Below are 72,089 nucleotides of genomic sequence, written 5' to 3'. Positions count from 1 at the left end.
CGTACTTCACACCGTAAGCCGCCTCTAATGCCTTCTTCAAGGACGACCAGTCTGGGTATGCAGCGCCGGCTTCCAGGGAAGTCATCAACCACAGACGCGGATTTCCAGCGATATAACTGGCTGCAAACTCAGCTTCACGTTTAGGATTCGCGAAGCGCCACGAAGCCAAGGCCAACTCGACGGCAAATGCCCATTCCCGAAACGTGGTGGGATCTCCGGTGAACACGGGCGGCTCCTTGACGTGTGGGCGATCACGCGGTGCAGGCTGGGAAGCTGAAGCACGAGACTCAGGAACACACTGGGGTGACGACTGAGTAGAGGGTAGAGCTTCCTTCCGGAGACGGTTGACAATCCAGATGCTGACGACGATAGAGCTGATAGCCGAGGCCAGAACTAGGCCCACGAACGACCACAGGGGATGGAGATCCATCTTCTTGCTACCAATGTAATAGTTCTTCATTGAGCGAAGGAAGAAGAGAGCGTTTATTACTCAATATACTGGTTATATATATGAGAGTAGGTGTGACACAAGGTGATAAGGTGTGAGTGGTGAAAGTAGGTGTAAAACTGTTACACTAAGCCTCAAACTATCGTCCAATATCTCTTCTCTGCTCCCTTTCGAAATTATGTGAAAAGGTATTTTACGACCAGTTGTATTGCCACATTTCACCATGCCTTAGCCCTTCCCAATCTGGCTTTCGGCGCAACGACTCAACCTCTGACCAACTATCTCGTCTAGTACAAGACATTGCCACCCTTTGTGATGCTCGACACCATATTGCTCTCTGTTTCTTTGACTTGGCAAAGGCCTTTGATACTGTCTGGCATCGTGGCCTCCTTGCCAAGCTACATTATTGTCTTTGGTGTGTCTGACCCTGCTCTGTCCTGGCTGGAGTCCTATCTGAGTAGCCGATCACAGTTTGTTTCTGCCCTCTCCATCAACTCTGATCCTCTACCAGTGTCTTCTGGAGTTCCCCAAGGCTCCATACTTGGATCTCTTTTGTTCGTAGCATACGTAAATGATTTACCCTCTACAGACCCAGGCGTCTCGTTATTTGCTGATGATACAACCCTACTGTCAGCATCCTCGTCCTCAGCGGCTCTTGTACCTCGAGTGTCGGCTCAGATATGCAGTGTCCTACGCTGGATGCAAACATGGCGACTTAGACCCAACCTGACTAAAACCGAAATAATGTTCCTCTCCCCAATCTCATCCATGTCACTTTTACACCATCCTGATTTCCCAGAACCCATAAAGGTTGTTTCCAACCATAAACACCTGGGAATAATGCTTGATGGTCGTCTCTCTTGGTCTTTCCATATTGATGCTCTTTGCAGCCGTTCAAGCTCTGCCCTAGGTGTTATACGTCCCCATTGTTTCCATCTTCCTTTCAAATGTAAAATTTTGTTTTACAAACTGTACATCCTGCCTCTTTTCATGTACGCTGCTGTTAGCTGGTGTGGCTTGTCCTCGGTTCTCGCTGAGCATCTCGAAATCCACCATAGAAAACTTCTTCGTATCCTGTTTAGTCTACCCCCTCTCTACTCTTCTGCTTCCCTGTATGTCCTTGCAAATGCTTGCCCACTGTCGACCCACCGTCAAAGATTAATTTGCACTTTTGCTCACAAATTTAAACTAGCTCTACATCCTCCTCATCTTAACGTGTATAACTGGTTCCGAATCACAGATGGCTCCCAGAAAAGATGCTCTGTTGCCCTCCCCTTGGCTAAAACGTCCTCCCTTGTACGCTCTCCACTCTTTGTTGCTTACTCTGCTTGGCTTGCGCTGCCCGCTACTACGCGCAATGCCAGAACTCTGGACGCATTTAAATCTGCTCACTAGATTCACCATCACCTGTCCCTCCCATGTTTCTCCGTCTTGACCATTACTTTTCTTCTTTTATTCACCATGGTTGGTTAACACCCACATCTCCCGTACTGGCTGATTTTCTTCTCATGCCATGAGGTGTTGTCTATAATAATAATAAGACATAACAATGTAAGTGAGCCTTTCATCAAGTGTAAAGTGGCCGTCAGACAGCCATGGTAAGCCATGGTAAGATAAGATGAGTTTGATAGAAAACAACACATTTAGGAAAGCGATCCTGTCAGCTTTTCTATTATTGTGTTCACATGGTAAGAGCTAACGACATCGCTTTGAGACACGTTGTCTACGTAAGTTTCTACGCATGGTGATGGGTACATGGACCATGTACGAGCTCGTACTCTATGGCGCCATGGCTCCTACCATCGCGTGGCCGGCCGCGTGCGTGTGCATGGCAGACACGTTGCAGCCTTTTCGGATGTGCATGCACGAGGAAGGTCCTTCTTTGGAACTGCTTCTTGCATGAGCTGTTTCGGATATTTCGTCTCCTGGACTGGCGTATTTCCATGTCTCTGCTGAAACCTCTTTTCACGGAATATTACTCAATGACAGGTGAGTTGACCAGTTCCCTTTGATTCATTTGCTTGTGTTGACTCTTTCATTTACGAAAATGGCTATGAAAAAGAGAAAAAAGTTCGTTTAAAAGACCATCCGCTAGTATAGTATGGTAGTGTGTGTGACAGGCGAAGGATGCTGTCACATTGCTGTGACTGTTGCTGTAGTAGCTGACACTAGAATTGTAAATGTGAACTAGTATGAATTGAGAAAGAGCATAGAAGAGAGTGAAAGTTTGAGGTGTAAAGTGCTGACCTGAAACCCAGCATACAACTACACTAGACAGTAGTTGTGAATACATGTGTATGTGAGCAGTACAGTAGTCTACTTTGACCATTACGCATCCCACTATAAGCTCATGGATTGACTGATTCACTTACCCAACACCTCCATGTACTCGTGTGTTTGTGTAGAGTAGTGGGTATTGTGGAGATGCTAGTCATCAACAAGTTCACTGCATGCTAGATCTTTGTGATCTCTATCCTTACACAGTTAGAGACAGCAGTTGTAGAACGTCAGTACCGTTGCTGAGTCTCGTGCAATGCTATCACATGAGATGATTGTCCAGTAACTGGTGGAGTTAGTGGACAGTATAGCGTAATTTGTTGTTCCTTGCTCCTTTTTCTTTCCTTTAATACTGACTACGTTCTCCATCCGAGTGATAGAGATATCTGCTGGATTACGTTGTACTTCCAGTAAAATCTGCATTCCCAACCCAGTGTTTCTCCTAGAATTCTTGCTCCAGAAATGCGCAGTCGACAATCAAGCTCTTCTATCCCCAGTCAACATAATTATTAAATTTAGTGAAGTAGCCTATACATTGTATACATACAGTAGAGGGTATGTGGGAAAGTGGTAACACTTATACATTACTATACTAACAATTCTTGCTCCGTTACTCAAACAGCACATCTACACATACAGGTTAAGATACAATACACACACAGTAGTGACACAAGCAAATCCTTTTCTGCCGTTACTCAGAGTTTCGTGTTAGAAAACACTCATCAAACAGTATGATATTAGACAAGTTTGTATATGCTCCGATGCATAGTCATCAGTTTTACTCCATTGTACACGCCACTGTACATCCAACATTCATGCTCCGATAATCACAACCAATATTCATACCGCCATACCCAAACTGCAAGCATCCATGCTCCGATATACGCACAGAAAACATTGCAGCTCCAAGCCTGCCTGCAAGCACTCCCGTTGCAAGTCACACAGTCACTGTCCCCATCATGTTCTACAGGTCACTGTAAGTGACAAAGACTGGCACAACACAATCATAATGTACATCAGTATACAATACACAGTCGTAGCCACTGCGGACAACAGTCATCAGTATACAATACACAGTCGTAGCCACTGCGGACATCAGTCATCAGTATACAATACACAGTCGTAGCCACTGCGGACAACAATCATCAGTATACAATACACAGTCGTAGCCATGACAACAGTCATCAGGAGAAGAACTACCTAGATGGGTAGATTGGTTTGCATTTTTCATTTTCTATTTTTACGGATTTTTTATTGCATTTCCATTCACTGTGTTTATTTTGGTCGCAAAAGAGGTTCACAGTTATGAAAACATTTACATCACAAAACACACACACACACACACACACACACACACACTTGTACTTACTTGTTCACTACCAAAACTGGTCACGTGTGTCTCTCCGGGAGAAGGGAGAGAGACTCAAAAGGAATCTTGGAAAGATGACTGAATTGGCTAATGAACTGCCCAACGGGGGACACCCCCTGAAATCCCACAACTTTGGGTGGACTTGGAAATGATTCCACTTATGGGCTCAAAAGTGGGACATTCATACATACACACATACACACATACGCACACACACACACACACACACACACACACACACACACACACACTACTACTACTACTACTATGTACAGCTACCCTATCGGGCCACGCCGCTCCCAGAAGCGGGAGACAACGACAAGAAGAGAGAAGAGAAGAGAGAGAAATCGCAAAGTCAACAACATTTGGCATGGCGTTGCAAGTCCTGTGGCCTTGAGAACCGTCTTTCGCAATGCTCGCATTCATGACGGCAGTTGTTCCTGGCTGCACGTGACATCCGTTTCGCACGGTCACAGTGATGACGGCTCAAACCAGAACGAGAGCGGAAAGAGCGGCGACAAACATCACATCGCAAAGAGTCAGATTCATGGCGAATGGATACAGTGGGGACATCCGTGGACACAGGACAGCGATGCAGAGCCAGTTCTCCAGCGCTCCTCAACCACCGCATGCAATTCATACATTGCCTGGCACCCTTCTGTTGTGACACAGGCAACTTCCGCTGGGCAATGCACTTGTGTCGGGCCATGTCGTTACGGCGGCGGAAGTCTCTGGCACACAGCAAGCAGCGCAAAGGTGGCGAATCATCTGTGTGCGGTGGTGGCTCAGCAAGGAACATCCTCCAGTTCTGCCGGTCTTGGGCATTCTGAAACCAGGAATCCACGCCAGCTGCCCTCATGTCTCTCTGGACAGCGTCTTTCCAGCGCCGCCGGGGACCACAAGGAGGGCGACGACCACTCAACCTTCCAAACAAAATCTGGACGGGAGCACGGTCTGCAGGCATGCGCGCGACGTGCCCGAGCCATTCTAACCGCCGACGCCGAACAAGGTCTGACACCGGTGTAGTGTCACCCCAGCGCGCACGGAGCGTTGCCGATGAGATTTTCTCCTCCCATTGCTGACGCCGAGATACACACAAGACGGAGCGAATGCACCGGTGGTGAAAGTTGTCCAGCAGATCCAAGTCGTGCCGAAGCGGAGCCCATGACTCAGCACCGTAGAGTAAAACCGACAAAACACAGGCTGTGTACAAATGACGCTTTGTTGCCACCGTCAAGCTGGTATCCCGGAACACTGGTAGGAGGCAGCCAAACGCCTTTGCCGCATTGGCAATCCGTCGCTGGACGTCAGGTGAGGATCGGGTGTCTGGCGTGATGAGGGAGCCTAAGTACACAAACGATTCAACATACGAAATGCTGTCGCCACCCATGTCCATCGGCATCCTGTCCTCCGGGGAAATACCAACACCAACTACCATGAATTGTGTTTTCGACGAACTGACGGACAAACCAAACGAGGATGCAACACGATGAAAAGTCTGAAGCGACTGCTCAGCCTCAGCCCGACTCATTGACAACAAAACGGCATCATCTGCAAATTCAAAGTCGTGGAGTTGCACTTGAAGGGTACCCTTAGCACGGGAGTAAAGCTGACCATTGATGTTGTAGGACAGTGATATACCAGAATCAGTGCTGGCCTGACGCATCGCATCTCTCCAGCACATCATAACAACACCAAAGAAGAGATTGAACAAAACCGGAGCCATGGCACACACACACACACACACACACACACACACACACACACACACACACACACACACACACACACACACACACACACACACACACACAAGCAAAATGTTCTCTAACAGGTAGATTCTACTCCAGGACTGCATACATGTACATGTACATCGTTATCCAAATCACACATTCCTTAAAAAATCATCAGCAAATGTCTATGTTGCAGACAAGACTGCCGACGCAGCAATTGAAAAGCTTGAGAGAAAGACTTGCACTCAGTCAGGCACTGTGGTCGAACAATCATCTTGTGCTAAGTACAGTATCCTGGCATCATTATTGATGAGCACTTGACATTCCGTCAGCAAGTTGATGCACTCCGAAAGTAGGTCAGTGCAAAAGTGAATGCATTTCGGCGCTGCCGCACCATGTTGACCAATGCAGCCAGACGCATATTTTATCTCTCTTTTGTCCAGTCTACACTGGAATATGCAAGCAATGCTTATGTCCACAGTCTGCGACAACATGAATATGATTCTCTCACCCGCATCTCTCGCCGTTCATTGCGTACTGTATTTGGCTACCCACCCACCGCAGATGTCCAGTGTATTCTGTCTCGAAACAACCTCACACCCATCACTATCCGTTTCTCCCTTCTACACTGTATCTTCTTGTATTCAGATGCGTTCATTCTTCTGCCAGCTCACTTCTGTGCCGCCTTTTCTGCCTTCGTGCCAATTCTGAGGCACGTAGCCGCACCTGCACAAGGTATCGAGTCTCGCTTGGACTTTTACTGCCACGAGCCTCCTCTCGATTTGGTTATTCCTCTCTTTCTTATTTGGCCGCTGACCGCTGGAACTCAGTTCGACGTTCCGGCATTGGTCCGCCTTGCTGCTTCACCAAGTCCATTTCGTATCGCAATCCTAGATTGGCTAGGGTACCCCGTAAGGAGACCATAGGTCTGTGGGGACTGCTCTAGAGAAATATGAATAACTATACTATAGTATACTACATGTACATGTACATGTATACTATCAGCCATGCATGTACCGTACTAGGCGACATGCGTAAAATTAATACATTACGGTGGTGGTTAGGGGAGAAGCATGGCTCTTTGCCAGTCTGATCTGGAGCCAAGATTAGAATAGAATTACTTAGAAGAAGGAAAGGAACAAAGGTTTACACCGCAGTATGCGTTGTTGTCCACTAACTTATTGCCAAGATGATGTCGGGTCAGAACGTGTGACATTTTCCACAAATTCACTGATGATACTGAAATTCAACGACATGACGTTTGCCTCGATCACGTCTTGGATACACTGACCAACAAACTTCCAGCCGGTCATAAAATAATTATTAATTCCATTCATTCAACGAAAAAAAAACTATGAAAAACTGAATTAGTTTTCGTCGCACACATGATGTCATTGCCGTGATAACTTTGACAGGATCTAGATCATTGACGTGTCAATGAATGAACCAGTGATTCACTGACTCCATTCCAGGGAATCGGTAGTATTCGGTAGCACTACAGTCGTCCCTCTTTAATCCAGCACTTTATAAACCAGCATCCTCTATAAACCAGCACCCTCTATAAACCAGCACCCTCTATAAACCAGCACCCTCTATAAACCAGCACCCTCTATAAACCAGCACCCTCTATAAACCAGCACCCTCTATAAACTAGCACCCTCTATAAACCAGCACCCTCTATAAACCAGCACCCTCTATAAACCAGCACCCTCTAAAAACCAGCACCCTCTATAAACCAGCACCCTCTATAAACTAGCACCCTCTATAAACCAGCACCCTCTATAAACCAGCACCCTCTATAAACCAGCACCCTCTATAAACCAGCACCCTCTAAAAACCAGCACCCTCTATAAACCAGCACCCTCTATAAACCAGCACCCTCTATAAACCAGCACCCTCTATAAACCAGCACCCTCTATAACCCAGCACCCTCTATAAACCAGCACCCTTTATAAACCAGCACCCTCTATAAACCAGCACCCTCTATAAACCAGCACCCTCTATAAACCAACACCCTCTATAAACCAGCACAATTTTCAGTTACTAAAAATGTCCTCTTCATGCACATTGCAGCAGTATATCAGATTTTCTAATCCAGCACCCTCCCCAAGCCAGCAGAATTTCCGTAGCACAAATGGTGTGGGATTATACAGGGACCACTGTACTACAATTATGGTCTATATGTATGTGAGCCTTTCCTGATACGTTGAACATGTTTTCACGATGACAGCGTGAACAAAGCGGAGAACCTACTGTATGAGAAACAGTGTTCATAACTGAAACCATAAACTGGTTGGTAGAGTCTCGGTCTTGCGACCATTTGAACCACGAGATCAGGGATTATTCCTTTACTATAATGATGCTCCCTAGAATAATGAGTGTCTGAACAGGGGTATAGCCCCATACGGTTCAAATGGGCACAAGATCGAGACCCTACCCGGCAACCGGTGTATGGTTGCAGTGAGCCTGGAGTACTGTTTTCCCATACAGTGGGTCGTCTGCTGAGCTGGTTGTTGCTGAGGCCCAGGTTACTCGCATGTGAGAATCTATAAATTACAGCAGATTATTTTGAAGTTGTTTGTTCCAACTAGGAACACACGCTTCTTGCCGAACTTGACACTTGACTAACTCACGACTGCCATCCGGAGCACACGTGGAGCACTTCGCACCTTCCACTGGGCAAACCTGCAAGAAAGCACCACTCCCTGCTCCATACACAGTGTTTCGGGGAATTCACCCCTCATCAGTTGAGCTTGAGTAGGCTGAGGGAGATTGTGCCTGAAAATCACCACTTACTGCTCTCCAGGCCAAACCATCACCAGGAATACAAACTGATGAGGGGTGAATTCCATGAAACACCGTGTATTGAGCAGGGAGTGTTGCTTTCTTGCAGGTTTGCCGAGTGGAAGGTGCGAAGTGCTCCTCGTGTGCTCCGGATGGTGTCAAGTGTCAAGTTTGGCAAGAAGCGTGTGTTCCTAGTTGGAACAATCAAGTTCATGACTATTACCGCCGAAGTCGCAATTTCTAAGTTCAGATTATTTTTATTATAAATACTGGACATGGATATTGAATAACTGTACTCAGTGACTCTTTACATTTTACAGGCTACGTTTTTATTATTATTATTATTGTATAGCTTTCCTTTTGATCTTGTCTCTTGTTGTTCTGACCTTTCCACAATATTATTATTATTATTATTATTATTTAAATTTTGAATAGGGCAATCCCCACAGGCCTAAGGCCTTTTTACAGGGTACCCTATGTGGTCACGTATAGATTTGCGGAATAGTGAAAGCGAGGAGCAAGAGCGAATGTCAGCTGGAAGAGAATTCCAGCGGTCAGAAGCCAGAAAGCTCAAAGCGAATAAGCCATAACGAGTGCGTGCTTTAGGCAGAGCAAGTGAATCTATGGACTGGGAACGTGTATGGGCAGCTGTGCGTGTTGTGGCAGAACGAAGGCAGAAGCAATCAGAGAGCAGAGTGCTACACATGCCACGTATGGCCCGAAAGACAAGAATATACAGTTTAAGCTGATAGCGCAGTGCAATAGGAGCAAGGCCATATCTGGTGTGTAAGACTGAAACATCATAGTGCCAAGGGAAACCAAAAACAATCCTAACAGCGCGGTTAGCAATACGAGTTAGTCTATCATGTTGTGTGGTGTGAAGGCAGTGTACAAACGCATTAGAACCATATTCGAGGAGTGCTTGAATAAATGAGCAGTAGAAGGTCTTTCTCGCAGCCGGTGTCAGATTGTCCCTGATCTTCCGGAACATGGCAAGTTTTGTTCCGACCTTTTTCTCAACTTCAGTGACATATGAGGAGAATGATAGATGTTCGTCAATGGTGAGGCCAAGATACTTCACCGTTGGTGTTGGGGATATGAGGACATCGCCGAGCCGAAGGCAGATGTTAGGAGGAACACATTTTGTTTTTTGTCTTATGATGATAAATTGAGTCTTGGAGTTATTAAGATTGAGACCTCGGTCACGTAGGTACTCTCTGATGACAGATATGTCAGCAGAGAGATCATCAGTGAGTTTCTGCAAGTTTGTGCCTGCCTTATACATAGACACGTCGTCTGCAAATTGCCGAACCTTGCTCGTGATGGTACATGATGGCAGAGCTCGGACAGATAGGTTAAAGAGGGCAGGACCCAATGTTGACCCTTGAGGTACACCTCTTGTAGGTGTGTACTGTTCACCTTCCTGATGCTTCGTGACTACTCGTTGGCGACGGTCACATAGGAAACTAGCTATCCATTGCAGTGCAGTACCACCGACACCAATAGAGAAGAGTTCTTGAAGAAGGGAGGCATGATTGACTGTGTCAAATGCTTTGCTGAGATCGAGAAAAGCAGCGACAACAAATTGGCCCTTGTCTAGACATGCTTGCCAGTCGTTTGTTGTCGTGGCTAAAAGATCTTCGCAGGAATGCTGCTTGCGGTAGGCGAACTGTTCATTCGGCAACGCGTTCGGAAATGATTCACCTTGTATGTGCGACATGATCTGCTCATACGCGCACCTCTCCAGCAGCTTGGAAGCGATCGGGAGGAGGGAAATAGGTCGATAATTACTGGGATCAGATGAACTCCCGCGCTTGTGAATTGGACGAACGTTGGCAATCTTGTATAAAGAGGGAAAAATACCTGATCTGAAAGAGATGGTGAAGAGCTGGGCAAGAGAGGGAGCGATTTGTTTCTGGAGGAGTTTGTAGATGGACGGAGGTATTTTATCTGGACCACTTGCTTTGTGGCTGTCAAGGCGTTTCAAATGGGACACTATGGTTGCTGCTGACACCGGTTCAAACTCAGTGAGGGACGGCTCTGGCATTGGTCCGATCGGTAGTTTGATACCTGTGCCTGATCGTGAGGGTGCACTCGAAGCGCGCTGTGGAGCGGTCGGTGATACGTTGAGGTGTCCAAAGGTCACGGTGCTAGCTGCACCTGCAGGTGTTGCTGGGGCAGGGGCTCGAGGTGAGACTATCCTGGCGAACGTTGCTGAAATGTCTTTGACTGAGGCATGGGGCTCATGGTACACAGTTGTTCTCCCAAGCAAAGAGTTGATTGTTTTCCACTGTAGCCTTGGGTTGCGATTGTTTCGAGTCAGTTCGTTTTGGAAATACGCAGCTTTCTTTCTTCGCATGAGGAGTTTACTTTCGCGCCTTAGAGCACGGAAAGCCTGAGTTAGACGTTGATCATCCGGTCTCTGTATCATTTTCCTATGTGCTCTTTTCCGGCGATAGAGTAATTGCCTTAGTTCACCGTCCACCCAAAGAGAAGGTTTGTATCGTGGTGACGTGGTGATGGTCGTGGTCGGACAATGCTTGTCAAGGGTGTCAGCTATTGAGGTTTGGAATAGGGCAATGTGCTCGTTTAGAGTGATCTCAGATGGCGAAGTGTTGTTATTATGGAGAGCAGTCAAACTGGAGCTAATGTCGTCTTGGAATTGTTGAATGTTTATCGCTCGAACTGGAGGCTTACGAATAGTAATGCGTTCTTCTTTGAATGTTCGTAGCATGGTAGATAGCTCGAGAATGACAAGTTGGTGGTCAGATACGTCGCATGGTTGAACGGAGCATGTGATGGAATTGGCATTGTTTCCACGCGGCTGTGAGTTTGGCAACTGAGCAAGCAGGTTAGGTACTAATGCGAGATCAATGGTGGAGTTGCTCGGCAGCCTCGTGGGGGCGAGTACCACGTTTCGTAAACTGTTATCGCTGCAGAAGGTTTGGAGGTGGGTGTAGTGTGGGTGATTGTGGTTCTGAACATTGACATTGAAATCACCAATGACTATCGTGTGCGATTTTGCTGCTGTGGATCCTGAGATGTTGTCCACTGTATCAGTCAGTTTCTGCCAGAATATGACAGGCGTGGACGGCGATCTGTATGCAGCAATAATGTTTAGTGTGATTTCTTGAAGACGTACATGTATCGACACTGCTTCTATATCGTTCGTGATCCCTATTCGATTGTGCTGCAGTCCATCACGGACATAGATGCATACTCCTCCCCCAGTCTTGTCTTGTCGGTCTCGCCGATAAATGCTATAGCCACGGAGGTGTACGGAGTTGTTAGGCACAGTGTTGGTCAACCAAGTCTCCGTTATGGCTAGAATATCTACTTTATGGTGATGCATTAGGTAATGAACTTCATTTAACTTGTGAAAAAGACTACATACATTGATATGAGCAATACTTAGCTTTGAGGTTATTATTGGCGTTGCTGGGGATGCCCGGGCTGAGTCCTATTGGGAAGTATTGAGCATACGGGCAATGTCCTCTGTGGATAGAGGTTTTCCGCTGTGCATGATAACATCCCGGGGCAGGTGGCACTGAACTCCCTTGTCCCTAAGAGCTCGGAGCTTAGGGACAAGTGCTCTCCGCCGTTGTTGCTCTTGCCGGGTCAGGTCATGCTGGATGTAGACTTTCTCACCGCGGTAAGTAGCTTTCGTTTTATGTTGCATGAGCTGAGACTTGGCTTGAGGCGTCAGGACAACATGTACAAGGCGAGCCGGTCTCACGCCAGTGTGCTGGCCTGTAGTACTGGCTGTAGCACTTGTGTTAGCTGTGCTGGCAGTGTCACGGCGCGGTTGCTGGCCTAGGCGGGTAGCAGACTTGATCTCACTCAGCGCTATGTTTGGCGCGAGGCTTCCAATTATGGCCGGGAGGTTCTCTGAGCTGCTCTCTGTCAGGCCGCGTACCACAACATTGTGAACCCTGCTGCACTTGTCGGTAGCTTCCGCCACAAGGTCACGGAGTGTCGCTTCTGGTGTGCCTTGTATGGGCGTATCCACCAGATTTTGGCAGGTGGCTGTGGCGACAGGATGGCGGGCAGTGATGGTGGCGAACGTCTCCTTTACCTCTGCAATGGCGGTCTTGGCGCCGTTCTCCACCCTCACTACATCGTCGGAACATTTGTCGACAGCTGTCCTGAGCCGACGATTCTCCGCTGACAGGCGGTTGATGTCAAGGCGCTGCTCGCTGACTGTCGTGTGAAGGTCATCAAATTTCTTCAGTAGGCCGGCCAAAGTGTCTTTTACAAGAGACTTCAGCTCGGTCCGGAGCTGCGCCTGGAAACTGTCCAGCATTACCTTCATCTGGCTCACGACTACTTGGCTGTCACGATCACTAGCACTGGGACTGTCGCTGGTTTGGTCCAGTGTAGCGCCCGACTTGCAGGCTGCCTTGCGTGTCCCTGACATGGGCCGGTCGACGCTCTCAGTGCTTGGGCACAGACTCTCGCTCGGGCTCTCAGGCTTTCGTTTGGTGGGCTTTGCCCTCGGCGTCGAGTCAGATGGTTCCCCGGAAATATCACTACTACATGAGCTGCGTGAAGAGCCACCCTTTTCACGGCCAGCGTTACTGGGGGTGGTTATCTTCCGGACAAACTTTTTCATTGCACACTCAACAAGGTTCCCTATTCTATGCAAGATTGTGTTGCATTGTTTTCCCATACAGTGGGTAGTCCACCTTGTTCACACTGTCATCGTAAAACTTACATACTACAATCAGGTACGTGTAGTTACGAAGTTTGTGTTCAAACCACACTACCCAGATCTGTTCATTTCCAACAGCAATAGCCAAACAGGAATGTGGTGAAATTATGACTCCATACCAGTAAAGAACGTTTCTCCGGCCATTTTCAGTCTTTAATTTGGCAAACATTGAAATCTGCCCAAACTCTGTAGAGTGAGTTTAGATATTGGTAAACGCTGTCCAGCTGTACTTATACTACATGTACATGTATGTGCTACACTTGATACTGTGCGTAGAGGTACAGACTCCAGGGGCGGATCCAGGAATTTTTCAGGGGGGGGGGGGGGTTCAAATTTTTTCGAGTGCACAGAATTAAATTCGCTTCAAACTGTTTTCGGTTCGTTCACTACATGTGTATACACCGGGAGTTGCAAAATCTTTATTGTCACGGTAGCCCTTGCATTGCTTGGCCAATAAGACAAGGGTAATAATGCGTTTAGAGCTTTACAAAGTACAAAGCTGCAGCACAGGCAGAAACTAAGGCCGTGACTGCAGCATTTTCCGAACTGACGGAAGGCGAAGTTCTCTGACTGTCCTCCGGCTGGGACTGCGTGTCGTCACATTCGCGTCGTACACGGCGGAACGAAGCCAAGCCCAATGCGGCAATGGCAACTGATCGGCCGCTCGCCTCTTTGGCAGACGTCGCGACATGGCAAACCGCACGAAAAAACACAAACATTATCTTCGTACTGCGACGGAGGAAACTTACAGTCCAGCCAGCGCGAAATAACACAAAACGACAAGGAAGGTAAGGAGGACACGTGGTAGTTTCTCCACCTTTTCCTCCACCGCGACATGGCAAACTACACGACAAACACAAACATTATCTTCGTACTGCGACGGAGGGAACCTACAGTCCAGCCAGCGCGAAATAAAACAAAACGACAAGGAAGGAGGACAAGTGGCAGTTTTTCCACCTTTTGCTCCACCACTTGAACTGTCGATCGTTTCAAGTCACATGATACGCGTACAGACTCTTCGATTCGAACGGTACGCGTACAACAGTACCGACCACTGCACATGCATGCATGCATGCAGTGACCACAGGTTATCATGGTTATGGACTCTTGCTAGTACTAGTAGTACCTGCACTGCCTGTAGATCTTCGTGACTACTGCATGCAGGACGCATATGCCAGTGAAGTCTACTGGCTAGTACTACAGTAGTAGTAGTAGTACCATGAGTACAGTAGTATGTACGCTACACTTCGCTGGCTGCGCACGGGGATATCACAAAAAAATCGACTGGACCCATGGTCGAAATTATTTTAGGGGGTTCGTCCGAACCCCCTGAACCCCCCCTGTATCCGCCCCTGGACTCACTGAAATGTTTGCTACTTTGTCGGCTCATCATCTCAACACAGATCCTAGTGAGAACAAAACTACTTGGACGTACATTAAAAGTCACACCACTGGACCATTGGACCATTGGACCATTGGACCATTGGACGCCCATCGCTGGAGGCGATGATAGCGATGCTACAGCAGAAGCCATAGCAGCTTGTGCTGGGATTGCACCATTCAACAGCTTGCAAGGCTGAAGAATTGACCACCACTATTCAGCCTGGTCTACACCACACAGCTATGAAGTGGCTTTTTCTGGCCATTGAATCATTACTTTTTGGTCTTTTTTCATTTTTAGTCAAAGTCACACACACACACACACGCACACACACGCACCCCCCACACACCATTGACACACACACACACCATTGACCATTTGACGCCCATCGCGGGAGGCGATGATAGGGATTCTACAGCAGAAGCCATAGCAACTTGTGCTGGGATTGCACCATTCAACAGCTTGCACACACACACACACACACACACACACACACACACACACACACACACACACACACAAACACCACACCACACACGCAAACACACACACACACACACACTGACACAAACTTCCCCACATACACACGCACGCACACCCCCCCCCCCAAACACACACTCACGCACCCCCACGCACCCCCCCCCCCCATACACACACACACACATGCATGCACACATGCTTGCACCTGCTCACTACCATAACTGGTCACGTGGGTCTCCCCTGGGGAGAGGGGAGAGAGACTCAAAAGGAATCTTGGAAAGATCACTCAATTGGCTATTGAACCGCGCAACGGCCCACACCTCCTGAAATCCCCCAAACCTCTGGGTGGACTTGCAAATGATCCCACTTATGGGCTCAACACATCTCAGTAAGTGGGTAAGGACAAGGTGAAGAAAAGGGGATTGACGGCATCAGGGTATACGTCCCGGGATCCAACTGCAGTTACCCCTGCCTCCGGTGAAGGTAATACTTGCTACTAGTGTGTGTGGCTAAATCAGAGTGGATCTGATAATAATTATTGTAAGCTTCACTAGCACCATTGATTACACAAGAGTTGCTCTAGCCAGAAGTAGTCCATGGTTAACAGGTATGTAAACTTCAAATAGAAAGTATATGAACCCTGAAACCAACACAGGTGGCAGGTACAACAATACACTTTCAAGCAGCCGAGCCTATTGGCAACAGACCCAACACTATCTGGCATAAGTGTACCCACCAACCGAACTAGCTGACACAAATACATACACACACAGATTAGTTGTACTTTCTAGCCATGTATAGAAACACGGACAAAAAGAAAATGTTCTCTTACCGGTAGATTCTATTCCAGGACTGCATACATGTACATCATTATCCTAATCACCCATTCCTACTCTGCTCTGTTTGCGTATAGCATCATGTGGATGAATGTCTGGTGATATGCACATAGCTAACTGCTACATCACACTCATAACGTATACACTGTAGTGCAGCTTACGCATGGTTGATCACACAGTGAGCAATGAGTCCTGGAGGCACAAAACCTACGTCACAATACCAGCCAAGTCGTGGATGAGTGTTCGCCTATGCACCAGACACTACCTGATGTACAGGTATCAGTCAGCTATGTGAGTATCATCAGCCATGCATCTACTAGGCCACGTGCGTAAAGTATAGATGATGGTGGTGAGAGAAGTATGGCTCTTTGCCAGTCTGATCTGAAGCCAAGATAAGAATAGAATTACTTAGAAGAAGGAAAGGACCAAAGGTTTACACGGCAGTATTCGTTGTTGTCCACTAACGTATTTCCAAGATGATGTAGGGTCAGAACGTGTAACATTTGTCACAATTTTCACTGATGATACTGACATTCAACGACCTGACGTTTGCCTCGATCACGTCTTGGTTGCACTGACCAACACACTTCTAGCCGGTCATAAAATATTAATTCCATTCATTCAATGAAAAAAACTATGGAAAACTGAATTAGTTTTCGTCGCACACATGATGTCATTGCCGTGACAACTTTGACAGGATCTAGATCATCGATGTGTTAATGAATGAACCAGTGATTCACTGACTCCATTCCAGGGAATCGGTAGTATTCGGTACCACTACAGTCGTCCCTCGTTAATCCAGGTACTAACATGTAAGTTAAAAAGATCATCACACACAACGATCTGTATAAGCTCACCAACACCGAGCCAATATCTGGAATTGCGAAGCGAGCTAGATGGCGGTTACTCGGGCACATTCTACGCCAACCAATCGGCACACCAGGGAACCAAGCAATGATGGCATACCTAACTACAGAGGAAACTACTGTAACAGGTAGCCGAGTGGTAGGCGCGGTGCAATTAACACCACTTATCTTTTCTTATTATTCTCTTAGGTACACACCTAGGATATATTAGAAGTTAAAGAAGAAGCGGCAAATAAATGACTTTCTCTCCGGTGCACACCTGGAGGTTGAATAGCTCGTTATTATAAAAATCTCATCTATACAGAAATGCGCAGCAGCTTTTATGCAGCAGACGCCGTACGCTTACATACGGAGATACACTAACTATACATCAGGGAAAGCTAGCTCCGTATTAGTTCCATACTACTTCCGTATTGGTCGGGCAGGGATACTACACCCTCCCTTCCTACAGATAATCACGCCCTCGTGATTTTCAAAAAATTAGGGAAGAGTTATGAACACAGCGTCAACCGGAAGATGGCAAATTATATCGAAAATGATAACGTTTAGAGTAGACAGAAGAAATGAACTGATAACAAATCATAACACAGAAGTAAAAGCACACCAGGTTCACACGATCTCTCGGGGTCAAAAGGGAAAGAATGGTTCTCCAAACAGGACGTGAAAGACAGCCAAATTTCTGCACATCGCGGGCTCAAACTGCCAGGAAATTCACAATTTCAAAAAAATGCACTGCATCGTGGGAACTAACTTACTCCGGTACACACCTGGAGTGTAAAAGGGGATTCTCACACACTTCTCTCACCAGGTTACTTAGGTAAACCGTGGCTCACCATGATCAGACGCCTACCAAACTAAACTGGATTCACACACTCGCATAAAGGAAGACTGAAGAGAACAGGGAGACTGAAGGAAGACAGAAAAGAAAATGCCATACCTGGAATCAGCGTTAGTAACCACCGCGGCGGCTGGAGCTACGGCGGAGGGTGAGCCAGGTTTTATCTTCATCTTGGTTGAGCCAGTCAGTCAGAGCGGCTAGCTCGGCGTCAGACAAATGACCTCCCTCCTCGTCTTGAATCGTGGTCTTCACATTGTTGATAGTATCGCTTTGCGCGACGTAAAGAGTGATGGTCTAGCCAGGAAGAGCGTTGACGAAAATCTGCATCCCACCACGGAGGCGAAGTACCAAGTGAGCTCCTGCTTCCGACTGCGTGCCGGCGAAAATCAAACGCTGCTGGTCTTGGGGAATACCCTCCTCATCTTGGGCAGAAGCCTGCCTGTCGTCGTCCTCATCAGCTTCGCCATCACTACCGGTAGTATACATGTAGGTAGCGGGTCGCTTGGAATCGCCATCGGAGTCTCCAGTGTGTGCCGTGCGGAGAGACGGGTGATCCACGCTAGCACCCTGACTGTACTGCAAGCTAATAAGCAGGGCCAAGCCCAGGAAGGCAAGAAACATGATTCTCATCTTGATTCGTCGCACGGAGCTGCAGCGGGTTGAGCCATGGGGGTCTGGGGTCGAATCACGTTGTTTTATTTAAAAAAATACACCGCTGCCACCAATGTAACAGGTAGCCGAGTGGTAGGCGCGGTGCAATTAACACGAGTTATCTTTTATTATTATTCTCTTAGGTACACACCTATAGGATATAGGATATATTAGAAGTTAACAGTCCCTGTTTCACAGTCACATTTGCACGCACTTCTCTGACACCAAACACAATGCCACTCCTCACTGACATGCCTCTGTCCTCCTTCTTTGTGCGTTGCGCTTATTCTTATTAATTTTTGTGTTTCTGTTTCGGTACATTTCGTATTTCAAGGCATATCCCGAGGGTATAGGTATCATTGATTAAAGGACCATTCTGGAACATTCAGCATAATTGTATTTCTCTTGCTAGGCTGTTCATTACGAATTATTAGCCCTCCACTGTCTGCTATCTCAACCCTACAGCCTCCCATTATAATGGAACTCCCTTCAATTTAGACTACGTCTTTGGGAAATCCTCAAATATATAATAATAATAATAATTTGATAACCGCAATCAGTAATACAAGCTGGATCGACATTTACATGAATACAGTGTACACAAATGTCGATCCAGCTTGTATTACTGATTGCGGTTATCAAATTGTTGTCTCCTCGCCGTTTGTTCAAATAATAATAATAATAATAATAAAAACCCTTTGTGGGTCTTACTCAATGTATGGGAGGGGTGGTCACGCAAACACGCGTACAAACAACCAGCCATAACTCAAGTTCTGTAAGTTGTAGGTATGGGTAAACTATATATTTTCAAAATCTGTATGCCTGGACGAGTCCAGAAAACAGAAATATGACTATGTCCAGGCAAGGGCATGACCCGTGGTAGCCCTCCAAGTAACAATTGCGAACAAAAAAACACAAAAATCACAGCACGAAGTGCATACCAAGTCCGTGATGGAGCTGAAGTCCTATGATAAACAATCAGGTAAGCGCTACGTCTTGGTGAAGAATATATGCTCCTAATTCCGTCCTTGAACTCCAATACCTCGCCATCGGCGATGCACCAGCAGCAACAGTTCCACAATATCACAATTTTGGTTCGTTCACCTCAGCGCCGCTCGCGTCAGATTCACTCCCGCTCAGCTGAGTACTCAGGCGCGATGTCACGCATGCCGTGATTCTCACGGCCAGGCGAATCAGCTGATCGCACCTGACAAGTCCTTGTAAGAGTTGCTGTTGCTGTGCTTCCTCGTGGTTGGTAAATTTGATTTCTTCATTCGGGGACGATTTATTTGAGCTAGGAGCCCTCAACGCAGCTCTCTTTCTCACCACATTACACTGGAAATCCTCCAGGGACATCCAGCCTAGACTGGTTCCGTCAGTGTCCTCAGAAAGCTTTTCTGACACGGCCTTACGAGACGCACTCCCATTCTCGAAATGCGCGCATGGCGGATGGTCGTCTTTTCCAATTTCACCAGACTTCCGTCGATCGATACTGCAAAAAATTGTATGGTAAGTATGGGTGTTTTTTACACCGTTGGAAAGCCTTGAACCTCAGCTACGCGTAGAGCACCATTTTAGTTGTCTCCTAGCAACAAAACTCACAGAAAATGCGATTTTACTGTAAGGGTCACATACGACCCTTAGTACGCTTATGTGAGACTCATAAAGAAGAAGCGGCAAATAAATGACTTTCTCTCCGGTGCACACCTGGAGGTTGAAAAGCTCGTTATTATAAAAATCTCATCTATACAGAAATGCGCAGCAGCTTTTATGCAGCAGACGCCGTACGCTTACATACGGAGATACACTAACTATACATCAGGCAAAGCTAGCTCCGTATTAGTTCCGTACTACTTCCGTATTGGTCGGGCAGGGATACTACACAACTAAACACAGAAAGGGAGCACCTCGGTCCTGCCTGGTAACCACCCTTCAGCGAGACTGCAAGCTAACTGCAGTTGCACTGAAGACGAATCGACACCTAGACACGCTCGGGGACTTTGCGGCCGATCGAACGAGATGGGGCAACATCTGCTCGGCCATCACATGAACATGGACTGTCTTACGTGTGTGGACGGTGCTTGTGCTCACTACTATATCAGGGTCTACAGGCATCCGAAGCACTGATTGTATCTGTATTATTTTGTACTCAATGTATGCAACACTATTATTATTATTATTATTATGGGGGTGGCTTTATTGGTTTTGTGTTTGTATTATGCAGCATCCCGGGTCATTTAAGACCATGGGGATTACTGCTGTTGTATGTGAAGAAAATGTAATAAGGAAGACTGAGAAAAAAGAAAGAAAAAAGAGAGAAATACTGTGAACAGCAAATCTACAATGATGCATGTACAATCTATTATACAACTAATCTGCGAGAATGAGACTTAACACAAGCAGGTACAGTAATAGCAAGAGAGCTAAATCAGAAAACAAAATCCGTTGAAAAGCAACCGTCATCAAATCTGAAATCGAGCCCTTCAGCGACACAATAGCACTGAAGGCAGCAATATAATTCTTCTCATTCAACATCAGTGAAGCACCGTCAAAACCGGTGAATGGGGGCTGATGGTATTATTGTTGTCTTTGTTATTGGCAAGTGATTAATATTACGATCATAATATTATCATTTTCTGCAAATAGGTGCTTCAACTAATAGCAGCAACCATAACCATGGGCATTCGCAAACCAATGTAACTTATTAGAGTGTAATTATTATTTCATCTGAGTTATTGACCTGATGATGTCAACTGTGCCAAGGAGCGCCTCCTTTTGCAAGATCGATACACTGGCTCCGGCATCCAGTTCCCTCACAAAGTCAGCAGTCGAGGGGGTTAATCCACCTAATGCCCCCACAATTACTGGCACGATCTTGGCCCGCACCTGCCACATCTGCTCCACCTCACGCTTCAGGCCTTGATATTTCTGTATCTTTTCCACAGATTTTCGGCGGATGTTCCTATCCAGAGGGACACTTACGTCCACAAGGAACGCTTCATCTTTGCCCTTGATTATTATTATTATTATTATTATTATTTGAAACTCGGGTATTGAGCCAATAATAAAAGTAGAAAGGAAAAGGACATATGGAAACGAGTTAAGAGTAACTCTCCACCACTGTAACTAGATACTATATACAGTCAGAAAGTGCAACAACTAGGCACAAAACTGACAGAGTACTGAGACATTCGACGTCCTGACACCTAGCTTCAACACATCTCCGTAGCGCTAACCGACAGCCTTCCAACTTGGAAGGTTCAAGGTTATGGAAAGACCAAATAGGGAAAGGCCAAATAGGGGAAGGCAAGCGCAACGAAAACGAGCACAAGCTACAGTCCCAACGGAACAAAGAATGTCGATTGTCACTGGACGATGACGAGACCAGTAGGCGATTTGACAAAGCGGTCTAACTACAATTCGAAGCAGCAAAGCAGCACACCACCCAACTTGGGTGGGTCAAAAATATCAAAGATAAGTTAAGAAGGGGGAAGCTTTGCGAGAACGAATTGTACAAGCCGAAATCTAAACTCCTACAGTACTCCTCATGCATGACATTGTGATGGACTAGTTGACTACAAAACAAGTTGTTTCACACGACGTACGTTTCGCCGTATGGTTCGTGACGGCTCATCAGGTGTGCAATTTGAAACTCGGGTATTGAGCCAATAATAAAAGTAGAAAGGAAAAGGACATATGGAAACGAGTTAAGAGTAACTCTCCACCACTGTAACTAGATACTATATACACGCTTCGAATTGTAGTTAGACCGCTTTGTCAAATCGCCTACTGGTCTCGTCATCGTCCAGTGACAATCGACATTCTTTGTTCCGTTGGGACTGTAGCTTGTGCTCGTTTTCGTTGCGCTTGCCTTCCCCTATTTGGTCTTTCCATAACCTTGAACCTTCCAAGTTGGAAGGCTGTCGGTTAGCGCTACGGAGATGTGTTGAAGCTAGGTGTCAGGACGTCGAATGTCTCAGTACTCTGTCAGTTTTGTGCCTAGTTGTTGCACTTTCTGACTGTATATAGTATCTAGTTACAGTGGTGGAGAGTTACTCTTAACTCGTTTCCATATGTCCTTTTCCTTTCTACTATTATTATTATTATTATTCTCCCCGCGTGCTAGTTTGTACGTGAAGTGTGTGGGTTACAGTGAGGGCTGCGTCCCACCCGCCTGTGTGGATTCACAGGAAGTGTGAGTTACGAAGTCTGAAGAGAATGTTGAACGGCCTCTGCTGGGATGACGACTACACCATAGCTCAGTGGTTAGAGCATCGCTGGCTACAAGCGAGGGTCCCTGGTTCGAGTCCTGGTGGTGACAGTCAATTTTTTCTTCAGACTTTTCCCGTTTGTCTCTTTCCCTCAAACCAGTCAATATTTTATGACTTGGGGCTCCCCGCGTGCTAGTTTGTACGTGAAGTGTGTGGGTTACAGTGAGGGCTGCGTCCCACCCGCCTGTGTGGATTCACAGGAAGTGTGAGTTACGAAGTCTGAAGAGAATGTTGAACGGCCTCTGCTGGGATGACGACTACACCATAGCTCAGTGGTTAGAGCATCGCTGGCTACAAGCGAGGGTCCCTGGTTCGAGTCCTGGTGGTGACAGTCAATTTTTTCTTCAGACTTTTCCCGTTTGTCTCTTTCCCTCAAACCAGTCAATATTTTATGACTTGGGGCTCCCCGCGTGCTAGTTTGTACGTGAAGTGTGTGGGTTACAGTGAGGGCTGCGTCCCACCCGCCTGTGTGGATTCACAGGAAGTGTGAGTTACGAAGTCTGAAGAGAATGTTGAACGGCCTCTGCTGGGATGACGACTACACCATAGCTCAGTGGTTAGAGCATCGCTGGCTACAAGCGAGGGTCCCTGGTTCGAGTCCTGGTGGTGACAGTCAATTTTTTCTTCAGACTTTTCCCGTTTGTCTCTTTCCCTCAAACCAGTCAATATTATTATTATTATTATTTTTTTTTTAAAAGAGGTCGGAGGCGGATAATACTTTAAAACGAAGGTAAGTTATGGGTCGCAAATATCCACGCAAACACACATCCAGTCATAATAAGGCACTTGTCATAAGTATCCGAACGTTTTCGGTCCCTTCTCATCAAGGATTATACAGGGAATGGCTCAAGCTGGAAAGACTAAAACTTATATAGCGTAAAGATAATTAGATAACAACACTCGTGACAATGTGGAAAATTATCAAGTTTAGCACGACACAAAACTCGAAGGAAAATAATAATAGTGACAACAACATAGTGAGCAAATTAAGTTACATTGTTACCACCTCGACGAGGAGTAACACCAAACAATTGTAGCGACAACACATTTTCTTTCTGTACGCAAAGTTCAGGATCTAATTTACGGATATACAAAGCTTCTAACACAGCCAAATGTAACGCACATCTACCACGTGACAATATTGAGAAAACATTATCACTGTACAACTCACGACAATTGGTACGGGCTGACAGATGTTGCTTGATTGACGAAGTGCGATTCTTAGCTCCATTGGGTGTTGTCTCCTCCAATGTCCCGTCATCTCGCCTCTTCGTGGCATCACCACTATCTGTCTCTTCGCGTTTCCGCGGCCTTCCACGTTTCTTGACACTAACCGTTGGGTGCGCGATACCCGGTGTCCTTTCCGTTACGTCTCCTCCATTGCGGATTTCTATTGAGCTTCTTACTCCAACTTGTCCGGTGTCCGATATTGAGGTTAGTTTTCGTGGTCTACCACGTTTTCGAATATTAACTGTTGTTGTCACTTCCGTTGTCGTTGTACGTTCGTCCTCATCAGTCCGTATTTTCACTTGGCTTCTCGTCACCCTTTCCGACGCCGACAGATCCTTTGTCAGTTTCGGTGGTTTACGTGTGGGTCTTTCACCATCTTTTATGCTGTTCTCAGCTGGCCCGTGTCCTACGAGCGGATTCATGTGCTCGTATGACGTGGTGAGCTTATTTACTAACGTGCCACTACGGGAGACCATTGACATCTGCGCAACAACACTGTACCACAATAAGTCCATTACTCCGCCGTCTTTGAACGAAACGGAGTTTGTGAAACTCATGTTAATGGTTACGTCGGGCGTTGAGTTTTCATTTGACAACGTTATGTATAAACAAATAGATGGCGTTGCCATGGGCTCGCCGCTTGGTCCTGTATTGGCTAATATCTTTGTAGGGTTCTGTGAAGCGTCCATTAGTCCATCATTGTGGCCCTCTATGTACTGTCGTTTTGTAGACGATGTGTACTGTCACGATGAGGATGAGGATGTCTGTGGGACTTTTCTACTAACTCTGAATAGTCTCCACCCGGCGTTGAGATTCACGTCGGAAGCGGAACAAAACGGCAGCTTATCCTTCTTGGATGTACAAATATCACGGAATATTAACACTAAGAGTTTGGACACCACTATCTATAGGAAGCCAACGTTCACCGGCCTCTACATTCCGTGGGGGAGCTATACTCCAACGAAATCGAAGAGGCATCTTGTGAAGGCGCTAGTTTATCGTGCACATAGAATATGTTCCCCTCATCTATTGCAGGACGAATTAGACAGACTGACATCAATATTTACGAACAACGGCTATCCAAAGGAATTTCTGGCCAAGCTAATCAACGAAAAACCGGTGACAGACAAGCCTATCCAATTTGGACCTGACCGTTGCCCAGTGGTGCTCCGTTTACCCTGGGTTGGCACCGGTTCTGCGCGCGTGGAGAAGGATGTTCGTGGTATCGTATGTCCATCATATCCGTGCGTCAAGCTGTACGTCATATTTGGGACAGTGCGTGCGTTCAGTGTGAAGAAGGATGTTCTACCTACCCTTAGTAAAAGTAACCTTATCTATTTCTTTCAATGCCGACAATGTGAAGATCGGTATGTAGGTAGAACCCTTCAGCACCTGGGCGCACGCATTCGTCAACATGTGCCGTTAAGTTGTGTTCCGCTTGATGCGCGCGATTGTCGTCCTCGCCGTGGTCGTCCTCCAAAATGTGCTGTCCAGTCCATCGGTGGATCTTCCTCTTCCCGTGAAGATGTGACTGCATGCCCGTCCTCCTCTGCGTGTGTAGGACACGGGCCAGCTGAGAACAGCATAAAAGATGGTGAAAGACCCACACGTAAACCACCGAAACTGACAAAGGATCTGTCGGCGTCGGAAAGGGTGACGAGAAGCCAAGTGAAAATACGGACTGATGAGGACGAACGTACAACGACAACGGAAGTGACAACAACAGTTAATATTCGAAAACGTGGTAGACCACGAAAACTAACCTCAATATCGGACACCGGACAAGTTGGAGTAAGAAGCTCAATAGAAATCCGCAATGGAGGAGACGTAACGGAAAGGACACCGGGTATCGCGCACCCAACGGTTAGTGTCAAGAAACGTGGAAGGCCGCGGAAACGCGAAGAGACAGATAGTGGTGATGCCACGAAGAGGCGAGATGACGGGACATTGGAGGAGACAACACCCAATGGAGCTAAGAATCGCACTTCGTCAATCAAGCAACATCTGTCAGCCCGTACCAATTGTCGTGAGTTGTACAGTGATAATGTTTTCTCAATATTGTCACGTGGTAGATGTGCGTTACATTTGGCTGTGTTAGAAGCTTTGTATATCCGTAAATTAGATCCTGAACTTTGCGTACAGAAAGAAAATGTGTTGTCGCTACAATTGTTTGGTGTTACTCCTCGTCGAGGTGGTAACAATGTAACTTAATTTGCTCACTATGTTGTTGTCACTATTATTATTTTCCTTCGAGTTTTGTGTCGTGCTAAACTTGATAATTTTCCACATTGTCACGAGTGTTGTTATCTAATTATCTTTACGCTATATAAGTTTTAGTCTTTCCAGCTTGAGCCATTCCCTGTATAATCCTTGATGAGAAGGGACCGAAAACGTTCGGATACTTATGACAAGTGCCTTATTATTATTATTATTATTTATTGCAACATCTCAAGACTCGGCGGAAACACCGGCCAATGTTACGAGAGTGGGTGATTGCCAACCACGGCGATAAATAGAAATGTTATCTCCACATCACCATGTTTTTATTTTTTGTTTATGTTTTTCACTCCATTGTCGTGAGTTCCCCTTGGGAACGGTTACGAGAATAAGAATAATAACATGTTAGTTTCACGATGACAGCGTGAGCAAGGCGGAGGACCCACTGTATGAGAAACAGTGTTCATAACTGAAACCATAAACTGGTTGGCAAAGTCTCGGTCTTGCGACAATTTGAACCACGAGATCAGGGAATATTCCTATAATGCTCCAATAGAGTAATGAGTGTCTGAACAGGGGCATAGCCCCATACGGTTCAAATGGGCACAAGATCGAGACCCGACCCTACTAACCTATGTATGGTTGCAGTGAGCCTGGAGTAGTGTTTTACCATACAGTGGGTAGTCCACCTTGTTCACACTGTCATCGTGAAACTTACATACTACAATCAGGTACGTGTAGTTACGAAGTTTGTGTTCAAACCACACTACCCAGATCTGTTCATTTCCAACAGCAATGGACAAACAGGAATGTCGTGAAATTATGACTCCATACCAGTAAAGAACGTTTCTCCGGCCATTTTCAGTCTTTAATTTGGCAAACATTGAAATCTGCCCAAACTCTGTAGAGTGAGTTTAGATATTGGTAAACGCTGTCCAGCTGTACTTATACTACATGTACATGTATGTGCTACACTTGATACTGTGCGTAGAGGTACAGACTCATTGAAATGTTTGCTACTTTGTCGGCTCATCATCTCAACACAGATCCTAGTGAGAACAAAACTACTTATACGTACTAACGATGAAGGAATTTTGAAAACCTTTTCCAAAGAGAATGTTTGGCCATGTTGCTTAGCGTAAGTTGCTCTGAGTCATTGACTATGATTGAGCCAATCTCCGTCACGTGATAGCGTGCACTGCGTTTCTGTGTTCTACGTAGCTTTGTAAATGATCCATGAATGTGACGTGATCAATCTTAGTCAATGTAGTGGTTAATTGTGTGACGATGCAGTTAGACAGTGTTGATGTGTAGCATAGTTTACATACAGTGAAGTCTGTATTCTACATTGCTGTTTATCACATAGTGGATATGTGGGAGAATCTATGACAAAATGTCTTTTTCTACACGTCATGTAAGAAGGAAATGATTTTCTAACGTGATCCGCTGCAAATGTGGTAGCTATGTCTGTGGCTGGAGGCCCAATATGTAGCCGGAACTGCCAGACAAATACCGCACAGAGCTAGAGATGCATACATCGGTTATTGTGATTGATGTAAAATCAAGCGATGTCAGAGGAAAACAGGGTGTTACTAATTCGTGAAGAACTGGTCCAGTGAGTGTTGTTTGGTGAGTTTTGCTTGCACAAGTTGCCAAAATATGGCTCCATCATAAGGTAATCCTGATTTTGTGTGTCAGGAGCTACAGCCAGCTGCATGACATTGTACATGTATGTAGTGTGTATGTGCACGGCGCGCTGAGTCGTTTGACACCCCACTTGCATACAATGATACATTGCATGCAGTATCGGTCATAGTAATAATATCGCATTATCAAAATCGAACACCAACGCTACAGGCAATACTGACTATACTCCCATGGTGCTGAAATTGGGTATTGGCAAATGAGTGTCCCTGTAATCCACCTGGTCCTGGGGTCATACAACCCTGCAGGAGCTGGCTCTGGATCTCAAGACTGTGTATTCTATTGGTAAAGGTTGCCTGATGATCGCAGTAATACGTGAAACTTAGAGTTGTAACAAAGCTTCCAATCTCTCTCTTGTGTAAAGGTTTGCATTCTGAACTCAATGCCACTGGGTTGTTATGTCTAGTGTTATGTGTAATGACGACGATTGAAGGGAAAACTCTGTACTAAAGGATACAGTCTGCAGTTTTAAGTACAAAATTAATCAAAAGAAGAACAGAAGGAAACTGAGCAGGTAAGTACTATACTGTTTAACATACATAGAAACAGAAAAGTTTTTTAAAAACTTTGAAACTCCACTGTAGCCTTGTCATATTTTCAGTATACCCAACTCACAACACACAAACAGTCCTTGGCTACACCACGTACAGTTGAAATTGTCCACATTTTTACCCAAGAGGGCATCATCAGGGATGTACATATAGGAGAAGAATGATAGAAAGTTGTCTGTTAAAAGACAGTACAGGAACAGTCACACTACTACATGTAATCTGAAACAAGTTACAAGCTAACACTAAGACATAACAATGTAAGTGAGCATTTCATCAAGTGTAAAGTGGCCGTCAGACAGCCATGGTAAGCCATGGTAAGATAAGATGAGTTTGATAGAAAAAATACATTTAGGAAAGCGACCCTGTCAGCTTTTCTATTATTGCGTTCACATGGTAAGAGCAAACGACATTGCTATTGAGACACCTTGTCTGTGTAAGTTTCTACGTAACGTGATCAGTACCTGCCTGGACCATGTACGAACTCATACTCCATGGCGCCATGGCTCCTACCATGGTGTGGCCGGCCGCGTGCGTGTGCATGGCAGACATGTTGCTAGGCTCCGGCGGGTTATGCTCGCGAAATCATGGAATTATGCTTTCATGGATTCTCGCATTATGCTCGCAAAATCCTCATAATATTATGCTTTGCCACAAGGGGATACATATCCACTTATGGAGCCTCAAAGTTCGGAAAATTGTGCCTTTTTCGTACATGCAGGTGGCCATAATGTACATGTATGTGGAACAAAATAAATGAGTATCCCCATACCAAGGTACTAGGTGTCCATGCATGCTAGAGATCAACATGGAAAAGAGAAAACATTACTTCTTCAATTCATTAGTTGACTACTTTTTTTGTAAAAAGATTAATATATTTTTTTCATTGCCGAATTAGTTCGAGTTACCTTTGAAAATTATCATCACGGTTGACCTGTCCTCGCAATCGTCATACTCGCCCAAGCGTTGTCACCCTCACTCTGCGATCAATCAGCTAATCTCTCCCGTAGCTCCATCTCTACTTCCATCATGACCGAACATCAACTATACCTCAATTTGTAGAGCTACATTGTATACTCGTAGCCTGCGCAGTCATGGCTGCTAAAATCCAGAGCAGAGGTCATGACTTCGTAACATGGAGAAGGTACATGTACATGACTGTATGCAGCGTTTTGCAGACTACCCGTCACTATCTCGTTCGCGCCGGGATACCTGATAACGGCGAATTCACTCGAATCTTCTGCTACATCAGTACATGTAGACCTACTGTATCAACGTGAGAAAGAACTTTGAAGGAGAGGAGTTCGAGCATACAATAATGTATTGCCATGATTTCTACCCTACTTTTCATTGAAAACATTATGTGCATGACCTCCGAACCCTTTACTGAGTAGCATGCAGACCACGAGCACTACTCATGTGCATTGAACACAATAGTGTATTCTACAATGTACATGTACATACTAGAACTGTGCTGTCTGTACTGCAATACCATGTAGTTATGATCCTACCTCAGAAACGATGCCAAATTATCCTACACATTTTAAACCACCAAATTATGCCAATAATTATGCCGGCATAATTATGCCGGTGCCTACATGTTGCAGCCTTTTTGGATGTGCATGCACGAGGAACTTCCTTCTTTGGAACTGCTTCTTGCATGAGCTGTTTCGGATATTTCGTCTCCTGGCCTGGCTTATTTCGATGTCTCTGCTGAGACCTCTTTTCACGGAATATTACTCAATGACAGGTGAGTTGACCAGTTCCCTTTGATTCATTTGCTTGTGTTGACTCTTTCATTTACGAAAATGGCTATGAAAAAGAGAAAAAAGTTCGTTTAAAAGACCATCCGCTAGTATAGTATGGTAGTGTGTGCGACAGGCGAAGGATGCTGTCACATTGCTGTGACTGTTGCTGTAGTAGCTGACACTAGAATTGTAAATGTGAACTAGTATGAATTGAGAAAGAGCATAGAAGAGAGTGAAAGTTTGAGGTGTAAAGTGCTGACCTGAAACCCAGCATACAACTACACTAGACAGTAGTTGTTAATACATGTGTATGTGAGCAGTACAGTAGTCTACTTTGACCATTACGCATCCCACTATAAGCTCATGGATTGACTGATTCACTTACCCAACACCTCCATGTACTCGTGTGTTTGTGTAGAGTAGTGTGTATTGTGGAGATGCTAGTCATCAACAAGTTCACTGCATGCTAGATCTTTGTGATCTCTATCCATACACAGTTAGAGGCAGCAGTTGTAGAACGTCAGTACCGTTGCTCAGTCTCGTGCAATGCTATCACATGAGATGATTGTCCAGTAACTGGTGGAGTTAGTGGACAGTATAGCGGAACTTGTAGTTCCTTGCTCCTTTTTCTTTCCTTTAATACTGACTACGTTCTCCATCCGAGTGATAGAGATATCTGCTGGATTACGTTGTACTTCCAGTAAAATCTGCATTCCCAACCCAGTGTTTCTCCTAGAATTCTTGCTCCAGAACCGCCCAGTCCACAATCAAGCTCTTCTAGCCCCAGTCAACATATTACTACAATCATTGTAGTGAAGTAGCTTGGACATTGTATACAATAGAGTAGAGGGTATGTCCGAAAGTGGTAACGCTCATACATTACTATCCTAACAATTCTTGCTCCCTTACTCAAACAACACATCTACACATACAGGTTAAGATACAATACACACACAGTAGTAACACAAGCAAATCCTTTTCTGCCGTTACTCAGAGTTTCGTGTTAGAACACGCTCATCAGACAGTATGATATTAGACAAGTTTGTATATGCTCCGATACATAGTCATCAGTTTTACTCCATTGTACACGCCACTGTACATCTAACATTCATGCTCCGATAATCACAACCAACATTCATACCGCCATACCCAAACTGCAAGCATCCATGCTCTGATATACGCACAGAAAACATTGCAGCTCCAAGCCTGCCTGCAAGCACTCCCATTGCAAGTCACACAGTCACTGTCCCCATCATGTTCTACAGGTCACTGTAAGTGACAAAGACTGGCACAACACAATCATAATGTACATCAGTATACAATACACAGTCGTAGCCACTGCGGACAACAGCCATCAGTATACAATACACAGTCGTAGCCACTGCGGACAACAGCCATCAGTATACAATACACAGTCGTAGCCACTGCGGACAACAGTCATCAGGAGAAGAACTACATAGATGGGTAGATTGTTTTGCATTTTTCATACTCTAGTTTTACGGATTTTTTTATTGCATTTCCATTCATTGTGTTTATTTTGGTCACAAAAGAGATTCACAACTATGAAAACATTTACATCACAAAACACACACACACTTGTACTTAGTTGCTTACTGCCAAAACTGGTCACGTGTGTCTCCCTGGGAGAAGGGAGAGAGACTCAAAAGGAATCTTGGAAAGATGACTGAATTTGCTATTGAACCGCCCAACGGGGGACACACCTGAAATCCCCAAACTTTGGGTGGACTTGGAAATGATCCAACTTATGAAGTTATGTAAGTTATGGGCTCAGAAGTGGGACATACATACACACATACACACATACATACATACACACATACATACATACACACACATACACAACACATACATACCCACAAACATACATACACACACACACACACACACATACATGCATACACACATACACACACCTTGACCTTGACCTTGATACACGTTGCCTTGATAGGCTACACGGTCCCCGTCAGGGGAGAGGGGTGGAAGAGGCTGAGGAGCAGCACTCCTGATGGCGTACTAGATGGTGACGTAGTCGGAACTTCCTTTGGCAAGGGCACTCAACAGTCCATACGCCAAGACCGAAAAAGTCGTCTAAAAGTTGTACTTTTTTATGCAGATTAGCCACTTTTCCGAGCTGAATATATTCAAATCTTCGTTGAAAAATTGTCAAGAAAATGTTAGATGTCTCGAGTCGTTTGCAATTTTCTCTCCATCAGTGCTCGTTTGCGGAAGTTTTGCTTTCCGGACACCTTGATTGGGCCTTTGACCTTATGGATGTCAGTTGTAGTGGTCGTTACTCATTGTCTCGACGTCGCTGGGAGTGTTCTTGTGGGAGCTGTCGAATATTCGTAAAAATCAGGCAAGTGGCAAAGAAAAATTCGCCAAATTTTTGGGCAAGATAGTATGTAGACATCGATGCTTTCCTTTGACTCTCCACCGATGTGGAAACACTTCCAGAAGCGTTCATCGGTGTCCGGTTCTTGATGGGGTCGTGGTGGCCTCCACGGTTTGGAACAAAACAAAATCAATGCATTGTCTGTTGTCACCAGTGGGAGACGTATTACATGGCAAAGAAACGCACCAGCACCCGTATTCACTCTTGAGGGGCCTGAGATAGAAGCCCACATCATCTTCGTTCAAATGACAAAGTTCTAACCAGGGTCTGCAGACCGCAATTTCAATGTCATTTTTTGGTCCCTTAAAAAATGGCCTAGCCAATAGCCTGTATGTAGTTTATGAAGCATTGGCGTGTTCTTCGGGTTTGCAATCATGTTATATTACTCGTGAACTTCTCTTGTAAGATTCGTGCGAAACTGAAAGTTGTAATGTACTCTCAGGACAGCTTGAAGTAGGTTTCAATTCTCGGTGAAGTGCAAAGGTCTTAAACCGTCATTGTGAATGTCAATGAGAATATGATCCAAGAGTCCACAACCCCAAGGGAAATGTGTGATGGACTCTTAGTATGATCTGTGCGCAAAGAACTGCAGTTGAGGCATTGTTTTAGCAATATGGCTGCGTTCTGAGTTTTAGCACATTCTTACTCTTAGACTCATATTGTACTGGAGTGTGCACTTTATAACACGTGTACATGTATAACAAAAGCTGAATTATAGAACGGTAGAAAATGATATGCCCCATTCTCAGCTTTGGTTTCTGGCGTTCTTTTAATTATTAGTATTTCAGGCTGCGTGTTCTTGGGCTCCGTGTTCTTTAAAGGGGAAGCTAAAGGGGAAGTATACCCTAAAATCAAATTTTCACCAGTCGTAGTCTTCGGGGTGCTGAGTCGAATGGTCTTGGTCCGAGGAAGCTGAGACGCTCCCTTCCTCCTTTATTCCCAATCGAACTCGCGCACTTCCACCGAAACTGGGTGACTGCGCCCTACTAGATAGGGATTTGTATGGAAAAAATCACTAAAAGCGCCGTTTCGTTCTTATAAAAGCGCGGATGACCGCGATTGGTCCATATGTTGTAGTCTTTTGGCCGCTGAGTCGGCTGGTTTTGGTCCGAAAAGGCTGCGATGCAGCGTTCGGCCCTTACTCCCAATCGAACACGGTTGAGTAAGCGGTCACGTGCTCACTTACAGCCTGTTTGGGCCCGTTTATGTCACTCGAGTTGAACCTTTGAACCAGGGAGTCGCAAAAGCCTCTTACGTCTCCCTGCTTTGAACCTTGATGTGAAAATTGTAGCCTGCAGGCACGGTGACCAGGCGGCTGGTGTACGCATGAGCACGTGACCGCTTACTCCACCGTGTTCGATTGGGAATAAGGCCCGAACGCTGCATCGCAGCCTTTTCGGACCAAAACCAGTCGACTCAGCGGCCAAAAGACTACAACATATGGACCAATCGCGGTCATCCGCGCTTTTATAAGAACGAAACGGCGCTTTTAGTGACTTGTTCCATACAAATCCCTATCTAGTAGGGCGCAGGCACCCAGTTTCGGTGGAAGTGCGCGAGTTCGATTGGGAATAGGGAGGAAGGGAGCGTCGCAGCTTCCTCGGACCAAGACCATTCGACTCAGCACCCCGAAGACTACAACTGGTGAAAATTTGATTTTAGGCTTAACTTCCCCTTTAACGAGACTCTACTGTACATGTAATGTAAAGAACTGTGCCCCTGTCAATTTCTACCTGTAAACAACTTGAGCACATACACCGGAATACAGCGCTGAACCAATACAATTATCACGACTATGCACATGGACCACATGATAGTACATTCGGGGGGGGGGGGGGACTTTACATTATTTCACTTGCAAACACATTGAACGTTACATGCGATTTCGATTCCTTCACTGTAGATCTACATAAGAAAAGGAACAAAACAGCCGAGCTGCAGCATGCATTCTTGATCAATAATCTGGCACACCCTGGTTTCAGTCAACCACATGGTAGCAGCTAAAAGTGCTTATAGCCGAGACACAGGCAGGAAGTGCTATATGTGTGCTTTCTTTTCCATCTCCATCACAATGAGGAAACTCAATACAAGTGCAGATTGCCTCTTTTACGGCCAAAGAAACACAGTGTATGGTGAAGAAAGTGTCCTAAGGCCGAGAAAAGGAAATAGCTAAGTAATAGGAATGGTAAAGCTACTATATAAAAAAGACTGAAACCGAACCCTTTAAACAACTTCCAGCTAGTATGTGACATAAAAGTCAGTTAGGTTCAACACTATGCCAGTGGATGGCAGGGCAGTGCCCAACTTCGATGCCAGCCAGCCACGTCATGGACAGACGCACCAATGAGATGATGGTTAGGGATAGTCGGAGGCGAAAGTTAACCACAACTTGGAAGAACGGCGAAATTGTGTACAGCTACAAACAGGATCCGGGAACACAAGCTTTCGGTCAAAGGGAATGAATTCTACACGAGCATCTTGAGAAAAGCACATGTGTCATTCCCCATACTTCACAGTCTAGCCAGCACCAGCATTTACACACTGAATGTCGGCATAAGATAGAGTGACCAAATTAGGAAAACATCACCAGGCCTGGCCATCAAACAGAAGACTGTTTTCGAGAGCCACATGGATCTGTATGCAGTGACCATGACCATGATACTCGATAGGCACTTGGATACCCATATGTGCACAGAATATGATTGGAAAAACCTCAACCAAGACAGAGGCACTGAAAATCTGTCTCCAGTGGCTTGTTTAAACACGGCTACGAATCCCACCAGAACAAACTCACACAATCCACTACAAACGAGCTGAAAATGGTCAGCGTGCTGTGTTCGAAACGCTGGACCACATTCCTCGGCAAAGGACATCACGGGTGTGCACGTACTCTTAACCAGTTCAGCCGTGCATGGGATGTGACAGTATTGCCTGTGACCGAACAGCTTGAAAAAGAACGAGACAATCCCTCTAGTAACTGCATATGGCACATTTCACAAGGCATATCCTTGGCCTGAGAGTACACCATGACGATTGTCCCTTCATTTCTCTGACCAGTTGGGTCCACACTTGAGGTCCATAATCAAGATGGAGAGCAGCCAGCTTGCTCTATAGGAACGCATGCGACAATGTTCAGTAGACGGCATAATCCTGACTCCTGCATGGACAAAAACAAAATGAAAAGCCACACCAAGTCATAAGCATCGTGACTAGTATACAAGTAAACCACTACAATGTATTCTGAATGCAATTGAACCTCAGAACATAAGCTATACCCCTGGCAACTGCATACTCTCGGTGGAAACTAATTCAAACTTCACAAAACGGGGTTTCCAGTACGTTTTGAACTCAACATACCTAACGAGTAATCTATAACGTAACGATTATGAAGTTGATTGTAAGGAATTATTGATCAATGACCGAGTAATCGGTATAATCGTTTCAGCCCTACTTGTACTTCATAGGTGAACCCAATCTCACGGGCCACGACACGCTGATACCACCATATGCCATTTTTACAGGGTTTAATGCGCAGCTTCCGCATTCAATACTGGTAACACAACTACAAGCACATGCGCGCGCCTCTATGTGAGACCAATCGACCTGCAAAAGTTACAAATACGGCAAAAGCGTGTGTATAAGCGCATGGGCCATTACGATATGGTCCTCTTGTCAGCGTCTGTTCACTGTAATGCTGTCTTTTTTTTCTTGGCTTATGGGGCAGGAATATCTCAACAGGAATGTCCCCGTTGTGTTGGTGATGTGCAAGCGGCGTGGGTCGGCTAAGAGTGCAGTGTGGAATGGTGGAGTGAGTTAATTCACCGAGAAACGATGAAAGTAATAATTGCGCCCGCCAAACACCATGAGACTCCAGAACATGTTTTTGTCTATGGAGTAATTAAGAGTGCATACATACTTATTTAATTCTACCCAAATTCCTATGACTACCATGTACGAACTGCGAAATCGGGTGAAGTGCCTCAATGGACATCGCTCTGAACTACAATTTTGACCCTCGTTTGCAGCTGATCTGAGAACGCGATCAGCCTTTTGAAGTGTATCTGTTCACATTCAAAACACCTATTAATATTTGTAACATCGTAAATAATTGTTCTCAAGTTTACGAGAAGAAAATCAGAAATCCATCAGCCATACCAGTTTTCGTGATTCTCGTGCATTGGCAACTAGGGTATTAGGAAAAATTCGCCAAATTTTTGGGCAAGTTACTATCAAGATAATTTTTGCTTTATGAGCAGCCTAGGACAATGGACTATACATACCTGAGGTCTGGGCGGTGTCCGGTAGTTCTTTTTTGGTTCTCACGCCATCAAGTATTTTGGCATCCAAAAATCATAAATTCTGGACGACGCAAAATTGAGAAATGTGGCTCTGCTGCAACATGACGGAAAAATCTCTGGCGGAACGGCTTCCAGATTTTGTTTAGGGACTATCCTAGCCCTCAGCAGGCCAAGTTATAATAGCATTCATGAAAGTCTTCCATGCCAAATCGACGACGATCAAAATGGTGATTCTGCTCAAAATTGGTCACAGAAAAAGTCGAAAAAAGCGGCGTCGTCATCTTCATTTTGCATAAAGATTCGGCTCATTTTTGGCCCTTGGCGCATGGACTGTCAAACGGGAAGTCGGCCCTTTCCGACACTGTCCTTCGTTTCGTGCAGTCGCACTTGTGTCCGGCCAAGCCGCTGCTGGACTTGAAACTCCTGTGACAGGTGCTGCACTGCGGAGTGACCGGGTTGCCGGGGTGCTCGATGTTGGAAGCAGGTCCGTGATCGCACCGATGGGTAGCCAATCCACCATACACACCTGTTCCTGGTCCTGATATATATTATGTATAAGGCCAAACTAAAGAAGGTGTGTGGTTCGACTAACATGGACATTTTTTTTACGGGCGGGCGGGCGGATTAAAAGGATCACTGGCTAATACTTTGAAACATTGTGTAGCTCTGGAACGAGAAGAGAATAACTTCAAGCGGTGACTCTGACTGTCCAAATCATCAAGCAAATGAAGAACGATGCGAGTTGAAAGTAAGTTCGGGAACTACTTCGAAGTACAAATTGTACAATGTACCGGTACATGTATTGCTAGTTTGGTGTCGGCGTGCACGAATAACGTTACATGGGCTTTTTCCATCGACGCTTCCTGTGCTTGCACACATGGAGCAGCAACTAACTTACCGGTACAGGTGAAATATCGTTCCCAATACACGAGGAAAGTGCAATCTCGTCTGTCCTTCATCCCAAAACAGAAGGCCGTCCTTAATCTGGAACGAGGCAATCACTCTCAACCGGACGGTCACTTCAAAATGAGTCTCGCCAGTCTGCCGGTGGTCGTATCGAGTAGACTCTACTACCAGCACAAGGCAGCAGTCGTACCACTCACTGCACTGCACTGCAGTACGAGAACTACAAGTCAAGTCCAAAAGGAGCCGCCTAGCGCCTGCGTCCGCAGACTCACGCTGCACAGCACGTAGACGTGGTCGTGTTCAGTCCACGTACGTCAGTCACACGACAGCCCGCCGAAAAAAAGTTACGGTCGGGCTGAAAAATGTACGGTCGGTCGGGTGAGTCGAACCACAGACCTTCTTCAGTGTGGCCTAATAAAAATTTACTAAACAGTAATAGCTGCCTCTGAAACCTGGTAAACACGGCCGTTACGGTCCCTTGTCCCCTTGCGGGGCCGACAACATGGAAACGACGAGCGACGGCAGAAAGTCGGCAGTTTGCCAAGAGATCAGGGACCATGTTCAATCGGCACGACGAGAGAGCCATCCTTGGCAGCTATGGATTTGGAATCCACGAGTAGAGCGGCAGCACCGACCACAGGCCCCACACTGGCCACAGTGGGCCTTGCAGCATGAGAGGGCGAGCCGCACACGCGGCGGCGGAGGAGTCACCTGAGCAGCAATGGTAGACACCGCCGCCCGGCACGGAGCCCGAGACGATGTCGCGGGGAGCATCCGGGAGTTGGGGCACTTGTGGACCGCCAAACCCCCGGCACTGCGGAACCAGCGCTGGCAGGAAGAACATTGTCGGCTACCGCTCTGTTCTGATACAGGTTTGCGGCGCTCATCGAGGCATTTGTGACGAGGCAAACCACTCCTGAAGAAGAGACGGCCACACTCGGCACAAGGTATCCGCAGGGGCTCACAAACGGGTTCGGGCGGGGCAGAACATTGTAAGCGGCCCGCCATTCCCGTCTATCCTGGGCCAAGTCATACCAATCGTCGATGCCCAACGCCGCCAGATCCTTCCGCGCAGCATCGCGCCACCTTTTCCTCGGGCCGCACATTGGACGGACAGGATGTAGGGTGCCAAACAGTAGTTGACGCGGGGCACGCTCCTCATGCATTTGCACAACATGCCCAGGCCACTCCATGCGGCGCGATGTCAGCAGGCTGGGGATGTCACAGGCCAGGGCTGACGCGGATTCCACCGCTCACACACACACACACACCATTGGACCATTGGACCATTGGACGCCCATCGCCAGAGGCGATGATAGCGATGCTACAGCAGAAGCCATAGCAGCTTGTGCTGGGATTGCACCATTCAACAGCTTGCAAGGCTGAAGAATTGACCGCCACTATTCAGCCTGGTCTACACCACACAGCTATGAAGTGGCTTTTTTTATCGATAGGTTGCGGGTTCGATTCCCGACGATTATGGTCACACACGTCTTTCTTCTCTTTCTCAGACTCTTCCTGACTTTTCTTTCATTCTCCTGGGTGGTTACCAACAGCCAGTGCATGCCGGAGTATGTGGTGTGATGTGTGTGCGGGAAAAAATAATAAAAGACCAAAAAGTAGGGATTCACTGGCCACACACACACACACACACACACACACACACACACACACACACACACACACACACACACACACACACACACACACACACACACACACACACACACACACACACACACACACACACACACACACACACACACACACACACACACACACACACACACACACACACACACACACACACACACACACACACACACACACACACACACACACACACACACACACACACACACACACACACACACACACACACACACACACACACACACACACACACACACACACACACACACACACACACACACACACACACACACACACACACACACACACACACACACACACACACACACACACACACACACACACACACACACACACACACACACACACACACACACACACACACACACACACACACACACACACACACACACACACACACACACACACACACACACACACACACACACACACACACACACACACACACACACACACACACACACACACACACACACACACACACACACACACACACACACACACACACACACACACACACACACACACACACACACACACACACACACACACACACACACACACACACACACACACACCCACCCACCCACCCACCCACCCACCCACCCACCCACCCACCCACCCACCCACCCACCCACCCACCCACCCACCCACCCACCCACCCACCCACCCACCCACCCACCCACCCACCCACCCACCCACACCCACCCACCCACCCACCCACCCACCCACACCCACCCACCCACCCACACCCACCTACCCACCCACACCCACCCACCCACCCCCACCCACCCACCCACCCACACCCACCCACCCACCCACCCACCCACCCACACACACACACACACACACACACACACACACACACACACACACACACACACACACACACACACACACACACACACACACACACACACACACACACACACACACACACACACACACACACACACACACACACACACACACACACACACACACACACACACACACACACACACACACACACACACACACACACACACACACACACACACACACACACACACACACACACACACACACACACACACACACACACACACACACACACACACACACACACACACACACACACACACACACACACACACACACACACACACACACACACACACACACACACACACACACACACACACACACACACACACACACACACACACACACACACACACACACACACACACACACACACACACACACACACACACACACACACACACACACACACACACACACACACACACACACACACACACACACACACACACACACACACACACACACACACACACACACACACACACACACACACACACACACACACACACACACACACACACACACACACACACACACACACACACACACACACACACACACACACACACACACACACACACACACACACACACACACACACACACACACACACACACACACACACACACACACACACACACACACACACACACACACACACACACACACACACACACACACACACACACACACACACACACACACACACACACACACACACACACACACACACACACACACACACACACACACACACACCCACCCACCCACCCACCCACCCACCCACCCACCCACCCACCCACCCACCCACCCACCCACCCACCCACCCACCCACCCACCCACCCACCCACCCACACACACCCACCCACCCACCCACCCACCCACCCACACCCACCCACCCACCCACACCCACCCACCCACCCACACCCACCCACCCACCCACACCCACCCACCCACCCACACACACACACACACACACACACACACACACACACACACACACACACACACACACTACTACTACTACTACTACTACTACTACTACTACTACTACTACTACTAGCAGCATGACTGCCCAGAGGGGCAAGTGTCACCCCTATGGAAAGGGGACCAGAAAACGGGACACGGATCACAAGCAGGACCGCGAATGTCTGGCTAGGTCCTGCTGCCGGCGGAAATTGCGTTTACAACGTGGGCAGCTGAGGGGCAGAGCTGCTCTCTCAGCAGCAGATGGTCTCGCACCACGATTGCAGTTGTGACGCTTGAACCCGGCCGCAGAACGGAAGCATCGCTGACATGTTGGGCAGTGCTGCTGGCAACAAGCTGAAAGTGGCACAGACAGACTGACTGTTGGTGTAGGAGAACTCGTGACAGGCTGGCATCGATGAACAGAGTAGCCACCCTTGCTGCGGAACCACCTCTGGCAGTTCTGGCATTGCACTGATCCACGCTGGAGCTGGATGGGAAGCCGTCTCTGAGTGGTGCACTTGTGCCGCGTTCTATCTGAGACCCGTGAGAAGTTCCGGTCACACACTGCGCAATGCACAGACTTGGGCATGGTGGAGCTCGACTGAGGGGCAACCCGTACTTCCCTCCACTGTTGGCAGTCCTGAGCAAGGATGAACCACTGAGATGGCTGTTGCAGTGCAACCTTGAGGTCGGTCATCACCGTGTCTTTCCACCGTCGCCGGGGACCACAAAACGGCCGAGGCACAGGTAGCCACCCAAAGAGGAGTTGGAAGGGGGGGGGGTGCGATCCTCATCCATACGCGCAACGTGCCCAGTCCATTCCAGACGCCGATTGCGGAGGCGTGTAGACATCAGTACTGGGTCTCCCCAACGGTTCCGCAGGTCTGTGGATGACAGCCGCTCGGACCACTGACGAAGCTTGGTGATGCTGAGGACAGTCCGGATGCATTGATGGTGGAATTTATCCAAACTTCTGATATCCCGTTGGAGTGGGGTCCAACACTCTCCGCCATACAGTAATATTGAGGAAACGCAGGCCATGTACAGGTGGCGTTTACTAGAGAGGGACAGAGATCTGTCAGTTAATACCTTCTGGAGGGCTCCGAAGGCCTTTGAGGCTTCGGCAATACGGCGCTTGATGTCGGATGAAGAACGACTGTCAGGGGTCACTATGGATCCTAGGTAGGTGAACTTCGGCACGGCTTCGATAGTGCCAAGGAGGAGAACGATGTCAGCCGAGTCTTCAGCAGAGACCCCATGGCCCGCCGTCATGATCTTCGTCTTGGCGATGCTCACAGTTAGTCCAAATTCTCGGGCAACACTACAGAAGAGCTCCACACCAAACTCAGCATCACTACGGCATTCAGACACGAGAACGGCATCATCAGCATACTCCAGGTCACTAACAGACAGTGACTCGCCAGCCCTGCGCGATGATGAGCGGGGGTAGAGTTGGCCATCGATGGAAAACTGGATGCTGACAGAGTGACTACGACCTGCATTCTTTAGCCGGGCACACCATGTCTCAACAACCGCCCCGAAGTACGGGTTAAAGAGAACGGGTGCCATGACACATCTTTGTTGGAGACCATTAACCACAGGGAACTCATCAGAGGTGGAGTTGCCAACTCGGACCGAGGCAGAGGTAGAGGTGTGGAAAGCCTTAATCAGGGCCACTAGCTGTTGCGGGACCCCAAGTCGGCCCAAGGCCACCCAGAGAGCAGCGCGTGGTACAAAATCGTACGCCTTTTTCAAATCCACAAACACACAGAAGAGCTGCTGACGATGTTCGTATGCTTTCTCGATTAGCTGGCGGAGCGAGAAGATGGCATCAACACAGCCCCTGCCTGGCCGAAAGCCGCTCTGGGACTCTGGGAGTTCCGACTCAGCCAACAACTGCAGGCGATCTTGAATCATGCGGCCACACACCTTGCCAACAACATCAAGAAGGGCAATACCCCGCCAATTATCACATTTGGACAGGTCGCCCTTCTTGGGGACAGGAACCAACTCGGCATCGCGCCATTCCTGCGGAACAGTGGCCGTCGTCCAAGCAAGTTGGACGAGATCCAGCAGTGCGTCCAGGGAATCATGGCCACCTGCTTTCACAAGCTCGGGGACTATACGCGAGGAACCTCCAGCTTTGCCATTTGCAAGGTGTCTGATGGCGACGACAAGGTCTTCCATTGTTGGTGTGACTGCCAGAGACTCGTCAGGCTCACGTTGAGGGATGTTAGCAACGGTGGAGGCATTGAAGGTACTGGGGACATTGAGCAAGTTCGAGAAGTGAGTGGACCAGCAGTCTTCCTGCTCCTCCAAAGACGTGCAAACTATGCCCTCAGCATTACGGACCGGATGGATGGTGACGGATCGGAGTCCTGAATAGCACCGTTGAATGTCTCGGATGGCGGACCAAACGTGCTTACCACTAAATTTGCCACGCTCCACAGTGCTAGCTCTCTGCTCCTTGTCAGCCTACTGCGTATCGACCTATTTCTCTACTACCAGTCGTTTCTCGCCTCCTCGAGAAGATCGTCAAAGCTCAGCTTACATCCTTTCTGACCGATCACAGTATTCTCCCTGACTCGCAGTTCGCGTACAGGAAGAACCACAGTACGGAGGACGCTCTTGTGCTAGCTGTCAATCGCTGGCTGAAAGCGAAGTATGAGCGCAAACTCACAGGTGTGATATTCGTGGATATGTCGAAGGCTTTCGACTGTGTCAAACACACCATCTTGGCACAGGAGCTATCCGACATTGGGGTCGGCGGTACTGTCCAGATATGGTTCACTAGTTACCTGAGTGAGCGGCTTCAACGCGTAGTCGTGGGCGGAAATTGCTCGGAATACGTCGCATGCAGTCGAGGGGTGCCGCAAGGATCCGTCCTCGGCCCCCTCCTGTTCACACTATACATTCGTAACCTTCGATGCTGCTTGCCCCAGCAGGTCACAAACCAGGAATTTGCAGACGACATTGCAATTGAAGCCTCGGGCAGTTGCGAACAAGTGTGCTCTTCTCTAAGCACAGCCATCACTGGCCTGTCGCAGTGGTTGGAGGACCGCGGGCTAATGCTGAACCAAAAGAAAACGCAAGCTCTGTTGATTACCCCAAGAGGCCCAGCCCCTGACACAGATAACATTCGAATTCGCTGTGGGAATGCAGCCCTTGCAGTTGTGGAACAAGCGCGGTACCTGGGCGTAATGGTAGATGGGCAGCTCTCCTGGGAGCCTCACGTCAATCACACAATCCAGCAGGTGCGGAAGTCAGTAGGTGCGCTGTGGCGGAGCCGCCGAAGCCTCACCCTGGCGTCAAAGATCCTGTTTTACAGGTCGATGATCCAGGGTAGGTTGTCGTACGCTTCCAACGCCTTTTATCCGTCACTTCAAATTGGCAACATGGAGCCCCTCACACGTCTAACGAAGTGCGCTATCCGCGGCTTCTTCGGTCTGCCACCGTGGTCGCGCACGAGCCCGATCTTTGAACAGCTCCGCCTCACCACCCTGGAGGACATGTTTAACATTAAGCTCCTCATCTTTGTCCGTCGTTGTCTGTTCTCCCGAGCTAGCTCCCTCTTCACCAGCTTCTTCGTGAGAGTTACTGGTGACCGCACTCGGGGAGCAGCACATCACCTCGTTCGAGTACCATTTTGGCCCGGTCCTGCGGGTCGAGCGACCATGCAGTTCATCGGCGCAGTCCTGTGGAACCAGCTCCCGCCTGATCTCCGTTCCGAGCCCAGCCACCTTCAGTTCTGTGCCCTGCTAAAAGCGCATCATGGCTCCGTTTAAATGCTTTTCGGCTAGTGTGTTTCTGTGGTATAGCGGACTGAAGAATAGTAAACGTGTTTTGAAATATATGTATGAAGCTATTTTGTATATAGTATGTTCCCATTCCGTTTTTGCTTTGGTGTAGCCCTGAGGTTGATTGCTTATTTATTTCTACCCTCCTCTCTCCATACTTCTGTCCCCCCCCCCCTCTCTCTCATTCCTTCTGTCGTCCACATGTATCAAAGGAGGCGAAATCGCCTGTTTGTGGTGCGACGTTAAATAAACTTCTACAACAACAACAACAACAACCATGCACTCTTCGCTGCACCAACTGCGGTACGACATCTACCTCGGACATCGAGGAAGCGGCGGTGGTCCGCTGGCAGCTCTGATTGACGCCACTGTTGATGGAGGCGTGTGCGCTCAGCAAAAAGAGGTTGGAGGATGTCTGCTGCTGCTAGGAACCAGTCTGGTTGTAGTCGAACGGGTTTGCCCAGGTGTGCCTCAGCGCTGGAGGTCAAGGCAGATTTGTATGCCGACCACTTGGCATCAACGGTATCAGCTGGCCCAGACGATTGCAGATGGTGTTGCACACCGGAGGCGAATTGGAGCCGAGTAGCCTGCACGGCATTAGATTGTTCGTCGGTCATACCAGGGCGGGTCATGAGAGCTTGGATATTAAAGCGTGAACGCCGTGCTACTCCGGTGCGAAAGTTGACGGTGTACGACAGACAGAACGATAAGCATACAAGATTGTGGTCGGTACTACACTCCGCACTACGGATAACACACACACGCACACACACATACACACACACACACACACACACACCTGTCCTGTCCTGTAGAGCCACTACCACTAGGGTCACGTGGGCCCCGGAGGGTCAGCAGAGAGAGAGAAAGAGCACGCCACCCGATGGCGCTCCAGATGCGAGACTAGTCGGAACCGGCGAGAGCAGATACACATATGCGGGAACTTGTCCCGTTCTCTGGCCGTTGGTCGGTGGCAGTGCGTTGAACAGCGATGGCGGTTGCGTCCCTGGGTTGAGCGGAAACAACGATTGCAGGTGCCACAGTGAGCATTGCAGCAACTCCGAGCGGTAGTGTCACCGGTGACAACAGCAGCTGGTTCGGTCGGTACTGGGCACGAGGTAGAAGCGGAGCAACGATGCACAGCCAAGCCTCCGCGGCTCCGGAACCAGCGATGACACCGAGGGCACTGACATGCACCTCTCTGCTCCGAAACCGGCTTCTGCCGTTCAGCCGTGCACTTGTGCCTAGCGAGGTCACCCTGACGTGCGAAGTGCCGGGCGCAGGTGAAACAAGTCACCGGTGCCGGTACGAGGGGATCCGGGGCGTCCGAGGTGTAAGCCAACCTCCAGTCTGGGCGAGAGTCACAGGCCACTCTGTACCAGTCCGCTTCAAGGTCTCGTGAGCGGAGGTCCTTTACAGCGCAGTCTTTCCACCGCCGACGTGGGCCATGGGCCGGGCGACGAGATGGCAGGGTGCAGAACAGCAACTGTTTGGGCAACCGCACATCGTCCATGCGGGCGACATGGCCTAGCCGATGCTGAACCTTGGTGACACACACACACACACACACACACACACACACACACACACACACACACACACACACACACACACACACACACACACACACACACACACGCACACACCCATACACGCAAAATGTTCTCTTATCGGTAGATTCTATTCCAGGACTGCATACATGTACACCATTATCCTAATCACCCATTCCTACTCTGCTCTGTTTGCGTATAGCATCATGTGGATGAATGTCTGGTGATGCAGTAGAGTCGCACGCCCAAGAACGTTGTTTCCACGGGGTAAGCCTGGGACGTTCTTATTTTTCCAGCAATCTGGCTGCGTTCATATAACACGTTCTTAGAAACAATCCTCGTACTGAGCCATATGAACCCCACAAGCTCGCAGAAAACCAACACCGACATAGGCTGTGGACTTCTTAGTATTTCAGGCTGGACGTTCTTGTGGTCCACGTTCTTCAGCGCTCGACACTACTGTATTATTATTACTTACTATTCTTTAAGTTGGTTGCTCCAACGAGGAGCACACGCTTCTTGCCGAACTTGACACTTGACTGACTCACGACTGCCATCCGGAGCACACGAGGAGCACGTCGCACCTTCCGCTCGGCAAACCTGAAAGAAAGCACCACTCCCTGCTCAACACACAGTGTTTCGGGGAATTCACCCCTCATCAGTTGAGCTTGAGTAGGCTGAGAAGCGTGTGCTCCTCGTTGGAGCAACCAACTTCAAGACTATTACCGCTGAAGTCGCAACTTCTAAGTTCGTACTATTCTTTATTTCCACGATGGCCCATGGCCAATAAGGAAGATAAAAATTATGATTAAAATCAGTCCAGAATCATAATATAATCAGTCTAGCAAGTTAGGGAACCAACACATTGCAGGGGGATGGGGTTACGATGGGGTGCGGTGTGAGCTACTACAGGAGCATAATTATGGATGATAGAATGGGGCTAGACGCCATTGATTTAAACGCATGCTTGCTATTTGTTTCACGCAGGTCGGGGGTAGTTGGTTGAAATTGTGAAGGGACAGGTTGATGGGTGAGTTGGTGTGTCGGTATGTGTGTGATGTTCTCAATGTGTATGTTCCCATGTGTCGTAGTGCATATGGCTGCTCTGTGATTGGTCGTGCAAGGTGAGGCTGTTGCAGGTGAAGGGGAGCGCGGATGTACTTGATGTTGTGGGCAAGAGTAACCGGTCGTAAGAGTTGCCGGGAGACTAATGTGGGAAGTTGGAGATGATGAAGAAGTGAGCTGTGATGGACTGGTGCAAAAAGGGGGATCCGCAAGCAGATACGGGCTGCTCGTCGCTGAACGCGTTCTAATTGGTCCTTCTGCGTGCGGGTGGTGTGGGATAACACGAGACTGCCGTACTCTATAACCGGGCGAATGTAGGCGGTGTCGATTACGAGGAGACTGGGGGTGTTAAGTTGGCCTCGTGTTTTACGAAGTTGGTGAAGGAGTTTTTTGGATTTGTTTATTATGTGCGTGACATGTGAGTTCCATTGGAGGTTGTTTTGTAGTATGATTCCAAGGTGACGGTGTTCGTTGACTTGCTTTAGGGGTGTGTCGTTAAGATTGATGTTGAGTTGGTGGTTTGGTGTGAACGACAAGGTAACGGTCTTTGAGGCATTGACGAGGAGGTGCCATCTGCGCTGAAACGGCTGTTTGCAGGGACAACTCCGATGTCAAACGGCTCTGGTGTGTTGCGATGAGCGCCGTGTCATCTGCAAATTGGCTGCACTTTGTGTTCGAGCTGGTGCAGGCAGAGGGCAGGTCAATGGTGTAGATCACGGAGACCCCCTTGATTTAGGCTTCGGCCTTTGGGGAATCCCTCAAATAATAATAATAATAATAATAATATGCAAATAATCGACGTGGAGACAACAATTTTATAATAGCAATAAAAAGAACAAATTCTGCAGTCATCGCCACACTACAACGAAGTCATGAAAGTTTACCAGAATTAATTTTCTTGTCACATTCATCAGTGGAAAGTCGTGACTGAAGAGTAACCATGCTGAACAATGATTAAATATACATTCAATGATGTGTTACGAGAACAAAATACAGTGCCAAAATAGAATGAGGGAAGGTGAGACAATAGAAGTGAAGTGAGAGCTAAGTGCAACGGTGGGTGAAAAACTAATAATTATAACGCTAAAATTGTGCTAAAATTGTGTGTGTTTTCACAACTGTACGTGCGTTCACGGTGAGGAAGGATGTCCTACCAACCCAACTTGCATCTAAATTGGTATACCAATTTGAGTGCCGACAATGCGGTAGTCGGTACGTTGGTAGGACTCTTCAACATCTGAACGCACGTATCAAGCAGCACGTCCCACTGCATATGCTGACTGGCTCGGCACGGGCACTGCGACCAAAACGCGGCAGGCCACTGAAGAACCCTCGGGCACAGCCATCGTTAGCACAATTTCCGTCATCGGCAATAGTGCCTCCATTACCCGTATCGAGAGCCTTGGAGTCGGGTAATGGGCATATTGTCACCACAACACAATGCACCATAACAACACAAGATAACACACCACAACAACATTCGGCTCAAGACCAAAGTGGACGCTGTGATGAGGTAATGCCCTCATCGCCGTCTTTGCCGTTGCCTCCCCCAGAACCGCCACCTGCATCTATCATCGGCGGTACTGGGGCTGAGTCTGTGGTGTCGGTGGCACGTGCATATATGGATGAGGAAAGCACTGATTGTGAACAACGAGAAAGAAGGCTGAAGGGAACGGAATTCAACAAAGAAAGTAACACGATCAACATTCAAAGACCTAGACGATCAACGGCTAATTATTCAATGAATTATTACAGTACTGGAGATCAAGCATCGGCGAGGACACTGGGAACACAAGATTTAACAACAACAACAACAACAACAACAACAAGTTGCCATCAAGATCAAAGGAGGAGTCAACGAACAGAGGTTAAACAACGTCAAACGAGCCTGGGACCGATCAGTGTTGATGAGGAGAATGACACTGAGGACGACACTGAGGACGAGTTGGGAGATGAGACGGAGGACGAGGCTGTGGTTGTTGGAGACGAGGAATCAGATGGTGATTGTGATCGTAAGAAGTCTGCCGTTTTTCTTCACTTGTTGTCTCACCCTAAGTGTCTGCAGGTGTATGATGATTTTAGTTTTTCTGTTCTTTGTCGTGCACGGTATGCTAGTCAGTTGAAAGTACTTGAGGCTGTTTGTATTCGTTTGCATAAGCCTGATCTTTGTAAGCAGAAGAAACATGTAGTTGCGTTAAAATTGTTTTCGTAGGTGCACAGCATGATTGTTTGTCTCACTACACAATTTTAGCGTTATAATTATTAGTTTTTCTACCACCGTTGCACTTAGCTCTCACTTCACTTCTATTGTCTCACCTTCCCTCATTCTATTTTGGCACTGTATTTTGTTCTCGTAACACATCATTGAATGTATATTTAATCATTGTTCAGCATGGTTACTCTTCAGTCACGACTTTCCACTGATGAATGTGACAAGAAAATTAATTCTGGTAAACTTTCATGACTTCGTTGTAGTGTGGCGATGACTGCAGAATTTGTTCTTTTTATTGCTATAATAATAATAATAATAATAATAATAATAATAATAATAAAATCAAGAACAGCAGGGGGCCTAGAACGGATCCTTGGGGCACCCCTGCTGGTATGGCTTGCCACTCACTGAAGGCGTCGCCGACACGAACACGTTGACGGCGATGGGTGAGGTAGTTGACCATCCATTGCAGGGCGGTATCCTTCAGGCCGAGGTGTTGCAGTTTCTTGAAGAGACCGGCGTGCCAGACTCTGTCGAAAGCCTTCGAGGGATCAAAAAAGCAAGCTGTGACGGAAAGACCTTTATTTCGGCTCTCGGAACCCTGGTGCACGAGTCTGGCGAGCTGGAGTTCGGAGCTATCATTGTCACGAAAACCGGATTGGTCCACTGGGAGGAAGGGTGTGACGTGCTTGTAGAGTCTCTTGTGGACGATCCTCTCCTGCACTTTACTGATAACGCTGAGAAGTGATATAGGCCTGTAGTTTGTTACCAATGACCGTTCGGCTTTCTTGTAAAGTGAGCTCACAGTGGCATCACGCCAGTCCTGCGGTTGTTCACCTCTCAGAAATGACTCATTGAAAAGTCGGGAGAGTGACGGCGACAGCTCACGCGCCGTGGTCTTGAGGAGTCTTGTTGGGATGTCGTCATACCCAGGGGTTTAAAAGGATTAAGCTCCTAGGAGCTGTTCCACCTCGGCGGGTGTGGTGGTGAGTTGGGCAAGCTCTCTCTCGCCGGATGTTGGTAGAAGGATGTCGGGGACTGGCTCGTTGTCAACTGAGACGGACTTCTTGCTTTCTGAAATGAAGAAGCTGTTGAATGCTTCTGCCCGCTCTAAGTTCGATGTGAGCTTCCTTCCATCATGGTTCAAAGCTGGCAATTCCTTTCTTGGTGAAATTCGAAGAGTCTTCATAAGTTTGTAGAGGCCCGTTTGGGCGGTTTGTATGGGTTTGGTCACAGTGGTTGTCGGCATTGGCTGATTTATGAACGAATTTGGACTTGGCCTTGCGGAGAAGAGTTGTTGTCTTGTTTCGCTGAGTTGTGAACTGGTCCCAGTCTTCAGCCGTCCGTGTCCGGAGGTATTTCCTGTATAACCTGTGCTTTGTACGGATATTATTAAGCAGATCAGGCGTCATCCATGGGCGTTTTTGAGACACTGCAGATAATCTAGTCAACCGGAGTTGAGTAGAGAACTGGTGTGCGGTGCGAAGTAGAGTGCATGCACATAGCTAACTGCTACATCACACTCATAACGTATACACTGTAGTGCAGCTTTGTCTTTGAGTTTGATATGTTTCATCACACACAGGCTATGCGCCGTTTTGCGTAAAGTCGACGTTTAGAGGTAGTTTTATTATCCCAAATGCCAAAGCGCGGGAAAATTCAAATGCAAACAGCTGCATTTTTGAGACGTATTTTTTATCGACAGTCGGGCAGTCAATGCCAATTTTCTCAAGAAGAAGAGTATTCAGAGGCATTGTTGTGCATTTTCCGTTGATACTATACGTGTGCCCTAGTGTTTGCATTAGCGAGGGTGGTGGTTTTACTAAACCGTTCGCATGGCGGGTGGGTTTGTAAGAAGAATGGCTTCAGCCATTGACGAGCGACGAGAAACCTGTCATTTCGTGCCATTTGAGTTAGCAGTAGCACCGGACAATACTGACACATGTCTGTGGCAGCAAACATAGTGTACTAACGGATGAAAAACAGCCACAATGTGTGTCACTGCGGAAACAGGCTGTAGAGGTGTATTTGCAAAGCTGCTGATTTTCGTCGTCTTTCCATGCACAGGGTACGTATCATGCCCTTGGCATAGGCCAAAGCACGAAAGCTTTAGTTGGACACCACCCACAATCTCCACGTGGGTCCCAGTGTACCTGCTGCTGCCGATGAGAACCGCCCTGTAAGCGGGTTACCCACCCATGTGTCCTCAATATGACTGAGAATACATCAGTAATATGCCATAAGCATTGGAAACCTGTACAGTTCAATCCAATTTAAACCAGAATGACTGCATTGGTTGGAAATGCATTGCACCATTCCACTGAAACGTTAACACACAAGAACAGGAACAGAAAACGAAAGAATGTAACACAAAAGATAATCCCAAACCGTCCAGCGGAAAAAAGAACGCGGGAAGAAAAGCACTGTGGCTGGTGTAGGAAGCAAATACTGCAAAAACTAGGCTGTACGGGAAGTACCAAATTATGTGCTTGTCGAGCATCTCCTCAGAGTCGACAAAGGGATAGCGGAATGAGAGAGACCGACTAATTTTCGGCGAAACTGTCACAAGCCAGCAGCTGGTGATTGTTGAGGAAGGTAGTTACACCACTGACCGACACCACTGCTGTGGGTAATGATTACGTGCATCGATCGTTGACATTGCGCAGCACCTGACAGCAATAAACCAGCCAAAGCAGTACAATACCATGCAGAAGATGAATGCTTGACGGAGTATAATTAGTAGCAGACAAACTGTTACACAATGGAGCAACATTATTTGCTAAAATGGCATAAATATATTATTACTTTGACGAATACCTGACACATAACATTCCCGCTACAAGCATTACCAACTAACTCTACTGTCCCTGATGCAGGAGGGACTAGTGGCACACATTCCTACTGCATACCCCACAGCTAAGAAAGGTGGCATCATGCACATGTGAGCCGGTTGGGTACCACCCAAGCTCTGCACTGTGCTCTGTCCAGGTGCCTACACACAACCATGGAGGACGAATGCAACCCCAAAAACACGATGTAGTAAAGGGCAAGTCCATGAACACAGCTGTCAAAGTTATCCACCAAATTGACCTACAGCAGGCCAATGTACAGTGGAGGAGAGTACCGAGAAACTAAGAATAAAGGACTTCTCGTCTGTTTGTCAGAGTATCTGTCCCCGGGGAAAATCGCGATTCCGCGGCCGCGTTTTTTTCCGCGTTTTATGCGATTTTTTAAAAGATTGCGTTTTCCGCAATTTTCGCGCGTTTTTGAACTTTTTGTTGCGCTACACGTACACACAGTGCACTGTGGGGTTGACCGTTGTGAGCCGTTGACGTCAAGTAGAGAGTCTACGTGTAGGGTGCGCGCTCCCTAGCATACACATGGCACATGACCGGCTCCCCGGTAAATTGCCTCATATTAACTGCAAACTTGCCGCATATCAATAATATTCACCGCATATTTACCACAAATTATGCCATATTTACCCGCAAATTGCACCGCAAATTTGTTCCGCGATTTTCCCTGGGGACAGGACTATCCACCCCAAGCTATGGTCATGAGGGTGGACAATACTGGATGGTGACAATTCCACCTCGCTCTCGTTTTCTCCCCTGGAATGAAGCTTCACACACATACCTGTAGTACCTGTGGTGTCTACAAGTAGTATAAACAGTCCTTCACTTACTCCACTGCTTTCTATAAAAGCCTGTCTTATGCAGAAGCCTGTTCTGAACACAAGCCTGAGTTTCAAGATATGCAATTAGCACAATAATGTGGATTTTGCATCGGCAACCATAAAAAGTTTGGTTTGACTACAAACATAATGCAACATAATGTAAATAGAGGCCTAGCCACCACACCGGCTTCTACAGAAATACGCCTGGCTTTCACACACGACATTACAGTAAGTCATCCAGTTCGCACTCACCCACTTCAGTTGGTGCTTGCAGACGTATTAGATGCATACAGCCAGTCAAGTACACTTGCAGGGATCTTTTCTCAACGGGGAGTAACGGCTGGCCATAGCACCTACAATACATACAGAATGACAATGGTGAACATAGCAAAAGGGAAGGGCATTCAAGACCTGCAGCTCCATGTATACATGCCGAGTGTGAGCGTGGTGTCTGTGGACAAAATCGACAAAGAGGTACCCTGGCAACACATGTAGTGCCAGGCTGCCAGCAAAAGGCTACGTGGCACACCAGTCCAACATGTAAATCAACTACTATCCACTGGTTAGGCCTTGACAGATAATGCTAGCATAATTTTTCGCATAATTCCTACCAAAATCGAATAATCGCATAATTCGAGGCAAATTGCATACGAATCGCATAAAATTGGAATAATCCGCCTGTTCGCATCAAATTCCATACAGTTGTACATGTTCTGCAAGTACAAGTACAAGTAGATGCACCAGGAAGTCATAGGTTTACGACTCCCTTGAGAACATGTCCAGTCCACTACAATCAGTGATGGTCGTAGCTAGGTCGGACGGTGCGTTGACCCCGTTGAACTTTTGCTAATATAAAATACAGTGCAACGCCCTCTACAAAAAAATTCCCCTGTTATTTTGCACAGAACCATTACATGTACATTGTACATTAGCAGCATATGTGAGCATAATGCGGCATAATATGATAACTTTTAGCATAAAAATAGCATAATTCTGCAATTTTTTCAGCAATGCGAAAAGCATAATTTCACGAAAATATTAGCATAATCTGTCAAGGCCTACCACTGGTCACACTAGCCCAATTGATGCAAGTACCACAGTTGAAGTTCCATGGCCATTTGGCTGCCACATGCCAATCACAACAAGCACTGAGGAAGAAACTGAGACGAAGAGACATCAAAGGAAAACACTAACACAGACAGGCGGGTTCCACACACAGTGAAACTTCAGCATGAAGTAGTACCAAGAGTCCATGGATGGCGGTGCCGTAAAACCTACAAGTGGAATTCAGCTACACTGGAATTGTTGCCTCTGATTATCGCTTAATTTAAGCAACAAATTCTACTATCAACTACCCACCTCTTCAAGGTAGGGATTGTAAAGAACCAATGACCTAGTCATGGTGTGGGGCTCTGACAAACATCTTGCCGCAGTCAGACAGCCTGTCACAGGCCTGACAAAAGGCTGTGGGTGCAAGTCCGGCTGCAGGATCATACAATGCGAGTGCAAAAGGCAAATCTGTTATGCAGGCCAGGGCTAAAATGCCACACTTTCAACAACACCTCCGCGAGGGAAGAATGCGACATTTCCAGTGAGCAAAAGGTTGTTTCATTTGAGGAGACTGAAAAGCAAGAAACCAGCAACGAATTGGACCAAGATTGAGTCAATGTGCACACAGGTGATGCGTGCGTGTTATTGTTTACTGGAATTATGGCATATATGCTAGAAACATGGAATGCACTACGAATTTTGACCTGAAATACACAAATAAACACATTTGCCTGAGTTTCAATGAGCATGTATAGACGTGGAACACAATGCTTCCACTGAAAATGGTGATATACCGGGAACACAATCCATCTGCTGCTATATGGGCGAGAAACTATTGTAACCTGGGATATTTTGAACCTTAGGTGTGATGAAATGTCACTTTCGTGGATTTTACACGTATCACAAAACAATTCTTTCATTTCGTGCCATTTGAGTTAGCAGTAGGTCTGGACATAGACATGACCAGATCTTTACACAGGTTGGTTGGGACTATCTTTCTGCTATCTCGGATATTGTGTAAGATTTGATGGAGTCCATTACTGGCTAAATACCAAAGGAGGGAGGAAATCAGTTCTACCACTGTACTGTAAGAAAACGACAACACGAAACTTCTCAATGGCTCAATAGCTGACCCCAAAAATATTACGGATCACCTTAGTACTTACTCAAGTCACATCGAATTCCTTATCGGCGGGCTCCAGGCTGTGGAACGCCTCCAGTGGGTCTGAATGTTCGACAACGTCAGCCATTACTTCTTCACGGAATCGTCATCTTCACCTCTGTACAAAATGAGCTGACCGGGATAATAAAAAGGGCTTTTTCGCTCTGGCGCATCGACTGCACAGTGAGCAACGAGTCCTGGAGGCACGAAACCTACGTCAAGTCGTGGATGAGTGTTCGCCTATGCACCAGACACTAACAGATGTACAGTTACCAGTCAGCTATGTGAGTATCATCAGCCATGCATCTACTAGGCCACGTGCGTAAAGTATAGATGATGGTGGTGAGAGAAGCATGGCTCTTTGCCAGTCTGATCTGAAGCCAAGATTAGAATACTTAGAAGAAGGAAAGGACCAAAGGTTTACAGCGCAGTGTGCGTTGTTGTCCACTAACTTATTTCCAAGATGATGTAGGGTCAGAACGTGTGGCATTTTCCACAATATTCACCGATGATACTGACATTCAACGACCTGACGTTTGCCTCGATCACGTCTTGGATACACTGACCAACACACTTCCAGCCGGTCATAAAAATATTTATTCCATTCATTCAAAGAAATAAATGTGAAAAACTGAATTAGTTTTCGTCGCACACATGATGTCATTGCCGTGACCATGGTGACAACTTTGACAGGATCTGGATCATAGATGTGTCAATGAATGAACCAGTGATTCGCTGACTCCATTCCAGGGAATCGGTAGTATTCGGTACCACTACAGTCTACAGTCGTCCCTCTTTAATTAATCCAGGGACTAACATGTGTTCACGATGACAGCGTGAACAAGGTGGAGGACCCACTGTATGAGAAACAGTGTTCCTGACTGAAACCATAAACTGGTTGGCGGGCCCGGTCTTGCGACGATTTGAACCACGAGATCAGGGAATATTCCTATAAGTATAATGCTCCAATAGAGTAGTGAGTGTCTGAACAGGGGCATCGCCCCATACGATTGAAATGGGCACAAGATCGAGACCCTACCCGGCAACCGGTGTATGGTTGCAGTGAGCCTGGAGTAGTGTTTTCCCATACAGTGGGTAGTCCACCTTGTTCACACTGTCATCGTGAAACTTACATACTACAATCAGGTACGTGTAGTTACGAAGTTTGTGTTCAAACCACACTACCCAGATCTGTTCATTTCCAACAGCAATGGCTAAACAGGAATGTCGTGAAATTATGACTCCATACCAGTAAAGAACGTTTCTCCGGCCATTTTCAGTCTTTAATTTGGCAAACATTGAAATATACCCAAACTCTGTAGAGTGAGTTTAGATATTGGGAAACGCTGTCCAGCTGTACTTATACTACATGTACATGTATGTGCTACCCTTGATACTGTGCGTGAGGGCAGCCTTGTCAAGAGAGGCCACAACGACCTCCGTGACAGTGATGCCAAGCTTCGACATTGCCTTCGGCGGCGTCACCATCGAGCCGATCCTCATCCCGGAACAGGACAGGAATGGTCGCCCTATGCTCCAAGCGGACTGGCTCGCTCGCGGAGTATGGGAAGGTAACCGGGTGGCGTTTTTCGATAACCGCATCGTAGATGCTGACGCACCCAGTTATGCCAAGGTCAACCTGTCCTGGAATGCCACCGCCAACAAAGCAGCTGCAGCGAAGAAGCGGAAGTATAAGCATGCCGCTGAAGAGCTACGAGGCTCCTTTACTCCTTTGGTGTGTTCCACTGATGCTGTCCTCCACCACGAGTACAGTGCGTACCAGAAACGTCTCACCAGTCGCTTTAAGGTGGCAGACTACCCAAAAATTTGCTGAAAAGTCGATTTTGTAAATTCATATCGAGTGCTACATCAGTTGAAAGAGCATAAATAGCTGCAAATTCTCTGAAAATGTTGTCCTGATCTGACCAGCCGTTCAAGAGTTATGGCCGAAAATGTGCCCTTGCAAGGAAAGATTTTTTTGTTGCACGCTGTCATTTGTTGGCAGCACTGTATTTGAATGTGAGCAGACCGTGCGCAACTTGTCGTATTATGGAAACACGCGAAAGTGTGCAGAATTTTGCCCCAAGTCCAAAAAAGTGCAAAAAATCACGTTAAAAAACCACGTATTGGGCTGCACGGCGGCGGGCGAAGCCCGCCGCCGTGCAGCAGGACTTTTGCCAGCACCCTCGTGACGTTGCAGATATGTGGCTTGATTATTGTAGTTGACGTTGATTTAGTGACTTTGGCAAGTTTGAGTCGTGTCAAGAAGTCAGGTAGGATTCAGTACTAGGCAGTAGTGAAACGTGAGTGGCAGTCTTTGCCGGTTTCTGAGGGCATCCTGGATTTGGTGTGCAGCGCTGTGGAAATGGCTTGCTGTGGAGGTCCCAGCACTGGATGTTGTATCAAAGGTACGACCTCGTAGCACACCCTAAACCTAAAAAATTCAAAAATTGACTTGGGTCTGTGGGAGTCCGCGAGAGAACGCCCACTCGTTCCGTTGTGACAGATTCCAGGGCCACGTTGAGGGGCCCTACCCCACCACCCATGGCTGCTTCTGGACTTGTTTTAGGTTTGAGTCCCGCGCACGGACAGAATGGGCACGAAAATGTGAAAAAATGTAAATGCATTTGTTTGGCTCCTGGGTGGCTCGCACACCGTGGCACTATGCCGGAAAATTGAGTTTTTCCGGCCTGGAAAGCCTGTCAGTGAGGCGCAAGAACTTGTAAATCATGTCCTGAGGGCCAGCATAGTGGCAGGAGTGTGTGGTCAAAATTTCACTCAAATCCACTGAAAAACACCAAAGTTACGGTCAATTGAATGCCATATGAAATTTATGGGTAGGCTGCCCCCTTAAAGCAGCGAAATAGGAGAAGCCCTTCTCTGCCATGATGGCTTGGGTACTCGTGCGCACTCAGTTCGTCATTTTCAGCGCCGTGGACATGCGTCTGCGAGGCTCCCGTCGCCGTCTTATGGGACTCTCCGTACATAACGGTGCCGACTAATCATCTCAACACAGATCTTAGTGAGAACAAAACTTTAAAAAACTTTTAAAAAACTACTTCTACGTACTAACGATGAAGGAATTTAGAAAACTTTTTCCAAAGAGAATGTTTGGCCATGTTGCTGAGTAGGCATTGGCAGATTCTGCTCGAAAAGCAGTGAAATTGGCATAACCATGCAAACCTTATGGTGGACAATTCCTTGAATTCTGCTCCATTTCTATATCCACATACCAAACATGCATGAAACTTACCAGAAAAAGTACCGAATTCTGCCAATTTGTCTTCCGGAATTATCTGCACATGCCTACTGCTGAGCAGAAGTTGCTGTTGGTATCATTCGCAATCAATGTTTTCTTTGAAAGGTATTCCTGACTTTTGTGTCTAGGCTAACCACATCTATGATAGTTTCAATAGTTTGTGTATATGTCAGTTATAGTAGTCCGCAATGCTGCTTTTCTAATTCTCATTATGATTAGCATGCAATGTACTACCCGAAGTACTGAATTTACTTCTTATGTACTCTATATTCTAATGTATCTTCTACCTCTTCTCCCTTACGAACATACTTTCTCATTAATTTTTCCATACTTACTTAGGAGACTCCCTTCGATAGGCATCTATTTGCCTCTGGAGGATCCGTGAAATAAAAATCAATCAATCAATCAATCAATCAATCAATCAATGTTAGACTGTTTAATCTGCATGTAAGTCATTGACTGTGACTGAGCCAGTCTCCGTCACGTGATATCATGCACTGCGTTTCTGTGTTCTATGTAGCTTTGTAAATGATAGCAATGATGATGTCCATGAATGTCACGTGATCACTCTTAGTCAATGTAGTGGTTGATTGTGTGACGATGCAGTTAGACAGTGTTGATGTGTAGCATAGTCGACATACAGTGGAGTCTGTATTTTACACTGCTGTTCGTCTCATAGTGGAAATGTGGAAAATCTCAAACAAGATGTCATTTTCTACAAGTCATGTAAGAAGGAAATGATTTTCTAACGTGATCCGCTGCAAATGTGGTGTCTGTGTCTGTGGCTGGAGGCCCAATGTGTAGCTGGAACTACCACATATGATACCGCACAGAGCTAGAGATGCATACTCCCATTGTACTGAAATTGGGTATTGGCAAATGAGTGTCCCTGTAACCGACCTGGGACCATACCATCATTCAGGAGCTGGCTCTGTATCTCAAGACTGTGTATTCTATTGGTAAAAGTTTCCATTCTGAACTCAATGCCACTGGGTTGTTATGTCTAGTGTTATGTGTAATGACGTCACGACGATTGAAGGGAAAACTCTGTACAAGTACAAAGTACAGTCTGTAGTCTTAAGTACAACTTCTAACGTTATGCTGTATTTGTTTACTAGGACAAACCTTTTTACGTTATGCTGTATTTGTTTACTAGGACAAACCTTTTTACGTTATGCTGTATTTGTTTACTAGGACAAACCTTTTTACGTTATGCTGTATTTGTTTACTAGGACAAACCTTTTTACGTTATGCTGTATTTGTTTACTAGGACAAACCTTTTTACGTTATGCTGTATTTGTTTACTAGGACAAACCTTTTTACGTTATGCTGTATTTGTTTACTAGGACAAACCTTTTTACGTTATGCTGTATTTGTTTACTAGGACAAACCTTTTTACGTTATGCTGTATTTGTTTACTAGGACAAACCTTTTTACGTTATGCTGTATTTGTTTACTAGGACAAACCTTTTTACGTTATGCTGTATTTGTTTACTATTGATTGATTTATATTTCACGGATTAGGCCTTGACGGATTATGCTAATATTTTCGTGAAATTATGCTTTTCGCATTGCTGAAAAAATTGCAGAATTATGCTATTTTTATGCTAAAAGTTATACATATTATGCCGCATTATGCTCACATATGCTGCTAATGTACATGTATAATGGTTGTGTTCAAAATAACAGGGGAATTTTTTGTAGAGGGCGCTGTACTATAGTAGCAAAAGTTCAACGGGGTCAACGCACCGTCCGACCTAGCTACGACCGTCACTGATTGTAGTGGACTGGACATGTTAGGGAGTCGTAAACCTACGACTTCCTGGTGCATCAACTTGTACTTGTACTTGTAGAACATGTAAAACTGTATGGAATTTGATGCGAACAGGCGGATTATTCCAATTTATGCGATTCGTATGCAATTTGCCTCGAATTACGCGATTATTCGATTTTGGTAGGAATTATGCGAAAAATTATGCTAGCATAATCCGTCAAGGCCTATCACGGATCCTCCAGAGGCAAATAGATGCCTATCGAAGGGAGTCTCCTAGGACAAACCTTGTTACGTTATGATGTATTTGTTTACTAGGACAAACTTTTTACGTTCTTAAAGGACAAGCAGCAGCTTTCGGCTTGTTTATCTATAAAGTTATTCCACATCCACCGAACGCGCTCTTCTCCAAAAGCCTTGGATTCATGTTGCTGGTGTGTGAGGTTGGCCAGAGAGCGTGTTTGGTGGAGGTGGAATTACTTTAGCCCTTTTTACTGGCAAAATAAACATACTACAGTATGATTTTCACGCACATTCACATGCCAGAGGAAAAGACAGCAACAACAACAGCAACAGCCCTCCAAGTCCAAGGTTCCAACACACCATTGCATGCTTACACATACAGTAGACCTGCTCACGCACGAACACCCGAATGTACAGTCTGTTGCTGAATACTACACCAAACCACACACAAGACGTACCACACACAAGACCACACTCAAGCAACTCACTACGAGTACAGTGTCTGCATTGTCATTGTCAAGTTGCTCAGAGCCGCCATGCCATTATGGTGACATGTTTTTAGCAACAACCAGTTATGAAATAGAATTTTACGACAATCAGATTGACAACACCAACACCACCCTGGTCTGAATGGGACTGTGCTCTAAGACATGATGTCATCAGCTCTTTGTCCATATTTGATGAGAAGAGCGTAGCATTGAATCGTGATTGGTTCCAGGTAGTGTTGCTTTGTGGTAATGGGGTAGGTCCCCCATTATGTGTGTAGTCTACATGTGTGAATGTGATTCTTGTCACCAATGACTAGGTAAACAACACATTTTTATGGTCTCGGTCTGTGCAGAGCGGGACGACATCGTGCAGACGTGTAGCATATCACGTGACAACACAATGACACACGCACACACGCAATGCTGCGAACAAAAGATGCCTGAGTTCGCGCTAAGGCACACAGCCACAAAGCTAAAGCAGTATCACTAGTAATGTATGAGTAGATGGCCGTCCGTGGTCTGCCAGACAGTGAGCATGTCCTGCCATTTACCACATGCATGTGATGCACGATTCGTTCAAACATCAGATCACATCGCTTTGGTCAGCACCGCTCCGTCATCCATTTCTCAAGGCACAGTCCAGTTGTCCGTTTTCGTCTACCTGCCTTTCTCTTTTGTTTCAAACGTCTTCTAGTGTTGTTGAACAGTCCCTCTGACCTACCTTTGTTAGTCGTGCATTATCCTTTCTAGTCATTGTTACTCTTTCTCTCAACTACTAATCAGTCTGTAGTGGCTACAACGCTCTCTCAGAGAGTAACAAGTTCAGCACAACGCTCTCTCAATGAATAACAAGTTCTGCACAACGCTCTCTCAGTGAATAACAAGTTCAGCATAATGCTCTCTCAGTGAATAACAAGTTCAGCATAACGCTCTCCTTATCTCAACGACCTACTTATTCCAGTCAGCCCACTCAGCCAACGTTTGAAGAAGATCTTTAAAGGAACGGACAACTCTCTCAGTAAGTAAAAATACAATCATGTGCTATAGGTCTATTTGAAATCCCCTACAGCAATAGTATCACTGATATTGCACATTGTGACTATGCCTACTCCAGAGCTAGGTCATCAGGCTGAGTGACACGGTTGAGAGCTAGCGTGTGTGCTCATGCTTGGTGGAAGTCCGCCAGGTACTAACTGACCTGGTTGACATAATGGCCAATGGGTGTATTTGCTCACGTTAGCGACTGAATCATTCGATTCACTCCCGGACCTTGTTCTCGTACTGAGTGCTACATCTTATCGGTCTAGTCAGCAACTGTGGATCGTTCAGTAGCGGTTCATGACCTGTAGATCAAAGTCCAAAGTTCAAACAGTGAGTTACTCCTTCGCTGCACCATTCCGTCGATCAGCTGAATACCTTTTTGCAGGTGTAAGCCCTCCGGACTTCCACGTCAAGTTTCTTCTCTTCTCTTCACTGCTACTTGAAGACAACGTTCAACAAAACGGCAAGGATGACTTTCTTCAATTCAGCTCTTTCCTTTAGACTCACTAACTGTAGCCGTGCTTATCTATGAGAAGTTCAACGGTGACTTTATCCGTATGGCAAGTTAGAAACTGAATAGACCATTTTCAGAACTCTCAATAGACCAGAGAAGTTCATCATGTTTCCTACACTTAGCGAGAAAGAAGAGAAAAGTAGATCGTTTTCACTGTCATCAACGTTTCTCCAACAAGGAATGTAAGTTACAAATGGTGGCACTCCATCTCTTTCTCTTCGTTTACTTCCCATATTTTCGTTAGTACTGTCGTCTCGTTGGTCTCCACCTTTGTCCTTGTCTCGTGTCGCAACGTGACGGCCATTCAGGGACCTACTGATTGACCTCTTGTAGATGAAGTACATTTCAGTTCTTTGTAACGAAGGTAGACTTGACGAGCAAGAGGATGTATAGATATTTCTAGTTGCGATTGACATGAAGATTGTTCAAATATCAAGTGTTTGCTGTTGTAACTGTTCGTGCTTGTCAAGTTGAAGTTGAAGTTGTTCCATTCATTTTGTGTGGAGACCTTTCTTCGAACTGGCGTTTTCTTCTTTGTTGTCAACGGTACGAGAGTTGGAGTTGTTTGAGGTGGAGAGCAGTATTCTTTCGTTGATAGTTGTCGTAGGCAGTTGTAGTAATGAGGTGTAACATTTGTCGGTGGTTTCTGTGGTTTTGCTGAGACAGGTAAATTGCATTGTGTTGCAGTGTGTTGTGAAGATGTCCCCGTGATGTCATTCATTGATCGTCTTCACCTTTTTCAGCTACTGACACAGTCATTGACTGACGTAGCTGCATGTCCGTGGACGTGGGATCAAAGGTTATTCCACTCTAAATATGGTGTTGGTTATGACGTCATGATGAGTGTGTATGTGTGTGTGCGTACGCATCAGTGTAGATGCAAGTATTGACATGTGAGATCAATGTTGTTTGGATCATTGTGTATGTCATAGTATGGGAGTACTTGTTGTCTTTCTTACCTCTTATTTTCTGTCCCCTTGTCTGTCCATCTGTATGTGTATCTGTCCGTCTGTTTGTATCTGTCTGTCCATCTGCGTTTGTCTGTGTGTGTGTGTGTGTGCATGTGCTTGTGCATGTGTGTGTGTCTGTGTGTATCTGTGTCGTGTGTGTGCATGTGTGGGGCAGTCTGCCTGTCTGTCTGTTCTCTCTATGTCTGTCTGTCTGTCTGTGTGTCCATCTTGTGTGTGTGTGTGTGTTTGTGTGTGCATGTGTGATTATCTGTGTCGTGTGTGCATGTGTGTGGCAGTCTGTCTGTCTGTCTGTCTGTCTGTCTGTCTGTCTGTCTGTCTGTCTGTCTGTCTGTCTGTCTGTCTGTCTGTCCATCTGTGTCTGTCTGTCTGTCTGTCTGTCTGTGTTGCGTACGCATTGTTCCTGTACAGACATGTCCAGTCAAGAAGTCGAAGGCTTTTCTCAGGAGGTACGGCGACGGGGTGCCACACTGGAAAGTCTTCAGGCTGCTGTGCCTCCTGAGCAGCCGCAATTGTCCTCCACATCACGTAAAGTGACATGGAAACCACCATCATACCCACGGACACGCTGCTACTCAATGGGAGTAAGTAGAGTGTTGCTGTACAGTGTGTGTGTGTGGGGGGGGGGGGGGGGGGAGTTTTCTGTGACACCTGGTCTTCTTGTCTGTACCATTGTCAAGTGATTGTTGGCCAGTGGGAATCGTTGATGTGACATAACTTTACAAGATGTGCAATTGCTGCAAGCTTCTCTCAAGCTGGAATAAAGTTATGCCAATTTGTCTGGTTTGGATCGCTGACCCCTGAGGTCAATCAGTAGGTTTCCTAACTCCTGATGGCATTGTACTGAGAGTATTGTTGCTGTCGTTTTTGTAATTGTCAAATCGTTTTTTCTGTTTTGTATATCACACAGACAATGCTCATTCTTGTGATCTGCTTTGAGGGTCAGCATCTTCGTGATGACATCCTCTACACTATTGTACACTACATATTTAGTGTACATAGTGTAGAGATGGATGAGCAAGACGAAACTCAAGTAAGTTGTTGTGTTCTTGATTGTTACAAGACTCAGCACTGTTCAGGTTTGTCATGGTTGTTCTGTATGTCTGTCTGTGTGTGTGTGTGTGTGTCTGTTGTCTGTCTGTCTGTCTGTCTGTCTGATGCTTCGCTCCTGTGTTTCTGTATCCCTGCACTGTAAAATGCATCCGTCTGTCCACATGCCCCACGACTTCGCGTAATTGGGATGTACAACTTACTGTGTGTCTGTCACGTGTGTGTGTCTGTCACGTGTGTGTTTGTGTGCGTGCGCATGCGTGTGTCTGTGCATGCGTGTGTGTGTGCATGCATGTGTGTGTGCATGCATGTGTGTGCGTGTGTATGTGTGTGTGCGTGTGTGTGTGTGCGTGCACGCATGTGCCTGTGTGTGTGCGTGCGCGCATGTGCCTGTGTGTGTGTGTGTGTGTGTGTGTGTGTGTGTGTGTGTGTGTGTGTGCGTGCATGCATGTGCCTGTGTGTGTGTGTGTGCATGTGTGTATGTATATGTGTGTCTGTGTGTGTGGGTGCACGCTTGTGCCAGTATGTGTGTGTGTGTGTGTGTGCGTGTGTGTGTGTGTGTGTGTGCGCGTGCGTGCGCGAATGTGCCTGTGTGTGTATGTGTGTGTATATGTGCGCGTGTGTGTTGTGTGTGTGTGTATGCGCGTGCGTGCGTGTGTGTGTGTGCGTGTGTGTGTGTGTGTGCGCGTGCGTGTGTGTCTGTGTATGTCTGTATGTGTGTGTGTGTGCGTGCGTGCGTGCGTGCGTGCGTGCGTGCGTGCGTGCGTGCGTGTGTGTGTGTGTACAGTTCGACCGGACACTACTGCACCTCTGTGCAATGCGTGGAAATGATCGACTAGCAAATATTCTCATCGGACGTGGAGCTGATGTCAATGCGCAGGACAGCAGCTGGGTAAGAACTAGTGATAGTTTAGAGTCTGGTTGTCTCAACTGAATTCTCAGTTTGTATGATCCTACATGTCTATCTGTCTGTCTGTAAGACAATCTGTTCATTGCTTCTGCATGTGTGTCCTTCCATTTGTATGTCCACGTGTGTATGTACATCTGCATGTGTGTACATGTATGTGCATGACGATGTGTGTGTGCATGTGCGTGTGTATGTGTATGTGCGCCCGTGCGTATGTGTGTGAGTGTGTGCGAGCGCACATGTGAGTGTGTGCGAGCGCACATGTGAGTGTGTGTGTGTGTGTGTGTGTGTGTATGTGTGTGTGTGTTGATGCGTTTGTTCTAGTTGTCCAGGTCTGTGTCGGTGTGTGGTTGTAGTAGTTAGTGTAATGGTTGTATAGCAATACTCATCACATTCTCTCTTTCTCTACAGTTCCGACGGACTCCACTTCACGAGGCAGTCCGCTGGAACAAGATCAACGTTGTCAAGGTGATGCTGTCACATGACAGTGACGGTGTCACCTTGGATACCACACTGCGTGACGGTGTAAGTATTTGATTGTGTGTTGTTGTGAAGTGAACAGTTTCTACTCGTCCTTCTCACCTTAGTCCATCGGCCAAATCTCAGAAAGGGCCTCTTTCGGCGAAGGTGATGCACTGAAGCTCCAACTAAACGCCCTTTGGCACACTAGCTCATGAGACCCCATAGAATACGAATCCGTTTGTTGGACGTTGCCAATCCAGTCCAGGACAGTCGAACTGGGTCGAATACCTTCTTCCGATTTTCGTAATTTCGTCCACCATTACATCTTTCTCATCGACTTTTTTTCGCTTGGCGAATGTTCTTGAGCCGCTGAGCAGAATCTACGCACGCTCGAACACTTGAAATGCCTGCATGTTGACGGTTCGCAAGATTCTAGCGAGCTTGGCGGAAATCTATTATTTATTTTGACATTTTTGGGGGAATCTGAATTAGAACGGTAGAAGCTCATTCGGAGAAGATGGCGTGTCGCCGCTGTCGGATTGTCGCTACTGTGTTTCAGACGTATTTGCTTGAACGTGCTATTGAGGATGGACAGAAGATGAAGTGACGGCTTTCTTGAACACGGACGTTTTGTCTACATTGTAGCTGAAACATCTCATCTGGCGTCTAGAACGCAATTATTAGGAGTTGTGAGTGCCAGCTGAGCTGAACACAAGCTGGACACCATTCGTCAGCTGGGAATTTACATCGAAGCTCTTGATAGCCACGATAAGCATAATTATACAGAGGTAACCTTGTTTGACTCAATACGCATGCAGGTGATACCACTAGTGGCACTACCATGTAAATGGTGCAAAATTGATGCAACAGCGAATATGTACTTCGTACAATCACGAACAATTGTAAGGCAAGTGTTCATGCCTGTCATAGAAAAATTTCAGCCCGGAAGTCTTGTTGTCATGGTCATAAATAATACAGGACTTGAGTTGGCTCTGGACATAAACACACTTGTAGTGAATACGGTCATTATTGCGAGAAAAATATTTAGCCATTGTATGTTAACACCTGATGCCGCACTACAAGCAATATTTCATGTACATGTATGTGAGACTCAATTGCATCCACAAGGCCGTAGATGCATGTAAGCACACAATGCTGTACAGTATAAGTAGTAGTCGACATGTGGTGCCTTCCTGCTGCACATGCACATGCAGCAAGTTGGCAACGACACATGACCTATCTGCACCGCACAGCGTGAGCTTAGAAAGGAATATTGCACACATAGTGCTATTTGTGTTCCGATATCATTAAGCCAGTATACATGTACTAGTATCCTTATACATGTACCTGGTCACTCGATAGGCGATGCCGACTGTACTAATCTTATCCATATTACCCGATAGGCTATAGCACACTGCGTCAGATCACTATGCAACAAAACAAGAGCTTTGGAGCGAATATACACTGAAGCAAAGTAGGTTTCAACGGTACAGCACTAGTCACGATGAGGGGAGTTACGAGGATGGTTAGGCCGTGACACATAGATGATGATTGTTAATGATTCATGCACGGTGGAAAATTACCACCAATGGCGATGATATTGCTTTCACAACAATGACATCAGTAGGAGCAGTGACACAACCTTACTGCTCCAAGTAGGATTTACAAGCGAGTGAAGGGAGAGCAGACTGGTCTAATACTGTAATAGCAGACCGGGTCTAAGCAAGGAAGTAATCGGCATCAGAGGTGAGCTTGCACATCAGAAAACAGATGATGATCACCAAACACAGAGAAGTTGGCTATGTGTATGTTTGTGTCACTGTGTGTGCGTGTGTGTTTGTGTGTATGCGTGCACATCTGTGTGTGAGAGAGAGGCAGACAGACAGATAGCATATGGTGGGAGGGATCAAGGTCTGACCTCAGAGTTAATGCTGACGGTGTGGAATAGCAACAGTGCGAAATCGGGCAGGGTGGTTAATGGCCCACACTGGAGCCGAGTAGGAGCGCCAGTGGTTGAGGGCTAGCACAGGAATAGCAGCAGCTCCAGCCTAGGAAGATCAGCTTCTGGATGAAAATCTCCCGGACACAGTAGGTACCAAGCTTCACTAGCAGATTGCCGGCAGGGGTGCACGGCGAGCACCCGTACATCCCTCAAGCCACCAGAGCCGCAGTACTTGGACACGATCCAGGTGCTTACCCGCCAACAATGCTGAGAAGGCACTGGAGCCATACAGGAACTTATGATCGAGCATGACCACAGACTTGAAATACAGGGTCCGGCGTTGAATACTGAGACAGCGACGTCTCCTCCACAGAACACCACTCAGCCCCACCATTGCATTATTTTCGCTTTTTCATGATTTTTACAAGTGTGTTAGAGCACGCAGCATGCACTCGATGCAACATTTACCAGTGACTAAATAACTCCGCGTCTCCGACCATAACTGCAGCGTTCCCGTGAGCCTGTTGGATTTCCGTCAGCCTGTTGAGATTATCTTCATCTCGTCACATGTGAGCCTGTGTGTTTCATCCGTATCGTGGCACAATTACACAGACACGATTTCCAACTCAGGCCGGTTCCGTTGCTCGAAGGGTTGGCGGTAAGAATTGCTACGCCGTCTGTGGCTGCATGGGAACTTGGCGAGTCGTCGTCTTTCTCTATAAATCCTGATCGTCACGCGAACAACAGCCACTATTGCCTAAAAACTACGACACAACAGTATCAAGCTCGCCCCAGCAGAAGGACACGAATGACGAGCGCTAAGACGGATAAAGAGAGACAGGGTTAGCGAGAGCTGACTAGTGCAGGTACGCTGTCATCTCCTGAGAGGTGGTGGGCGAAGCAGCGAAGTGAAACGAAGGAAGATAGAACTTATTAGAAGGCATACGGAGGCACCAAAACCTATTGCCTGTCACATACTAAGTGCCATTTAGGGTTGACAGCTGTCAGCTGACAGCCTCAAAAATTTGAAAATCTGCTCAAAAAACTCCCGATCAGAACTCTGCGCACTCTCAAATGGAGCGCACAGTAAAAAACTCGGCGACGAAGAACGCTTCGTATCGACGCCCTGGACTGAATTCGGCACGTCCAACAAACGGAATAGTGTTCTCTGATATATTCTCTACGTGCTGGGTATGGTCGCGTTTAGTTGGAAGCTCAGTGCATCACCACTTTCGATTTTCAAAGAGTTGGTGGACAAGCCGTTGATTATTCACTCTCATTGTAATATCAAAAAGTATTCTTTCTAGACCAAAGAGTGGTATATTTGATAACATTTAATAACGATAGAGATTTTTACGGTACTTCTCCAGACGTTTCGTTGTTCTGAACAACATCGTCAGTGGACGATGTTGTTCAGAACAACGAAACGTCTGGAGAAGTACCGTAAAAATCTCTATCGTTATTAAATGTTATCAAATATACCACTCTTTGGTCTAGAAAGAATACTTTTTGACTTTCGATTTTGAGACTTGGCCGATGGACTACCTATCCTGCCTCTCTCTCTGTGCCCCTTGCTCTCTCGATCTCTCACACAAGTACGAGTACGTACCACAACTCTCCTCTCCTCTCCTCTTGTCAGAAATGTGTACCAGTTGTACAATACCGTACTCGATGACATCATGCGTACAATATCGCCACGTGGTCATATTCACTCCGTGGTTCAATTTTTGAAGAATTCGAAATCAGTGTGTGAAGGAGTAGACTGTTTGATGGTGTTTGTTGGAACGAGTGAGGAGTGAAGGGTTGTTTTTATTGTAACGAGTACGCAGAAGACATGCAGTTGTTCCTGACGTGGAGCAGGCGCTGTGGACGCCTTCCTCTCGTCGTGGATATTTTCGTTCGAGTAGAAATCTGTAAAACAAATTCAAATTTGTCGAGGCATGAACTGGAGTTTTTGCTGTGGATGCATGGAGTAGCAATGTTGCTGAGGAAGGAGAGACTTGTTCTGTACATGTAAGTCGTCTTGTGGAGAGATTGATTTCGTCTCGTTGTAGATTATATCCTTGGCCTTCGTTGTGTTTTCGTTTTTGTAAAATTTGAACGAATTTTCTTAAAATTGATTTTCTGTTGTTCCTGTGATGTGTTGCTGAGTTACTCAGGGAGGGAGAACAGCGTTGGACCTAGCCCTGGAACGCAATTATGAGGGATGTGTGCAGTTGCTGGTGGATCACGAGAGTGCGAAGGTATGTACAGTAGGCTTGACTGTGAGTGACTGAATTTAGATGTACTGTGTGTCTACAGTAAATATTACAGCGTGTCGTACATTTGATTGGTTGAACTATGCAGTGACTAGGTGTCACGTGAGTCACGTGAGGTGCACCTCCCACCACCATGTCCTACATTTGTACAGCTGTCCATGAGATCAAGAGTACATAAACACGAGAGTGTGTAACTCCGCTTGGTCTGGCCATGGCGGAATGTTTTGTTTTGTTGACCTTTCTGGAGATGATGAGTCATACCGTACGGGGCATGTACTACGAGTCTGTGGGCGCGTGAGCTTGTACAGTTTTCATTAGGGGTCGTCGCAAAAGTTTTTGTTGCCTCTGAAACGAACATTCGTTTTTTGGGGGGGGGGGGGTGTAGGTTGTGTGAGCCAAAATCACAACTCGACTGAGCATCATTCGTTTTGGAGTGGGAGGGGGGGGGGGGGGGGGGGATGCGGGTGTGAGCCAAAATCACAACTCGACCGACACTGTACATTGTACTTGTACATACATGCGATTATCGTCGTCCAGTATAGCAAGCTGCGTTCGTTTCAGAGTGGGGGGAGGGGTCCGAGTACGAAATAACGATATTGTCTCCATGGTCATAGCCAGCCTGAGATTGAACGCGGGGGGGGGGGGGGGGGGGGAACTATTAGGGACCGTTAGCAAGCCTTGTAACGTCAACGGGAACGAGTTCATCGTAACGCACGTGAAACACGGCATGATTGAGGATTAGCTTCTCGCGTTCACAACCCGTCTACGCGAGTCGGCTGCTTTCCAGTTTCAAACAGTTTTCTGATATCTTACTGGCAATTGTTTTTGTGAACTTTTCCTTGAGAACAATTCTCAGCCTGACTGACTTTTACCCGAATGAAAGTGAAAGAAACCCCATGACACCCACATCTCCGATGGATGGGTGCAGCAAAGGGTTGTGTTCACGAGGTCCATGCCAAAACATAAATGAGCGAGCAAGCTGAAGTTTGTCTTGAACAAGCATAAATGTTGGCACTGTGGTTACCCTCGATCCTGTTCTGTGTCATGTTAGTAACGGTTATGCCAAAATCAATGGTCCTACTGGTTGTTTGGTACGTTTCGCCGTCGTATTTATTCCAACAAGAATGGGCGAGACATTTTCGCAATTTGAAGAAAATCGCAAAGACCAAAAGAGGCGCGATTTACGGTGCTATTCTCCGCTTCATGGTTGAATTCGCACGTACTTGACTAAAACCCACTTGTTGCGGTCATGGCGAGTAGACCCCTCCGAACTCATCAAACACGAGTATGTTTCGCGTGGTCAGGACGGGACTCTAACCCAGCTCCCCCTTCGCGTTGCAGTTTCACGGCTTGCTAATGGTCCCTATCACATGGCATTGGCGGGTTTACGGGGGGGGGGGGGGGGGCACGCTCCCACCCCCCCTCAAAAAATTTCGACCTGGGTTTGAAAAAACA

At 46.8% G+C, this 72,089-nt stretch overlaps 3 long non-coding RNA genes across 4 annotated transcripts; 1 reads left to right on the top strand and 2 right to left on the bottom strand.

Annotated features, from left to right (window-relative positions):
* Positions 1–34,371: 34,371 nt before the first annotated feature.
* Positions 34,372–37,119, bottom strand: LOC135822631 (uncharacterized). Its single transcript, XR_010554523.1, has 2 exons — positions 36,786–37,119; positions 34,372–35,662 (listed from the first exon to the last, which is right to left on the bottom strand). It is a non-coding gene; the product is annotated as an uncharacterized LOC135822631 (long non-coding RNA).
* A 14,935-nt stretch (positions 37,120–52,054) lies between these two features.
* Positions 52,055–56,066, bottom strand: LOC135822999 (uncharacterized). Of its 2 annotated transcripts, XR_010554588.1 has the most exons (4): positions 55,736–56,066; positions 54,879–55,001; positions 53,772–53,872; positions 52,055–52,512 (listed from the first exon to the last, which is right to left on the bottom strand). It is a non-coding gene; the product is annotated as an uncharacterized LOC135822999 (long non-coding RNA). The 2 variants fall into 2 exon arrangements; XR_010554589.1 differs by lacking the exon at positions 54,879–55,001 and having other exon boundaries at positions 55,736–56,059.
* Positions 56,067–62,158: 6,092 nt separating this feature from the next.
* LOC135822995 (uncharacterized) lies at positions 62,159–70,974 on the top strand. Its single transcript, XR_010554586.1, has 5 exons — positions 62,159–62,510; positions 64,427–64,599; positions 64,926–65,048; positions 65,853–66,497; positions 70,536–70,974. It is a non-coding gene; the product is annotated as an uncharacterized LOC135822995 (long non-coding RNA).
* Positions 70,975–72,089: the final 1,115 nt, after the last annotated feature.

This window comes from Sycon ciliatum, chromosome 8 (genome assembly GCF_964019385.1).
Source record: "Sycon ciliatum chromosome 8, ocSycCili1.1, whole genome shotgun sequence".
NCBI lineage: Eukaryota > Metazoa > Porifera > Calcarea > Leucosolenida > Sycettidae > Sycon > Sycon ciliatum.
This window is presented reverse-complemented; position numbering and strand designations above follow the sequence as displayed.